This window comes from Marmota flaviventris, chromosome 9, assembly GCF_047511675.1.
Source record: "Marmota flaviventris isolate mMarFla1 chromosome 9, mMarFla1.hap1, whole genome shotgun sequence".
NCBI classification, from domain to species: domain Eukaryota; kingdom Metazoa; phylum Chordata; class Mammalia; order Rodentia; family Sciuridae; genus Marmota; species Marmota flaviventris.
The window spans coordinates 107,771,347-107,843,435 of NC_092506.1; the positions used below are offsets into that span (position 1 = coordinate 107,771,347).

Here is a 72,089-nt window from a genome sequence, read left to right on the forward strand (position 1 = left end):
TTCCCTTTGTACCATTGATATCTCAGTGTGGGAACTGTAACAGGAGAAGGACACTTGTCTTGAGTGGTAGGAAAGCCCAAGCTTCTCTTACAGCTCAGCTATATGTATATGCAAAAAAGGGAATTCAAAGATTCTTAAGCACAACATTATAACTGGTTTACTCTTCACATACAAAGCACTAAAACAACCTAAGCTTTAACATAGTCTTTTTTTGGGGTGGGGGAGCTACTGGGCATTGAACTCAGAGGCACTGGGACACATCCCCAGCCCTATTTTGTATTTTATTTAGAGATAGTGACGTACTTAGTTGCTCAGTGCCTTGCTTTTGCTGAGGATATCCTGGCTATTCTTTTTAAAATTTATCTTTTAAAAATCAACAGATAAAACTGAATGCATTTACCATGTATGTACAACATATTGACTTGAAATATATTTACATTGGGAAATGACTTAATCTAGGTAATCAACATATGCATGACCTTATGTTGTTACCACTTTGTGTGTGTGTGTGTGTGTGTGTGTGTGTGTGTGTGTGGTGTGTGAACACTTTAAATCCATTCTCTCAGCATTTTTTTAGGAGTACAATATATTGATAATAATAGTCACCATGTTATGCAATGGATTGCTTGATCTTATTTATCCTGTATTCACTGAAAAATTAGTATTCTTTGACTTACATTTACCTAATGCCCCCTCCCCTCCCACTTCTTCCTCTGTAACAGATGCTCTACCCCCTACTTCTATAAGGTCAATATATTTTTTATGGTTTTTAAAATGTTTTTTTAATGTTAGGTAGCTCACATGATTCCTAATTAAGGAACTTTGGTTTTCAGCTTTCTACATTTACTTTTCATGCTCAAGTTAGAAGTGTAAGATTAAAGGGCACCAACAAAAAGTTAGGGCCAACTTTTCACTGATTCACACTTTCTGGTTATCTTCACATAAAATCATGATCTTCCTTAAAGTTCAAAGTAATAAAGGTAGTGAGGTTTTTTTTTAAATTTGTTCTCATTAGTTATACATGACAGTAGAATGCATTTTGACACTTCATATATAAATGAGTATAACTTTTCATTCTTTTGGTTATACATGATGTGGAACTATACTGGCCATGTAGTCATATATGCACATAGTGTAATAATGTCCAATTCATTCTACTATTCTTCCTACCCCCATACCCCTTCTCTTCCCTTCACTCCCCTCTGCCTAATCCAAATTACCTCTATTCTTCCTTAGACTTCCCCCTTCTCCCTTATTATGAATTAGCATCTGCATATCAGAGAAAACATTCAGCCTTTGTTTTTTGGGTATTGGCTTATTTTGCTTAGCATTATATTCTCCAGCTCCATTTATTTATCAGCAAATGCCATAAATTCACCTTTCTTTAAGGCTGAGTAATATTCCACTATGTATATATACCACATTTTCTTTATCCATTCATCTATTGAAGGACATCTAGATTGGTTCCATAGTTTGGCTATTGTGAATTGAGCTGCTATAAGCAATGATGTGGCAGCATTACTGTAGTATGCTGATTTTAACTCCCTTGGGTTTAAACCCAGGAGTAGGATAGCTGGGTCAAATGGTGGTTCCATTCTGAGTTTTCTGACGAATCTCCATACTGCTTTCCATAATGGTTGCACCAATTTTCAGTCCCACCAACAATGTAAGAGTGTACCTTTCCCCACATCTTTGCCAACATTTATTGTTGGTTGTATTCTTGATAATTGCCATTCTGATTGCAGTGAGATGAAATCTTAAAATAGTTTCTAATTGCTAGAGATGTTGAACATATTTTCATATATTTGCAGGTCAATTGTATTTCTTCTTTTGTGAAGTGTCTGTTCAATTCCTTAGCTCATTTCTTTTTTTAAAAAAATATTTATTTTTTAGAAGTAGTTGGACACAATACCTTTATTTTTTATTTATTTATTTTTATGTAGTGCTGAGGATCGAACCCAGGGCCTCGCACATGCTAGACAAGTGCTCTACCGCTGAGCCACAATCCCAGCCCAGCCTTAGCTCATTTCTTGATTGGAGTATTCATTTTTTTTTTTTGTTTTTGAGTTTTTGCGTTCTTTAGAATAGAATTATCAGTAATATTTTTTGATTCCACATATGAGTGAGATCATGCAGTATCTGTTTTTTTTTGTGCCTGGTTTATTTCACTTTAACATAATGTCCTTCAAGTCTCTGTGTTATTACACATGATGGGATTTCCTTCATTTTTATGGCTGAATAGTATTGCATTGTGTATATCTCCATATTTTCTTTTTTTAAATTTTGTTTTAATAAGTTATACATGAAAACAGAATGCATTTCAATTCATTGTATACAAATGGAGCACAACTTTTCATTTCTCTGGTTGTACACGATGTAGAGGCACATCATATGTGCAGTCACACATGTACCTAGGGTAATGGTGTTCATCTCATTCCTCCATCTTTCCTGTCCTTATTCTCCCTTCCCTTTGCTTCCTCTCCTTTGCCCAACCAAAGTTCTTCCATCCCCCTACCCCCCATTATGGATCAGCATTCACTTATCAGAGAGAACGTTTGGCCTTTGGTTTTTTGGAATTGGCTTACTTTGCTTAGCATGATATTCTCCCACTCAATCCATTTACCTGCAAATGCCATAATTTTATTCTCTTTTAATGCTGAGTAATATTCCATTGTGTGTATGTACCACAGTTTCTTTATCCATTCATCTGTTGAAGGGCATCTAGTTGGTTCCACAGTTTAGCTATTGTGAATTGAGCTGCTATGAACATTGATGTGGCTGTGTCACTATAATATGCTGATTTTAAGTCCTTTGGGTATAGACTAAGGAGTGGGATAGCTGGGACAAATGATGGTTCTATTCCAAGTTTTCTAAGGAATCTCCATACTGCTTTCCATCGTGGCTATTTTGTAGTTATATTTTTAATTTTTGAAGGACTGCAATACTATTTTCCATGATGATTGTGCTAATTTATAAGGTCACCAACAGTGTATGAGAGTTCTCTTTTATCTATGTATTTACCAGCATTTATTATTTTCTTGTCTTTTCAACAATGGCTATTTTAATTGGTATAAGATGCTATCTTATTTTGATTTTTGTTTGCATTTCTCTGATGTTTAGTGATGTTGAACATTTTTCATATTTTTTGGCCATTAGTTTATCTTTTATCTTTTATATGTCAATTAATTTGTCAATTTTCAAATCAGATTATTAATTTTCTTCAGCTGAGTTGTTTGAGTTCCTTGTGTATTCTGCATATTAAGCTCCTGTTAGATGAGTGGTTTATAAATATTTTCTCCAATGCTGTAGTTGAAGTTTCTCTATTTTAATCAAAGAACTGTTGCATGAGCTGGAAGGGATGTGAGAGTTTTTTAGAGCACCAAAGTTATCTCAGATATTCAAACATGCCCGGTGGAGTCAGCTTATACTACATGAAATCTGTCTAATTTATGCACATTAGAGGTCCTAGATAAAGGCTAAAAATATGTGACACACAGAGGGGCCAAGAAATATAGACTTAATTTATTATGACAATTTTGACTGGTGAAGGTAGGCACCTGTGGGAAGTACCAGATGGGAAACATAACATAGTATCTATTTCAGATATTGGTTATCTAACCGAGCCATGTGGATTCACTTCTAAAATTATAAATAGCAAGGGTCTATAAAGAAAGTAAAGCATTCTTAGAGATGATGCATAAGCTACCTTGAATTCTGTGCATAGATAGAGAAGTTGAGATACTAATTTCTGCTCAAGATATACTAGATATCCCTATCCACACTAGGGACGCCAACAAACATAGGAACCTATCTACTATCTCAATGGTGAACTGTATTGATATCATCGAAAGACAGCTTCTTTGCCACTGATATTTGCTTTCTTACAAGGGGAATAGATTGCAGGGACAGTGAGAAAGCTCTGCCCTTAAATGGCTTCATGACAGTGTGAATCAGCAGTGGAAAACCAGAGCCAGATGATATTAAAAGGCAGTTCATAAGTTCATATAGACTATCTCTTGGGGGTGCCAATGAACAATTGGTAGTAATCATGGAGAAGAGTGAGAACTTGCAGTATTCATCTGGGTCAGATGGGTAAGATCCAGTGACATTTGGGATTTTATTTATTCCCCCACAGAGAGGACCAAGAGGAAATTGGGTCCTACCTCTTACAAGTTTTCCTTCATGCAAAGGCAAGTATAGATCTTTTAGAGTCATCTTGTTATTGATCATGCATGTTGCAAAAATATTTCCTACAAAGCTCATTGTCTAATTTTTAAAAAAAATGTTTATTTTTTACTTGTAGTTGGACACAATATCTTTATTTTATTTATTTGTTTTTATGTGGTACTGAGGATTAAACTAGGACCTCGCATGTGCTAGGCGAGTGCTCTACCACTGAGCCACAACCCTACCCCCCATTCTCTAATATTTTAAGGATATAGTATCACAATGACTATCTTTGTTTAAGAATAGTGGTTATTAGAAAAATATTAAAAATAATACAAAGACTTCTAAAAGTCATGAATGGATAGGGTGAACAGAATGGTTATAATTATAATGATTATTTTGGTGACCATCATTTCACAGTAATGATATAATAAAAATGCTTTCAACCACTTTCAATATTAATTATTTAGTCATTAGATCACATTACATTCTGCCTTCTAGGGTACATGAGTATTTGAACAATCTTGGCTTGTTATTGCCATCAGTTTTAGGTTTGTTTCTTTTAATGATTTTGTTTCTGGTTCTGAATCACAATATCCTTCTTTGTATGCCTAGATATTTTTGTTTGGATGCTGGATATTGTGAATTTTAAATTGTTCTTATAAATTTGGTAATATTATTTTAATGCATGTCAGCCTTTTTTCTCCTTGACACTTAAATTATTTGTGAACCAGTTAAGTCCTTTGAAATCTTGTTTTAAAAATTTCTTTGGAAAAATCTAGGTTTTTCTTTGCTCCAAGGATGATTTATTCTCACTACTCTCTAATGGTCTACAATTTACTATTTAGAAGATTTTTCCACTCTGGATGGTAGGAACACAAACTATTTCCATAGCAATGTGAACAGTGGATATTGTTTTGTTTATTGATTTCTTGTGGATATGTTTAATCCTTCTGGTAATTTCTTTTCATGCATGCTTAGTTCTATATTCAGTCATTCTCTGGAGCAACCCTCTATCTCCAGAGTTTCTTTTCTATGCAATTCTCTCATCTCTGATCCTCATCCCTAAAGATTCAAGTCACTATAGCCTATCAAAACTCTGATCTTTGTCTGTATTCTGATACAGAGAAACTACCAGCCTGTTTGTATGCTCTACCCTCTGCTGGAGCCTGGAAACTGCATTCAGGATGCAAGATGGGGCACCTTGTTTATTTCCCTATCTCAAGGATCACAATCTTTCACTGCCTGTTATGCAGTATCTGTAAAGAGTTGTCTTTTTTTTTTTTTGGTGTGTGTGTGTGTGTGTGTGTGTGTTTGTGTATGTGTGTGTGTGTGTGTGATTTTTCTAGTTGGTTAAGTTAAAAATATAAAATATAATCTCTATTATTCTATCATGATGAAAATCAGAAGTACTAATCCCTTTGTTTTTAATTTTTTTAGGGGTTCCTGGGAATTGAACCCAGAGGTGTTTTACCACTGAGCTATATCCCTAGTACTTTTTTATTTTTTACCTTTGAGACAGTCTTGCCAAGTTGCTGAGGCTGGCCTTGAACTCAGAATCCTTCTGCCTGAACCTCCGAAGTCCCGGGATTACAGGTGTGCACACTGAGCTCAGTCCTTTGTTTTTAGAATGTATCATTTATGGCTGTAGCTCAGTTGTAAAGTGCTTGCTTAGCACTTAGTCCTGGGTTCAATCCCCAGTACAGTGAGGGGGAATTTCTAGAATGTATTATTTATAAAATTTCTTGTGAATCATTTTCTTACAAACCAAAATATGAGTTACTTTGGAATGGAGATCATGCCCTATTTATCTTTGTATCATCAGCACCTCTATAGATTCTTATATAGAGTCTTGAAAAGGTTAGAGATCCCTATTTAGTGTTTCTTATCTCATGCACTAATATGACTGCTTTCAAGTTTATTGTACATTAGCCTTACAACATAGAAATTATTATGAAATTTATTTTATAGTTATATAAGGAAGTGAGATACAGAGACATTAAGTACCTTGCCCACGATCATGATTCAGTAAGTATACTCAACACATCTTTTATGAATAAATTCTTGACTGATCAATGACTTCCAAGGACAACAGGTCAGGTATAAAATGGTGATTGAACCATACAACTAGGGCTGGAATGTAGCTGAGAGGTAAAATGCTGGCCTAGCATGCACAAAGCCCTGGGTTCATGCCCCAGAACTGCAACAACAACAACAAAAGTATAATTAAAATGAAGCTCCATCCACCAAAGGGAAAACCAGACATACTTAGATCACAAAAGATTTAAGTGACTGACCTAAAAATCTGGCCTTTTGTACACTGTTAAGAACTCTTTGGTAAATCTTTATTTCATCACCAGATGCGTAAGTCTCATTAAAAACAGAATACTTTGGCTGCAATCTCTAGTACTCCAGCAAAGTACTTTTCCACAGACAGAAACAAACTCAGTTTTGTAAATAAATAAATATATTTATTTTATACCAACAAATTAACATATAAGTAAGTACCTCTGATTTGAAAAATCATAATTATATTATTATTGTATAATAATACTGTGTTATATGATTTTAAAAAATCAGAAATCAAGTATATTTCAAGACAGGTTTCCTGCCATTATTTAATCAAGTGTGTCCCTGAATCTGAGCAATGATGTAGGGTTCTTGGTATCTGGTGCCTTACTTAGACCTTATGCCATGGTTCTCAAACTATCTCCTGCTCTAAGGTCATCGGCAAGGCATATTGAAACATGTACTGCTGCGGCTCCCCTCCAGTGTCTTAATTGGAGGATGTCTGGGGTGACCTTGAGAGTTTTGATTTCTGACATGCTCCTATGTGATCTTCAAGCTGCCAGTCTAGGAATTAGAATCTGAGAACCATTGTTTGTTGTACAAATCAACAAAGTCATCTGGTTTGTGCTCTATTTCCAATGTTTTATGCTTAAGAAAGTATAAGTGAAACTTTTTAACCTCACATTTGTTATGAAAGGAAGTCATCAAAGGAAGAACAAGGACACTGTGGGTGATTTACGTATGGTTTCACTTCAGGATACATAATCAGTCTCTATTGCTTGTGTGTGGTTGTGTTTGATGCTCAGTGCTTAGCCTTATGGGCCTAGTATAGTCATCTGGCTGTTTGGGTTTTCAGTCTGGTCAGGGTGTTGATAATCTTGGTCCCTGTGTGCTGCTTGCACAATCCTTGGAATCAGACAGCAGAGGCCCTGAGGTGACTTCTGCTCTGAGTGACTGCCTGTTTTAACTCAAGAGCTTGTTTGCTTCACTCTGACCACAGCATTGGTTCTGTGTCCTCCTTGCATAGAATCTTTTTGTCCCAGCTATCTACATGGCTCATTTACTCACCTCCTTTAAATCTGTATTCTGAGATTACCTCAGAGAGCGCTTTCTTAACCACCCTATTTAAAATTGAAACTCATCCTCAAAAACTCCATATTCCCCTTTTGTGCTTTACATATAATTCCTCCTTACACTTTACTTGTATCTTTCCCTTTACTATAATTTAAACTTATTGAGGGAAGGGATTTTTTTCTATTCTGTTTAATGGTACATAGTAGGCACTCAGGCAATATTTGGCAAATGAATAAATAATTTCCTTTGTGTGTACTGGTGCATCATGTCACTCAGTGATGGATATATTTATTTGTTTGACCCTGTACACATTATTCTAGTTAGTTTTTGGTAATTTTCTACAGGAAGTCAGATACTAAGTCTCTAAGGTCTTTTTTCTTTTCCTGTGCCAAGGATGGAAGCCAGAGGCACTTAACCACCAAGCCATATTCCCAGTCCTTTTTATTATTTATTTTGAGACAGGGTCTTGCTAAGATGCTGAGGCTGGCTTTGAATTTGTGATCCTCTTGTTTTAGCCTTTTTGAGTTGCTGGGAAGGTATGCACCACCGGGCCTGGGTCTAAAGTCTTTTCGAGATTCACTTTGGACCTTCTTTAGACCATCTATCGATGACAACTATGACAACATGTACCTTGTTACTTGACATGGTTCCACTTCTGGATGCATCCATTCCAATTTACCATTCTATACCATGAACTTCTGCCAACAACACTCCTATCACAAGTACTCTAGGTGTATTCTTCACCTTTGACTACCCCAGGGAGGCCATCATATGGGTCATTCCCTGCTCTTGTAGAGCTTTAGCTGAGCCCCACTACTAGACAACTTTAACCAATTTTTATACAAAGCAAACACATCTCCTACTGAAAAATGATGTTTGGTTTAACCTGTGCTTCCTTAATATTGCAATACTGCATGTATTCTCAGACAGTCTTCTCAAAATAGTCTACACTTATATTCTCCATTTATTTTTATCTGTACACTTACTTCATTTTGGTCCGTTCTCACAAAATTATATTAGATTTTATTTTTGCTGAAGTTGTCCAGATTCTGTTGCCATTAAATGCAACAGATACTTATAGTGGTAACACATGGTCCTTGAACCATTGATTTTCCCCTTGTCTTTCATCCTATTTCATGGCATCATACTGTCTTGGTTTTTCTTCTCTTTGGTCACCCATGCTTAAATTAATTTTAAAATTGTCTTTTTTATTATCTTCCTTGGATATTCTTCACGAACCTCCAGTTTGATATGTTCACCTTTAATCTGCCTCTCTTATGTTCCTGTCCTCATCAAATATCTCTGCCTTTCACCAAATGTAGCCAGAGACTTAGATCATCATGGGTCACTTCTTTTTTTTAACTTCACTTGTCACATATTTACTTGATAATGCAAATAGAGGTTAAAATTAAGTTTCCTAAAATATTTAAGAGTGCCTAATAAGTTAAAATTCTCTAACATTACATGCTTTACTACAGAGAGTGATATAGTAATATTATTTCATTAGGAGATGGAGACATTGAGGCTTGGATAAGTTGCGACATGGTCAAAGTCCCTGAAAATAAAATGGACTTAGCCAGGATTAGAACTGGAGACCTGTGAACCCTCGTTGGGTACCTTCCATGATTTTAAGCTATGAATATACAAGACAATACGTGGATTGATTCCCTTCAACCAAGACATGAGCAGTTTTCTTTTGGTTTGGTATGTTATGGCTTATTCTGTTGGCACAGTCTCAGTTTTCTGGCATATTAATGTACCACTATGTTCATGCAGAATGAATGTGTTGAAGATAAGAAATATCATGTGATGCATTCAACACAATGTCAAGTTTTCCTTAATGTCAAGGACTCAATTCTGTTCATTGTCTCTCTCAACACTTCCTTTACCTTCTCATTCCTTAAGCTGTAAATAAAAGGGTTCAGAAGAGGGGTCACTACTGTGATGAGGACAGCCGCTACCTTGTCAAAATCCAGTGAGTATTTTTGATTTGGTCTCACATACACAAAGATGTTGCTCCCGTAAGCAATGGAGACGACAGTGATGTGAGCGGCACAGGTAGAAAAAGCTTTTTGACGGCCTCGGGCTGAGGGCATTCGCAGGATGGTAGAAATGATGTAGCTGTAGGACCCAGTAGTGAATGCGAGGGAGCTCAGGATGACCAGGGCAGAGAGAAGAAAGTTTATCTTCTCAATTAGGCGAGTATCTATACAGGCCACCTGTAGAAGAGGGGCAATGTCACAGAAAAAGTGATTAATTTCTTTCCTACAGTAAGGTAGCCTTGTCACTACGATGGTTGGTGCCATCACAGACAAGAAGGCTCCCACCCAGCATCCCAGAACCAGTAGGAAGCTGGTCCTGCTGTTCATGATGAGGGTGTAACGCAGGGGGTTACAGATGGCCACATAGCGGTCAAAGGACATGACAGCCAAGAGGATAAACTCCACTGTCCCCAGAAAGAAGTAGAAATATGTTTGGGTGATGCAGCCTGCAAAGGATATGGTCTTCGTTTCTCCTAGGAGGCAGGCTAGCAACTTTGGGGTAACAACAGTGGTGTATAAAATATCCAGAAAGGACAAATTACTGAGGAAAAAGTACATTGGGGTTTGCAGGTGAGAATCAGTCCATATTAGAGAGATGATGGTAAGGTTTCCTGTTGCTGTTAATGTGTAAGTTAGCAAGAGAACCACAAAGAGGAGTATTCGAATCTCCAGGAGAGCTGGGAAGGCCATCAGGGTGAATTCAGTCACTGTGCTCCCGTTTCCCATAGCCATGGTCCTAAGGTGGGTAGGTCGTTCCCTGAAAAGAGAAGAAAAAGGGAATCAGCTTAGGTAATTTGATAAACATCTGTGCACAACATATTATTGAGCACATTTCATTTTAGGAGCTGAGTCATGGCACATAGTCCTTTACTGAAAATCATTTTTGTGTGGCCTTAGGAATGTCAAAATACTATTTAAATATATTTTTCCCCACATAATTAAGGGATAAGATGGTAAAAAAAAATCTCTCAACTTTCTTGTAGTTATAAAATTGTCTCCTACTAAATGGAATTTCTATTTTTTTCTTCTGTTCCAGTTTTGTATTCCTAGCTAAAAATGTATCAAAATTCTGATTCAAATTTTCGCTGGAACTCTTTTCTGTTATTCTAGAATTTACAGTTACTGAGAGGGGACTCCTTTTTGATATTTTCAAGTCTTATCCATTTTTTTCCCCAATTTTTGTGACCTGTCTTGAGAGGTGAAGACTCATTTTGTGTTTGCTCTATTTGATGGTCTCCAGAGTCAGGTTTTATGTCCTTTCTCTAGTGCATATAGAACTATGAAAATAGTACAGAGATGTTTATAGTGAACAATGGCTTATGGTTCCTATTGATCACTGGAGATGTCACCTCGGAAGGGAATAATGAATATCTTGTCTCTAGATAAGCTCTGTGAAACATGTTATATGCATCTGCTTGATTACTTGAGAAGATATTATATAGTATGATAAAATCAGAGAGATATAAATTATACCCAAGAAGGTAAAGTAGAGCTAATTAAACTTACTTGATTTGCTTGATCAGCTGCAATCTTAGAACTGTGCCTTAAGACCATCCAGTTGTTCTTTATAATCTAAGAAATTATTTTTTAGCAGATTTCCTCATTTCAGGTTAAAAGTATATGCACAGTAACTCTGTCCTCGGTGCTTTCTTTGTCTACATTTCACTTAGCTCCTCCTTAATAGATGACTCAGCAGCAGCTGCTCCCCACTTTGCTACCAATTGAGGGATTGTCATTTTCCTTTTCCCACTTCTCCTCCAGGATAAAAATTTGGCTTCCTGGTTTATTTTTTTTTATTTTAAAAGGTATTGTCCTTTTCTGACCTTCAGTTCAGAAAATTATAGCATGAAATCAAACTTCTGGAGATAACAGTGAGAAATTTTTTTGTTTGTTTGTTTTTGGTACCAGGGATTGAGCCCAGAGACACTTAACCACTGAGTCACATCCCCAGCCCTTTTTTATTTTTTGTTTTGAGGCAGGGTCTTACTAAACTGCTTACAGTCTTGCTAAATTTGAACTTGCAATCCTCCTGCCTCCTGAGCTGCTGGGATTATAGGTGTGCAGCCATCACTTGGCTCCAGTGACAACATTTTGGTGCATATTATCTCCAGATTATTTTGAAGGTCAAATTACATAACAATGTATCCCAAATTAGTCATACTGGCGTACCATTTTATAACTAACTCCTCCCTTCTTCCTCTTTTCTGTGTTTTACTTTTTAAAAATTTTATAATATATCATCTTTCTATGTCAAGTACTAGAAGCCAGAACAATCATTTTTAAGGGCTCATATAGTGTGATATATTTAGCTTGTTGCTTAGTGTTTGGAATTTAGATGGTCTATATTTCTTGCTTGTATAGTGATCAAATAAATATTCTTTGACACAAATCTTTGTGCAGTTGTTTCATTAATAATACAGGTTCCACAAAAAATTATAGATAATCATTTTTGAGAATAGAATGTTTGACCTCACTATCTCTGTCTCAACTTAAAACCCCAAGAAAGACTTGGCTTTAGAATTTAGCTTGCCAGAGTGGTTGGTTATGCTAAAGTCTCTATGGGTCTGCTACAGGTTCTTTGTCTGAGGTGATAGTTCTAGATCACAGTTAGGCCCTGATAGCTGATGCTGCAATAGAATTAAAGTACTTTGTTCTTTTAAAAAAATTGTCTTTAAGTTTGGAACTTCAGTTTTCTCATCTGAAAAATTAAAAAGCTGGACTCTACGTTTATAAGGTCCAATCATTGACTTAGGGCCCTGTTATCAGTTGCTTTTCAACTCCTGATCACCTCAAAGATTCTGTTTTTATTCTCTAGTAAACAAACTTTTAAATGATTTTCTAAATCATTGCACAGATGCTGTTAATCATGGATGCACATGTCAATGTAACAGCACAGGAAATCATGTGTGAAATTTCTTTATGAGGCATTCTGTTATTTGTTTTTTGTGGATCCTGTATTATTTTTTTTCCATGAAGTTGTTCCACAAGACAAATTTTATATTTTAAGATTTAAGTGTTGATTAGATTAATGAGAGCTTAAAAATTGTTTTCAATCCCAGTTTTTACCACATCTCTGTTATATTTAATTAAATCTTCACTTTGGAGTTGCAGCTTTTTTATCTGAGAAATGAAGATAATTATGACTTTCAAATGAGCTTCTATAAGGTTTAAATTAAATTGCATGTGTGACAATTCCTAAGAGATTCTTGTTAAAAATACAATCCCATTCAGAAAAGATTGAAATGCACTTAAAGGAAATGAACAATTAAAGTTCACTGTTTCTTATCTGAATAAGTAACAATAAATGATGAAAAGTTTAATTTGTAGCTGAGGAATATTTTAATGTATAAGTGGCCTGAATCCCTCTAGATTAGTATCTGATACATTAAGCATGTTGACAGATTGAAGAGACAAAATATAGAAAAGTAAATTTAAACAAAAGTAATATGATATTAGTAAATAAACTATGTATGAAAAAGAATACTTACAGTTCACCGATTACATAAGATAATGTAAAATTCTCTTAACATGCTTTATATATGCAGACACAGTGAGAGGTTTGAACTTTATTACATGTGCAAAATTGATTCCAAACATTGTACTTTGAATTTTTTTTGCTAATTCTATTTCTATTTCTAACCCATAGAAATATCTGTCAAAGATGAAATGAACCATACTAGATCACTCATCTAGCTAACTCCAATATTGATCCTTCTGGTCAGCAGCCTCACACACAACCATCCAGCTGCTGCTTGGATGACATCAGTGACTCATAATTTACTATCTTGCCTCAGCACTGGCTGAGTTTAAAGTTCCTATCTGAAATGGGAAGATGTCTTTTTTGGGGAGGGGTTACTGGGGACTGAGGTCAGGGACATTCAACCACTGAGCCACGTCCCCAGCCCTATTTTGTATTTCATTTAGAGACAGAATCTCACTGAGTTGCTTAGTGCCTTGCTCTTGCTAAGGCTGGCTTTGAACCCATGACCCTCCTTGTCTCAGCCTCCAGAGACACTGGGATTACAGGCGTGTGCCACTGTACCTGGTGGGAATATGTCTTTCATATTTCCAAAAATATGTTTATGTACATACAGGACTTGCAGACAAAATGTTAACCTATTCTGCCATGACAATCCTTCAAACATCACTACTATTTAGATATTCTTAGTCCATAACATCCCAGTGAGTTAGCACAACATAAATTCTACATTCTATTTTTGTACAGAATGTTATAGTTACAGAAAGTGAACTGAAAAGTTATAGAAATAAATTAGTCATAATAGAATTCAAGTAGATTTTCCATGATTTTCATTTAAAAATTTTAGAAAATTAATTATTCTCAACCTTCAAGCGTTTTTCTCCATTTAGGCAGGCTACATATTTCCCTTTTGTTAATTTTCAATCATTTTAGTTATTTAAAAATAAATTAACTAGGTTTTTTGGACATAGAATTTCATATGAGTAACTCAACCAGATATGGCTAATGTGGAATTCTTAGGTGTACTCACCAAGTGATGGCTCAGAGAAGGGAATTCAGAAATTATTTTGGAATCTCATCCTGCTTTCATGGTTATTACAGTATCTTTTTATGGAAGTTTTTACTAAATGCTCTTGAGTACTCTAAATGTCTCACCAGATTAACATGACTTGGATATTTTAAAGAGTTTACCTCTTTCCTTTTCTCTGGTATGCTTCCTTTCTTATATTATTTTTTCCCCCTATTGGATGAACCATGTTTTTTCTGGGCTTATTTGCCCTAGAGATTTAGATGAAAACAGCTCTTGGGACTCTGGATCAAAAGAAGTTAATTAATAATATTGTTATAAAAGAATGTTGGTTCTGAGTCACCTAATCCCAATTACAAAGTTTTGGAAGGTGCCAAACAGATCTGACCAGGGCCTCCTTGGGGATTTACTCATATTTTGCTTTATTTATTTAGAGGAAAAAGAGTACTTAAAAGTTTCTACAAGGAAGCTAAAACTATGGAATCCTTTTTCTCCTTCTTAAGTTATTGACAAAATAGAGAATGTTCTCTAACAATGAATATTCTGGTTTCAGATACCATTTATTACCATAGAGGTTTTTTAAAAAAGTTTCAGATAAAATATGGCCATAGTAAATTCCATTGTTGTTGTTGCTACTATTATTATTGTCCTTGTTCTGTCCATGACCAAAGAGCTCTGTCCTGAACTCAGCTGGGAGTGACTGTTTTTCCATATTCTAGACTCATCTCCCACAGATGTGAGCTTGCCATAAACTTCTACTATATTCTCCAGCATATATTTTTTTTCAAATGAACATTCCTTTAGACATTCTCTTTTTAAACTAAAACTCTTTACCATTTTATCTTAATAGAAATCTGACTTTCACTTAAGGATAGTGGTTTCACTGAAGCTCTTTCAAGTGAAAATGTGCACTTTATTTTTATGTACTAGAGAGAGAGGGGGATGTGACTGGAGGGACATTATAATAACAATATAATTTTAGATTAATATCATTTATTATTTATTATGTAATATTGTATATTATGTAAACATATAATGTATTATAATTTCACAATAAGATGCTAATAATCATAATTTTGTTGTGATTTTATTCCCAATCAGAAAATAATTTCCAGTTTTTTTATTAAACTCTTGCAAGGTTCATAGAATATACTTTCATAGTTTTTCTTTGGTACTCTCAGTCATTGACTGTGTTTCAGGAAAGAAGTTAACCAAGTTCCAAGTAAGACAACTATGGTAGAGTTTTTAAAATTGAATTTTAAAACACTGGTAACACATAAATATAGATATTTTTCAGTGATTTGTGTGAATTGCCGCAGAAGACCCTGAAGTTTGAATATCTTAATTCACTTCTAAAGACTGCCTTCTGCATTCCTCTTGAAGTCTTCAATGCCTTCATTATAAGTTGATCTTGCCTGTATTAGGATTACTCATTCTCTAAAATCCTCAATCCTCGGATATCAATCTTGGATTGCTATCTTAAAATTTCTTTATTTTGATCATGGTGCACAATTTTTTTGATATGCTTTTGTATTCGATTCGCCAGGATTTTATTGAGAATTTTTGCATCTATGTTCATTAGAGATATTGGTCTGTAGTTTTCTTTCTTTGAAGTGTCTTTGTCTGGTTTCGGGATCAGGGTGATGTTGGCCTCATAGAATGAATTTGGAAGAGCTCCTTCTTTTTCTATTTCTTGAAATAGCTTGAAAAGTATTGGTATTAATTCTTCTTTGAAGGTTTTGTAAAACTCCGCTGTATACCCATCTGGTCCAGGGCTTGTTTTGGTTGGTAGTCTTTTGATGGCTTCTTCTATTTCTTCCTTTGTTATTGGTCTGTTTAAATTGTGTGTGTCTTCCTGACTCAATCTGGGCAGCTCATATGACTTAAGAAATTTATTGATGTCTTCACTGTCTTCTATTTTATTAGAATATAGGGTTTCAAAATACTTTCTAATTATCTTCTGTATTTCTGTAGTGTCTGTTGTGATATTGCCTTTTTCATCCCGTATGTTAGTGATTTGAGTTTTCTCTCTTCTTCTCTTCGTTAGCATGGCTAAGGGTCTGTCGATCTTATTTATTTTTTCAAAGAACCAACTTTTAGTTTTATCAATTTTTTCAATGGTTTTTTTTGTTTCAATTTCGTTGATTTCCGCTCTGATTTTAATTATTTCTTGTCTTCTGCTATATTTGCTGTTGTTTTGCTCTTCCTTTTCTAGGGTTTTGAGATGTAGTGTGAGTTCGTTTATTTGTTGGTTTTTTCTTTTTTTGAGGAATGAACTCCAGGAAATGAATTTCCCTCTTAAAACTGCTTTCATTGTGTCCCATAGATTCCGGTATGTTGTGTCTGAATTGTCGTTTATCTCTAAGAATTTTTTGATTTCCTCCTTTATGTCTTCTGTAACCCATTGATCATTCAGTAACATATTGTTTATTTTCCATGTGATGCAGGATTTTTCCTTCCTTCTTTTTTCATTGATTTCCAGTTTCATTCCATTATGATCAGATATGGTGCATGGTATTATCTCCACTCCTTTATATTTACTAAGAGTTGCCCTATGGCATAATATATGATCTATCTTTGAGTACGATCCATGTGCTGCTGAGAAGAACGTGTATCCACTTGATGATGGTTGATATATTCTATATATGTCGGTTAAGTCTAGGTTATTGATTGTGTCATTGAGTTCTGGGATGCAAGGTTGGTTCAATATACGGAAATCAATAAATATTATTCACCACATCAATAGACTTAAAGATAAGAACCATATGATCGTCTCGATAGATGCAGAAAAAGCATTCGACAAAGTACAGCATCCTTTTATGTTCAAAACACTAGAAAAACTGGGGATAACAGGAACTTACCTCAACATTGTAAAAGCTATATATGCTAAGCCTCAGGCTAGCATCATTCTAAATGGAGAAAAACTGAAGGCATTCCCGCTAAAATCTGGAACAAGACAGGGATGCCCTCTCTCACCACTTCTATTTAATTTAGTCCTTGAAATACTAGCCAGAGCAATTAGACAAACAAGAGAAATTAAAGGCATAAAAATAGGAAAAGAAGAACTTAAAATATCACTATTTGCGGACGATATGATCCTATACTTAGAAGACCCAAAAGGGTCTACAAAGAAACTACTAGAACTGATAAATGAATTCAGCCAAGTGGCAGGATATAAAATCAACACGCATAAATCAAAGGCATTCCTGTATATCAGTAACAAAACTTCTGAAATGGAAATGAGGAAAACCACCCCATTCACAATATCCTCAAAAAAATAAAATACTTGGGAATCAACCTAACAAAAGAGGTGAAAGATTTATACAATGAAAACTACAGAACCCTAAAGAGAGAGATAGAAGAAGATCTTAGAAGATGGAAAAATGTACCCTGTTCATGGATAGGCAGAACCAACATCATCAAAATGGCGATATTACCCAAAGTTCTCTACAGGTTCAATGCAATGCCAATCAAAATCCCAACGGCATTTCTGGTAGAAATAGATAAAGCTATCATGAAATTCATATGGAAAAACAAAAGACCCAGAATAGCAAAAGCAATTCTAAGCAGGAAGTGTGAATCGGGAGGTATAGCGATACCAGATTTCAAACTGTACTACAGAGCAATAGTAACAAAAACAGCATGGTACTGGTACCAAAACAGGAAGGTGGATCAATGGTACAGAATAGAGGACACAGAGACCAATCCACAAAATTACAACTTTCTTATATTTGATAAAGGCGCTAAAAGCATGCAATGGAGAAAGGATAGCATCTTCAACAAATGGTGCTGGGAAAACTGGAAATCCATATGCAACAAAATGAAGCTGAACCCCTTTCTCTCGCCATGCACAAAAGTAAATTCAAAATGGATCAAGGACCTAGATATCAAATCAGAGACTCTGCACCTGATAGAAGAAAAAGTGGGCTTCAATCTACACATTGTGGGGTCGGGCTCCAAATTCCTTAATAGGACGCCCATAGCACAAAAGTTAATAACTAGAATCAACAAATGGGACTTACTCAAACTAAAAAGTTTTTTCTCAGCAAGAGAAACAATAAGAGAGGTAAATAGGGAACCTACATCCTGGGAACAAATCTTTACTCCTCACACTTCAGATAGAGCCCTAATATCCAGAATATACAAAGAACTCAAAAAATTAAACAACAAGATAACAAACAACCCTATCAACAAATGGGCGAAGGACCTGAACAGACACTTCTCAGAGGAGGACATACAATCTATCAATAAGTACATGAAAAAATGCTCACCATCTCTAGCAGTCAGAGAAATGCAAATCAAAACCACCCTAAGATACCATCTCACTCCAGTAAGATTGGCAGCCATTATGAAGTCAAGCAACAATAAGTGCTGGCGAGGATGTGGGGAAAAGGGTACACTTGTACATTGCTGGTGGAACTGCAAACTGGTGCGGCCAATATGGAAAGCAGTATGGAGATTCCTAGGAAAGCTGGGAATGGAACCACCATTTGACCCAGCTATCGCCCTTCTCGGTCTATTCCCTGAGGACCTTAAAAGAGCATACTATAGGGATACTGCCACATCAATGATCATGGCAGCACAATTCACAATAACTAGACTTTGGAATCAACCCAGATGCCCTTCAATAGATGAATGGATTAAAAAACTGTGGCATTTATACACAATGGAGTATTACGCAGCACTAAAAAATGACAAAATCATGGATTTTGCAGGGAAATGGATGGCATTAGAGCAGATTATGCTAAGTGAAGCTAGCCAATCCTTAAAAAACAAATGCCAAATGTCTTCCTTGATATAAAGAGAGCAACTAAGATCAGAACAGGGAAGAAGAGCATGAGGAAAAGATTAACATTAAACAGAGACGAGTGGGGGGAGAGAAAGGGAGAGAGAAGGGAAACTATGGAAATGGAAGGAGACCCTCATTGTTACACAAAATTACATATAAGAGTTTGTGAGGGGAAAGGAGAAAAAAAAAACAAGGGAGAGAATTAAACAACAGCAGATGGGGTAGAGAGGGAAGATGAGAGGGAAGGGGAGGGGGGATAGTAGGGGATAGGAAAGGTAGCAGAATACAACAGTCACTAATATGGTATTATGTAAAAATGTGGATGTGTAACCGATGTGATTCTGCAACTTGTATTTGGGGTAAAAAATGGGAGTTCATAACCCACTTGAATCAAATGTATGGAAGATGATATGTCATGAGCTGTGTAATGTTTTGAACAACCAATAAAAAAAAAATTAAAAAAAAAAATTTCTTTATTTTTATACACTTATTCTGAGGCACCATTCAGATCTCCAGTTTGTGGATGAACTCCTTTTCTTTTCATTAAAAAAATTGAATCATAATTATACATAGTAATTGGAGTAATTTTGACAAAATCATACATACAAGGAATTTTATTTTAAGCACCATTGCCTATCCCTTTTCCTCCCCTTCTCCCTCTCTATTCTCCTTCCTCTATTAAAAACTTCCTTTCTTCTACACACACATAAAAATGAAATTTTTATGTATGAATATCTATAAATATTTATATATGAGTGTAATATGATTTTATTAAATTTATTCCATTTATCTTCCTCTTTCCCTTCCTTCTTCCCTCTCATTCTCCTACATCTACTCCACTGATCTTTCCTTTATCTTTATAATATCCAATCCTGGTCCCCATTGCTTCTTTCCTTTGTTTTGGTCTAGCTTCCAAATATGAGACAAAACATTCAACCTTTAATTTTCCGAGTCTGGCTTATTTAACTTAGCATGATTTTCTCCATTTGTATCCATTTATTGACAAATGACATTATTTCATTCTTTATGGCTGAGTAAAACTCCATTGTGTATATATAACACATTTTCTTTATCAGTTCATCTGTTGATGGACAACTGGGTTGATTTCACAATTTGGCTATTGTGAATTGCGCTGCTATAAACATTGTAGTATCTGTATCTTTACAGTATGCTTATTTTAGATCTTTCCAATAAACACTGAGGTGTGGGATAGCTGGATCATATGATGGTTCTAATCTTAGATTTTTGAGAAATTTCCACACTGCTTCCCAGAATGGTTATACTAATTAACAGTCCCACCAAAAATGTCAAAGTGTATGTTTCCCCCCACATCCTCTCCAGCATTTATTACCATCATGTTCTTGATAATTGTCATTCTAATGGAATCTTAGTTTTGATTTGCATTTCTCTAAGTATTAGAGATGCAGGACATTTTTTCATATATTTCTTGAAGAAGATTTGTATTTCTTCTTTTGAGAAGCTTCTGTTTAGATCTTTTGCCTATTTGTTTAAAGTTCTAGATAAAAATGTGGCCATAGTAAATTCTGTTGTTGTTGCTATTATTATTATTGTTATTTCTGTTCTGTCCACGTCCAAAGAGAAGAGCTATTGTCCTGAACTCAGCTGGGAATGACTGTTCTTGAGCTATTTTTTTTTTGGCATTGAGTTTTTGAGTTCTTTATCCTGGATATTAGTTCCCTATTACAGTAGTAGCTGGCAAATTATCTCCTATCCCATAATAGGCTCTCTCTTCACTCTCTTAATCATTTCCTTTGCTGTGCAGAAACTTCTCAATCTGATGGCATCTCATTTATTGATTATTGGTTTTATTTCTTGAGCTTTAGGGGTCTTGTTTGGGAAGTCAATGCCTGCACTTTTATGATGGAGGGTTGACCTATGTTTCTTTCTTGCAATTTCAAGATTTCTGGTCTAAGTCTTTGATCCATTTTGATTTGAGCTTTGTGCAGGGTGAAAAATAGGGATTTAAATTCATTATTCTACATATGGATAGCCAGTTCTTCTAGCACCAGTTATGAAAGAGGCTGTCTTTTCTCCAACATATATTTTTGATACTTTTGTCAAGTATCAGATGGCTGTAAAAATTTGAGTTTGTCTCTGTCTTCTATTGTATTCTATTCCATTAGTCTTAATATCTATTTTGATGCTAATACCATACTGTTTTTGCTACTATATCTATGTAGTACAATTTGAGGCCAGGTATTGTGATGCTTTCTGCATCGCTTTTCTTGTTCAGAATTGCTTTGGGATTCTGGGTTTATTATTCTTCCAAATGAATTTTAGAAATTATTATTAATATTATTTTAGTGCTGTGAAGAATATCATTGGTATTTTATGGGGATTGCATTGAATGTGAGTATTACTTTTGGTAGTATGGCCATTTGGACTATATTAATTCTGCCTATCCTAGAACATAGGAGGTATTTCAATCTTCTGAGTTCTTCTTCAATTTCTTTATTAAGTCTTCTTTAGTGTTCTATAGGTTTCATTGATCTTTCACCTTCTTGGTTAGATTAATTCCCAGTATTTTTTTAGGGCATTATGAATGGGTTGATTTTCCTGATTTCTTTCTCAGCTGAATCACAGTGGGAATATAGGAAAAACTATTGATTTATGAGTGTTGATCTTGTATCTTGCTACTTTGCTAAATTTACTTATCAGTTCTAGAAATATTTCTGGTAGAATTTTTGGGGTCTTTTAGATATAGGGTCATGACATCAACATAGTTTGATTTCTTCTTTTTCAATTTATATTTCTTTAATTTAATTTCCTTCTCTTGCCTGATTGTCCATGATAGATTTTTGAGAATTATATTGAATATATGTGGTGAGAGTGGACATTCTTGTCTTGTTCCTGATTGTAGAGGACAATTTTCAGCTTTTTCTATTCGGTATGATGTTGACTATGGGTTTGCTGTATCTAGCCTTTGTAAGTTCCTTTTATCCCTAGTTTCTTCAGTGTTTTTAACATGAATGGGTGCTATTTTTTTGATCAAAGGCCTTTTATGCATCTATTGAGATGATTATATGATTCTCAATTCTATTTAGATGCTGAATTACATTTATGGATTTGTGTATGTTGAAACAGCCTTGCATTCCTAGGATGTAGCCCACTTGATCCTGGTATATTATCTTCTTAATATGTTTTTGAATGTGGTTTGGTAATATTTTATTAAGGATAAAGGGATATTGGTCTGTAGTTTGCTGTCCTAGATGAGTCTTTGTCTAGTTTTGGCATCTGGATTATACTGGTTTCATAGAATTCTTTTGGGAGTGTTCTTTACCTTTCAATTTCATGGAACAATTTGAGGAAGACTGAATTATTTCCTCTTTAGTCTGGTAGAACTACACTGTAAAGCCTTCTGGTCCTGGGCTTTTCTTTGTTGGTAGGCTTTAAACTGTGTTTTAATTTCATTACTTGATATTAGTTTGTTTAGATTTTACATCTTCCCAATTCAGTTTGGGCAAGTCATATGTGTTTAGAAATTTGTCAGTGGCTTCTAGATTTTGCAGTTTATTGGAGTATAAAGTTTCAAAATAGTTTCTAATGATTCTTTGAATTCAGAAGTGTCATGGTAACTACTTTTTTTGTCTTGTATCTTGTTGATTTTTATTTTTATTTTCTTTTTCTAAAGCTTTGAGGTAGAGCATAAACTTTTTTAAAAAATTTTTTTTGTTACTGGGTATTGAACTCAGGGGCACTCAACAGTTGCTTAGCTCCTCACTGTTGCTGAGGCTGGCTCTGTATTTGTGATCCTCCTGCTGCAGCCTTCCCAGGCTTCGGGATTACAGGGGTGTGCCACGTTGCCTGGTGATTTCTTGTTTTTTTTTTGATGTATGTGTAGATATCAACATGGGGGGACCTGAAGTTTCCCTCTGTTTGTTCCTCCTTGGAACCTGTTATTTTGGGGGGAATTTGTCTCCCTACTTCTATGTGTTGAAGTTACACTTAGGCTCAGGTGGGGTTAGATCTTGTGTGGGGTGAGATTCATTATTCTTTGGCTAGGGTGTAAGAATTTTTTGGCAGCATGGTGTCTACTCTTATAGGCTTGAAGTATCTCAGTCACTTTCTAGTCCTTCTTGGAGGAGGAAGCTAGGAGTAGAACCAATGACAAAAATTGACATATAAAGATAAATATCTAGCATCTACTTTGACATCTGTAACATTAATGGCCATCTATATAGGAATGGTGGCGGTCAACAATTAACATTGGTACCAGCAAAACAAATTTGTGACTAGATTCAGCCTTCAATATCAAGTGTCTATTATGTCATCCACTGTATTAATAATCACCTCAACATGAGCAGGGTATGAATTGCATATGCTGATATAATTCTATTGTTCAGTGCAACAACAGTTTTTGAAGTAAAGAGAAAATAGGGTGGGAAGGAGGGAGAAATTTTGAAATTTCTTAAAAACAGTGATCAGAGGAAAGGCAGGAGGTAGGGAGCAGATATTGACTGTAAAGAAGAAGTAATAAAAGATTAAATAAAAATGATAAGATAAAGAAAGAGAGGAAATAGGAACAAAAAAATTGACTGGTAGTAGGAAAAGAGTGAAAAGAGGGAAGAAAAAGAGGCCAGACCCAAAGTATGATCAAATCAACAACTGTAAGATCTAATTAATTTAAACCTGCATATACTTAAACCCTATCCAAGATAAATCAAGGCTGAATAATAAACAAGTGTAGAAGGAAGCAATTAATGTAAAGATAAAATTATAAAAATATACACATATATTTTAACTTATTCACACAGTGAGTACACACATACACTCCCACACACATACCCATGTACATGTACACAAAATCATGTATAATAGAAAAAACCAAAAGGTAATGCAATATGATGTTTGAAAAAATTTTTTAAAATTGTTAAAGTTAAAAAAAAATAAGAATACAAAAAATAGAATAAAAGTGGGATTATGGGTATAAGGAAAAAGAACTAAGAAAAAAAGTAAGAAAGAAAATGCAAATTAAAAAAAGAGGAAAAATCTTGCTCAGAAATAAGGAGCTTATTTGTGCTAAGGTGGTGAAAGCATTTGGTGGGAATGGAATTTCCGTTTTCATAAGTTTTGGTTTTGTAGCCTTTGGTTACTGCTTGCCTTTGTGGGTAGAAGGCACTTCAGTGATTCATTACCCACCTCACTGAATTTTCCTCTTGCTTTGTGGGTCCTGATGCTGTGGGGATCCTCCTCTGATGAACAAATTTTCTACTGGCATTTCTGCCTGGAGATATAAAATACTTACATCTGAAAAGTTCTTTATTTTATCTTTTTTTTTTTTTTGGTGGTGGTGGTGCTGGGGATGGAACTTAGGGCCTTGTGAATGTGAGGCAAGCACTCGACTGACTGAGCTATATCCCCAGACCTTGCCTCTGTTTTCAAGAGATATTTCGTCTGAGTTCTAGATTGACATTTTCTTTTTCAGTATTTAATGATGTTATTTAAGTACCTTCTAGCTTACATTGATTCTGTAAGGAAATCTGCTTACAGAATCGGGAAATCTGCTGTTAATTTGCCTTTGTTTCTCAGTATATATGATTTATCATTTTTTCTGGATTGCTTTTAGACTATTTATAGCAATATGATTTTAAGCACTTTGATTATAATATGGCTCAATGTACTTTTATTTATATCTCTTCTATTTGTTGAGCTTCTTAGACTTTTGTGATAATCATTTGCATCAAAATTGGAAAATTTTTGTCTTTATTTTTCAGATATTTCCCACTCTCACTCTATTTTAGTCTAAGTAAATGTATATTTACTTGAAGTTGTACCACCCTTTGTGAATTCTCTTTAAATTTTTCTTTCAATTTTCCCCCTTTTCATGTAGTTTTTTTCATTGCTATGTGCTCAAGATTATTAGTTTTTCCTTTTGCAATGACCAATCAGTTGTTACTTCCACACTATGGATTTTTTTTTTTTTAAATTTCACACATTATACTTTCTTCTCTACTTAACAAATAGTATGCAGATATAATAGCAGTCTTAATGTCTAATTCTTTCATCTTTGTCATTTTTGTATAAATTTCAGTTGCTTTTTTTTCCTTGTGGATTATATTTTCCTATTTCTTTGTATGCCTAGTAACTTTAAAATATATTTTCTGATGTTTGGATTGAAACATAATATTTTCCCATATTTAGGAAGTTCAGTGTGATATGCTGGTATTGTTTTTTGAGACAGGGTCTTGCTAAGTTGCTGAGGTTGAACTTGAACTTTTGATCCTCCTACCTCAGGTTCATGAGTATATTGCACTACAGGTAGGCTCTGCTGGATCTGGTTCAATGTGATATTTTGATCAACTCAGAATAATTAGCATGTTCACTACATTAAACTTTTAATTTCTTTGTGGTAAGTACATTTGAATTCCTCTTTTCTAACTATTTTGAATTCTATTACATTTACCCTATTATGTCACAGAATTCCTTCTATCAAGCAATAAAATTATACCTGTTGTCTGATTTTTCTCCCTTTTTCTTTCCCATATTTTCCCTAGTTTCTGATAATAACTATTCTACTTTCAACTTCTGTGAAATCAACTTTTTTAGATTCCACTTACGAATATGATTATGCAGAGTTTGTCTTCCTGTGCCTGATTTATTTCACATACATAATGTATTTCAGGATTATCTATGTTGCAAATGACAAGATTAAATGTGTTTTTTTTTTTTTTTGTACCAGGGATTGAAGCCAGGGGTGCTTAACTACTGAGCCACATACCCAGCCCTTTTTGTGTTGTATTTAGAGACAGGGTCTCACTGAATTGCTTAGTGCCTTGCTTTTTGCTGAGGTTAACTTTGAACTTGCCATCCTCCTGTTTCAGCCTCCTGAGCCACTGGGATTACAGGCATGAGCCATTGGGATTACAGGTGTGAGCCACTAGGATTACAGGTGTGCACCACTGCGCACAGCAATTAAATGCTTTTTAAATGGATAAATAGTATTCCTTTGTGTATATATGTCACATTTTCTTCCTTCATCTATTGATGGACATTTAGGTTGATTCCATATTCTGGCTATTTTGAATAATGCTATAATAAACATAGGAGTGAAAGTGTCCTTTTGACATGTTGATTTCACGTTCTTTGTTATATGCTTAGCGGGATTGCTGGGTCACTTGTTAGTTATATTTTTAGTTTTTTAGGAATCGACATACTGCTCTCCATAATGGCTGTCCTAATTTACATTCTCAGCAAAAATGTATAAGTTCCTCTTTCTCCATATTCTTGCTATTATTTGTCATTTTTTGTCTTTTGACAATAGTCATTTCTCACTGGGGTGAGGTGGTATCTCATAATGGTTTTGATTTACATTTTCCTTTCAATTCATGATAATGAACATTTATTCATATATCTGTTGGCCATTTATGTGTCTTCATTTTAGAAATGCTTAGTCAGAGCTTTTGCACATCTTTGAATTTGGGTTATTATTATTATTTGCCTTTGGGTTGAGTTCCTAATATATTTTTCTATTGAAAAATCTCAGCCAAACATCCGAGAAACAATTTGAGTTCCTTCTAATATTCTGGATATTAACTTCTTGTCAGATGTATAGTTTACAAATATGTTCACCCATTCTGTCAGCTAGTTGTCTCTTTGTTGACTGTTTTGTTTGCTAGACAGAAACTTTTTAATCTAATGTAATACCCTTTGCCAATTTTTGTGTTCTGTTGCCTATGCATTTGGAAGGCTGGTAATTTTTAAAAAACAGTACTGGGATCAAACTCAGGTCCTGCACATTTTAGAAAAGCTTTTTACCACTGAGCTACATCCCTAGGCCAGGATCTTACTAAGTTGCCCAGGCTGGCCTTGAACTTTCAATCTTCCTGCCTCAGCCTCCTACGGGTATGTGCCAGCACACCAGGTGGATGCCTGGTAATTTTTGACTGAATATCAGACATTATAAAGGATATTTTTGTACTGCTAAAAGCGTTCTTCAACTTTGTTTTGGGGTTCAGTTAAATTGATTAGAAATAGTCTGTTTTTTTTAGGATTTTTGATTTCAATCTTAAAATAAATGAAATCAGTTTTAGAAGATAATTATATCATAAAATATAACTACACGAAAAGAAAAGGTTGGGTGGGGCAATAGAGAAATCCTTGTAGTGTAGCTTCCAAAATGGAAGCTGACGTATAAGCCAGGACGCAAGGGCAATATTTTATAATACCCATAAATAGTACTGGAGAGGTGTATTGTAAGGCCTAGAATCTATGTGCTGCCTTGATGTCTTTAAGTCTCACAGGGTCAAACCTTGAGTTTCCTAACTTTCAACGGATGTGTACCACCATCCAATAGTGAGGCTTCCTACCTCACTATCAGCCAGACTAGCCATATCCCAGCCAGGACTCAACTTGCCAGGCTTCAGTTTGCTGCCAGCCGAGGAGTCGTTCATTCTGCTTCTGAGTGCAGCATGGCATCTGTGTTCTTCTCTCTTGGATGTGAGTATATGTGACTGCTGTCAATATTATCTACCCAGTGCTGAATGTTGTGTGTTTGCCATCTTTGGAGTTTTAGGGCAGAATTCCTTCCCCCATCAATGGGCTGAAAAGAAGGCAAAAAATGCTCAGAGGTGTGACTTTGGCTATGTGTGTATGTATGTGAGTACATGAGGGTATACCAAGAAGGGCTCCAAGATAGGGAGAGTTTAGAGGAAATTCTGATGAGAAAATACAGAAGAAATATTTAATAAGAAATATTGAATGAGAATAGTGGTAAATTAGATAGGATGGTATCACATGACTGCCTTAAATATGAAGTCACATTTAAATGTGGAGGGGTGTTTTGGGGTTCAGAGGAAACCCTTTTCATCTAATGACAAGCCAATAGTGTTATTTTATGACTACATTTGTCCTTAACAGAAACTTCATTAGTATTTTCCTGATTCTTTTCTCAACTCTGCAAATAGTCTTGTTTTCCAATTGATGTAAGGTCTATTATAATCTGTGATTGTGTTAGTCATATTTTTGTTGCTGTGACCAAAATGCCTCACAATAACAATTTAGAAGAGGAAAAGTTTATTTTGGACCCAAAGTTTCAGGGTTTAGTCCATGGTAAACCAGCTCTGTTACTCTGGGCCAGAGGTGAGGCAGGGCATCATGGCCATGCTTGGTTTATGGCTGCTAGGAAGCAGAGGGATCAAGGGGAAGGGGACATTAGGAAGATGAATCCTTCTAGGGCATTTCTTCAGTGACCTACCTTATCTAGCCACACCTAATCTACCTACAGTTATCACCCAGCTAGTCCATTCAAACTAGGAAGGATGGATTAGGTTACAGTTTTCATCTAATCATTTCACCTCTGAATATTCCTGCATTAACACAGGGGTTTGGGGAGACACCTCATTTTCAAATCATAACATTTCATCCATGGACTCCAAAATCTCAGTTTGTCTCATAATGATAAATTCATTATTCCATTTCCAAGAGTCCCCTTAATGTTTTAACAGTTTCAGAATTTTCTCTTCTGAGACTTAAGGCAAACTCTTGAATGTGAATTCCTGTAAAAATCAAAAGCAATTTTTTTATACTTTATATCTATACCTATATATACAATATTAAGATAGTCAACATATTGTCATGAACAGTGGGAACATGAGGTTCAGGGGATAATTCTAGAAACTGGATTCACTGTGCTAATGTACATGTTTTCATTTAAAAAGCAATGTGCTTATAACCTTGACTGGATTAAGTCAGTAGGATATGTTACATTTCTCAGCAAACAAGCCATTATCTGGAGAAAGGCAGGCTTGAAATACTCCTCCCTGTAATAACAAGAACACAAATTACCTTGAAGGGGTGCTTTTTGACCTTCACACAGACCAGATTCCACACTGAGGGAGATAGGCAAAATCCCTTAACCATAAAATCTGTAAGAAAAAGTTTGGCCAAAATGACCCAGAGTTGTCTTGGATCTTTAGCATGTCATTAGCAAAATATCTCTTCCTTGGGATCCTATCTCCCCAAAAACAGGAAGGGAGGAGGGGCAGAAAATCCCTCTCTTCTCTAAGAGACCAATTCTTTGTGAGTATCTCCTTTCCCCCTTTTCCTATTTCTTCTAATAAACTTATGCCTGCTATTCTGAGTGACATATATGGAATCTTTAGGTGTGGTCATAAGAACTGTTCACTAAGGACCTCCATAGCTGCCTTGACCATGGAGATAGTGGGCTCTTGATCTGTAATAGTACAATGGCACAGAGTAAAAATTTTCATTCAAAAATGGAGGAATAGAAATATAGAAGGAATGGAACCAGAACAAGACTGAAATGCACTGGGGAAATTTTTCCTGTTGCTCCACATCCAATATCTGAGATGTGATCTGGGAATCCCTGCTCCTTTGGTTTTGAAGGTTGCAGCTCATGTGGCCTCACTAAGACCTGCTCTCTCCACAGCTGGCTGCTTTCTTTGGCAGATAATCCATGTTACTGGCATCTCTTAACTTCTGGAGTTGCCATTCGAGCTTTGGCTTCACCCTTCCAGCCTCACACATTGCTCTCGCGGGGCCAGTCTACAGGAATTCTTACCCTGCTACTTGTTGTCTGGCCTTCTAGGCCTTCCTTTGAAATTGCAGGGGAAGCCTCAGTGACCCCTGGCTCTAGCATTCTTCATTTCTGCATAACTAGTACCTCACGGATGACGCCAAGCTCTGCTGTCAGCTCAAGCCGTAGTCAGAACACCCTGGACAAAACCTTCAATGGCCTCTGAGTGTTTGATAGAGTATGCTGAAAGAAACCCTGGGAAATATGCTCTGGGAATGCTGTTTTAGTCAGCTTTTCACTGTTGAGGCCAAAATATCTGACAAGAACATCTTAGAGGAGGAAAATTTTATTTTGGATCATGGTTTCAGAGGATAATTACACGGTCAACCAACTCCATAGCCCTGGATCCACTTCTCCATAGGTGAGACAAAACATTATGGCAGAGGACATGATGGAGGAAAGCAGCTCAGGATGTGACAATCAGGAAGCAGAGAGAGAGAGAGAGAGAGAGAGAGAGAGAGAGAGAACGCTGCTTATCAGGGGCAAAATAGAAACCCCAAAGTTATGCTGCTAGTGACCTGCTTCCTCTAAGTTTTACCATACATTAGTTTAAAACTCTCATAATCTAATTTAATCTCTGAACATTCTTGCATTGTCTCACACATGAGATTTTTGGACATACCTCATATCTAAACCATAACATTCCACACGTGGTCTAAAAATCTCATGCCCATACCACAATGCAAAAAAAAACTTAGTCCATTTTAAAGAGTTCCTGTAGTCCCAACAATTCCAGAATTACCCAAAAGTTCAAGTTCAAAATCTCATCTGAGACTCAGGGCAAACTCATGGGTATTTTCCCCTATAAAGTTCAAAAGCAACTTATATATCCATTTTATAAAGGCACAAAGTAAGCATTTTCATTCCAAAAGGAATAAAAAGTTGTATATAAAGAAGAGCTGGAACTAAAGCAAAATTGTGATTCAGCTGGATGAGTCGCTCCATATCTAGCATCTGGGTCACATGGCATGGGAATGTTCTCTCCAAAGGACTTGTGTAGCTGTCCCTATCTCCTTGATGGTTGCAGCCCACATGACCTCTTTCCTGGCATGTCTCTGCTTGATTCATGCAGTTTACCTTAGTAGACTGTCAAGAGCAATGACTGAGTTATGGTCCTTGAAATGTCCTGCAAAAGTGATGCCTCTACTGGGAACTCTCAGTGAAAAGCTGCCAATGGAGACCCAGTTGCTTTGGTTATGCCCTGTTCAAAAGAAGGTTCTGTGTTAGCCATGGGTCTATCAGTTTTTGACCTAGAAGTTCAGACAACAGCTGCCTGGGGGTAGAAAATTATAGATGCAAGTTGACAATTATAATTGGGCTGTTCATACCTATGACCTTGGCTCTGCTTGTTTTGAAGAAACTTTCTCACAATAACCCTTTTGAAGTTAAAACTGATATAATAGCTGGGCATAGTGATGCACACCTCTAACCCCAGTAGCTTGGGGACTGACAGGAGGAACTTGGATTCAAAGCCAGCCTCAGCAATGGAGAGGCACTAAGCAACTCAGTGAGACCCTGTTTCTAAATAAAATACAAAATAGGGCTGGGGATGTGGCTCAGTGGTTGAGTGCCTCAGAGTTCAATCCCTGGTACCCGATCCCCTAAGAAAAATCTTATATAATAAACATGCTGAGCTGATTCTGGGTCACTATCTCCCTACCAGAGTTTAGTGATCCACCAAGCCCTAGATTTCTCTATTTGTGTGTCTGTTTGTCTTTTCTTCATTCCCTCATCACCCCCTCTGGTTGTCCTGAATTAACAGCTGTGCAGGTTGCAGCAGCAGACATTCCTAGCATCTCTTAATATTGGAGTTCTCCACTGCAGCTTTGACTTTCTTCTCATATCTTCACACATTAACCTTTTAGCGGATACCTGCAGGGATTCTCACCCTGTTTCGCTTCACCTGGCCTCCAAGGCCTTCCTTTAAATTCTGGTGAAAGTCTCCCTGACCCCCTAAATTCAGCATCTTGCATTCATGCAGAAGTAGCCAATCCTCCTGGTATCATAGCTGCAGCATTCTCTGGGTGTCTGCTTGGCTCCACAGTGAAACAAATTTCTAGGATCCCTTTCTCAAGAAGGGTGTCCCCATGGTCTTTTAAATGAATTTTTACTTTTATACCTTTGAGCCTGAGATGAATGTGGTCTTGCCAATTCCTGTAGTAAGTATAATCTCTTTAACAACCACATCTTCTTTAGCTCCATTTTTGCTTCTACTTTTCTGGCCAAATTGCCTGTTTTTTTTTTTTTTTTTTAATCTTTCTGCTCTGCTTTCTGATCCTCATTATCACAGTAAACTTGGATAAAAGATGCCAGGAATATTTATGGCATCCCCTGAAATTTCCTTTGTCAGATTAATTAGAACATCACATTTAAATTCAGCCTCACAAGAAGCTTCAATACATGGGGAAAATGTAGCTACTTCTTTGCCAGAATTTAAAATGAGTAGTCTCTAGTACAATTTCCACGAGAGTCCTCCTTTTCTAAAATATCATGAGCCCAGTGTTTACTCTCCACAGTCTTATTGGCTTTCTGATCTGCTGAGCTCCTACTAGAATTGCCCATTAAGTTCTGCTTACAATATTTTAAAGTTTTTCCACCTTGCACCTTTAATCTCTTTCTCTGTCTCCTTCTCTCTCTCTGGTACAAGAGATTTAACCCAGGGATGCTTCACCACTGAGCTATGCCACTAGATCCTTTTATTTTTTTTATTTTAAGACAGGTCTCACTAAGTTGCTAAGGGCCTAAGTTACTGAGGCTTGCCTCAAACTTGTGATATTTCTTTCTTTTTTAAAAAATTATTTTTACTTTTTAAATACATGACAGTGGAATGCATCACAATTCTTATTACACATATAGAACACAATTTTTCATATCTCTGTCAAACTTCTGATATTTCTGTTTCAGCTTCCTGAGTTGCTGGGATTACAAGCAGATGCCCCCACACTCAGTCAGATTGTATCTTTTAACTCTTCAAAATTCTTCACCTGCAAACAAGCTCCAAAGGCTTCTGAACCATATGGTCAGGGTAGTCAAAGCAATGACCCCATTTTTCAGTACCAATTTTTTACAAATAAACTTTTGGGGGATTCTTTAAAATCTGATTTTAGAATTCTGATTCTAAAATCAGAATTACCCCTGTGTGAGCAAGGCACACCCATGATTTCTTGAAGGAATTTTCACTTCTAGGCTCTTAAGCCTCCAGCGACTAAGGTCTTGCAAATTCCTGAGATGCCCCAAAACATTTTTTAATTATCTGAGAAAAATACTTAGTATCTCCTAAGTGGCTGTAATATCTTTAACATATATGACTTTCAAGGCCACAATTAACTGCAATTTTATGGCCAAACTATAAATTTTAAAATTCTCTACTCTCTGCTTCCAATTCTCATAATAAGCCTGATTAAAACCTGCCACCAAAATTTATGCCACTGCCTGAATGCTGGGCTGCCTTGAGATTAATTAATCCGTTACCTTTATTTTTTATTTTTTTTTGACTTGTTGATGATGCTTGATTTATTCATTAAGAAAAGTTCTTATGTACAAAATGAGCTGATGTTTGTTTACAGGAGTTAAAAGCACTCTTTAAAAAAATAAATAAAAGTCAGGACATGGATTACATGGAGCTGTTTTTCTCATAAACACTTAAGTGAATGAACACGCCACAAGGAAGCTATCACACACACATCGGGATGCTCAGTACTGCAGCTTCGCCCAGCAGATGCTTACCCTGGGCGGTGTCTGCACCTGGGCACAGAAGTGGGTTCCTATTTACACCCAGGGGTACAGGAGGTGTAGAAGACTCACATCCACGTTAGAATACCAACATCACTGGCTAACTGCCTCACAGCTGAACCAGAGTCGCAGAACTTGGGGTGACTGGAGGGCATCAGTGGCCAGGATGGCTTGTCCTCGCAGTGGCCTTGGGTACCTTGGTGCCACAGGGCAGGAGGTGAGGAAACCAAGGCAGCAGCATCACTTGGCCTTGACCCAGGGACCAGAGGCCACGGCCTACAACCAGCGCCCTTCTGCCTCAGGAGGTGGGCTGCAGGAGATCATTGGCAGCACTGGCTCGGCCACTGGTCAGACCCCTGACTGGGCTGCAGCTCCTGGACAGCAGGTATGGAGGTATGCAAGGCATGTCCCCAGCACTGAGCTCTGGCCAAGGTGTCTGGGGACCAAACCACCTAATTGTTGTGCTTATTTATTCGTGTGCACAAATCAAGAAAAGGACGGTTAAACGCACATGCGGTGTGATCTTTTAGACCCATGATCAAAAGAGGACAGCAACTCTCCCAAGACAAGAGGTTTACTTAGATGTTAGAATCACCTAGTGACTACAGGAGACTGGACATCAGAGGACGGGGCTGCAGAGTGTGCCACTGTCTCAGTGGGGGTCTCACGGGGCCAGAACTGGCCGGTCAGTTCACTTGCTGGCCACTGTGCTTTGAAACATTTTACTAATCCAAGGCTGTGATTGCAGTGTTCAGAAGAACTGCTCTGGCTGCTAAGGACCAGTGAGTTCTTTATTAAAAGCAATATTCTGGGAGCTTCCGACAGACATAGGCATTTTAGGGTTTCCTAGAGGGTGGCTACAGCCTCCCCAGGCTTGAACATCTGAACCAGCAACTGGCTAGAGTCCTGGCCAAGGTGACCCTTGCTGTGATGGTAAGAATCAAAATGTGTGCTCATCTGCGGCTCCCATGTGGACCACAGAACGCTGCAGTTAGGAACAGCCTTCAAAATCAAGATGACATTTTCCAAAAATATTTTTTACAGCACTTTAAATATTTACAAAAAGCTACAAAAATCATATTTACCAGGACACATCTGTTAAACAAACCTCATGTTATTGTACACATGTACAGGGATATGTACAGGTCTCTGGCTGCCACTCTCCTGCGCACACGGCTCTCCACAAGGGGACAGGGCCAGGTTGTGCGTCATAGCTTGAGGACTCTGCCATTCACCACTGAGCCACTGTCCTCCAGGGAGCTGTCGCTGCATTCACTGGTATCACTGCCCAGCATCTCCTCGTCCTGGTCATCCCTGTTCACCACCCTGTGACCATACCTCAGGTCCAGGATGCCTTCCTCTGAGCCCAAGTTCCTCTTGTCCTGCAAACGGAGCCCTGCCCGGGCTTTCCTCCTTGGCCAGTGCCCACTGTCCTTCTTCACGAGCAGTGTGGGCTTCCAAACATGGGGGCTATGACTGGCCTGGGTCTCCCTGAAGGCTGAGAAGGACGGGCCCTGCAGAGGCAGGCCTAGGTGGGGACTGAAGAGGCCGGCCTGCTGGCCTCCCCAGGGGACGCTCTTCCCAAAGTGGAACAGCTGGGTGGACAGCAGGGGAGAGAAGCCTGGAAAGGACAGGTTCTTCCTGGGGTCCAACGTGAGGCTGTGTGGGACCCTGGCCTGCCCCTGGGTCTCCTCTTTCTCACCCCTGAGGCCCCCGATCCATGCTGAACTCCAACCTTCTAAATTCAATGACCATGGGCTGGGCAGCTGGCTGTGGTGGACAAGGTCACTCCAGGGGATGGCCAGCTCAGCCTGGGGTCCCGGGTGGGGGACAGCAAGCTCCGGCTCCCGTAGTTGACGTGAAAGTTTCCCCTGGAGCTTCTGGTTTCAGATCCTGCTGTGGCACAGCTGGGCAGCTGACCAAAAGCACTTTCTGTGGCTGCGGGCTCAGCACGGGGCGGGCACTGGTCTTTGTGAACATAGACATTTCTCCTACTCACTGGACACCCTTTGGCAGAGGGGTTCCCACTGGCACTCCTGGGTAGTGTGGGCTCACACCTACCTGCAGCTGCGGGGTGGTGGGAAGTGTGCTCTGTGTGGGCTGTGCCCTTCCCGTCCGAGATGAAGAGGCTGGGGGCGCATGGTCCCCCAGCTTTCTCTGTGCCTTAGTCCTTCAGCCAGTGGAGGGCTATCCCTGGCCCTCTGGCTCCATGTGCACACACTGGGCTGCAGAGCGGGGACCAGCTCCTTCCTGCAGGGCTCCTCTGGCAGGGCTGGGCCTCCTCCTTGAACTGCTGAACTGCTCACGGACTCCTTAGCCGTAAATTTTTGCCCCAAACTTTCTAATCTCCAGTTCGATGCTGTCGTCACTGTCCACTGAACTGTCCTCAGACAGGGAGCTGGGAGCAGAGCACGCATGGTCACGGGCTCCTGTTTCCTTGAAGAATGGAGTCCCTTCGGGCATCTCCTCCTGGACTGGAGAGCTGGGGCTACGTCCTTGCCCCCCAGCTTCCTCCCCTCTGCTGTACCACTGAAGGCACCCGGCAGTCATCTCCCCAGGCATGCCCTGCTGTCCCTTCTGGATGTGGACAGGCAGATCCTCAGCACCCAAAGGCCTCTGTCCTCCCAGTGTGTGCACAAACTGTGTCTTGGGGGTGCTGAACCTGATCTTCTTCCTGCAGGCTGCCGGGGGATCCCTGCACCTCTTCTTGAGCTTCTGCTTGGATCTCAGCAGGTTCTTGATGGCCGTGTTGAGGTCCTCCTCACTGTCCAGTGAGCTGCTCTTGTCCTCAGAGCTGGAGCTCTCTCTCTCACCAACGCTCCTCCCTTCTTCTGCCTTCCCCTGTACCCCAAGGCCTTGCGACATGCAAATGTCACTGAGCATGAAAGGCCTGGAGGGGACAGGCTGGCTTCTGGCCTGGCACTCCCTGCCTGGGGCATCACCCGCATTTCCCTGGCTGGATGGATCCTGCCTGCTGTGGCCAGTCTGAGCTTGCCCCTGGCTGCAGTCGCCATCCTGGGCACTTTCTTTCATCTCCCTTGGTTTCTTGGGGGTGGACAACATCACAGCACTGGCTCCACCTCTGCATTTCCTTCAGCAGCTTAGTGGCAGGCCTGGGGTTTTAGAGAAAGGGGCCTTGGGGACACTGGTCTGACTGCTGGGGCTCGGTGGGGAGAGTGGGCCTGGGGTGGGTTGTGGGCAGCTTTCGGCTCTGGCCAGCAGACTTCCTAACTGTGCCTTCAGAGCCAAAAATGTCCGGATCTCCTGCTCTGTGCTGTCGTCATTGTCCACGGAGCTGCTGTCCCCATCAGAGCCAGAAGGCATGTTGGGGGAGCAGAAAAGTGGGCCCACAGATGCAGCCCACTGCCGCATCCTCCACAGGCGCCCGGCAGGATGGTCTTGGAGATATCCAGGATCGCTTCAGCGCGCGGCCAGAGGCCCGTTCCCAAAGCCCACTGCTGGTGGTGGTGGCTGCTGGAGGTACGGCAGCCCTGGCATCCCTTGGTGGCTTGGAGTCCATTACCTTTAAATTCAGTCTTACATAAAATCTCAGTATATAAGCAAAAGGTAGACAAGTTTTTTTTTTTTTTTTTTTAAGCCAGAATATAGCATGAGCAACCTCTAGTCGAATTCTTAATATAATCCTCACTCTGGTTTGAAACCTCATGAGCTCAGACTTTATTGTATGCATTCTGATCTGAGCTCCCACCAGAATCAAACATTAAACTCTGCTTACAAATTCTAAGCATTCTCTAGTCTAAATAGCCAAACCTTTTTAATATCCTTCTGCCAATAATCTCCAAAGGCTCATAAAACACATGGTCAGGAGTTAGGGCAATGACTCCACCTCTGAGTACCAATTAGATCTGTTGTTAGTCATCTTTTAGTCACTGTGACCAAAATACCTGACAAAAGCAACTTTGAGGAGGAAATATTTATTTTGAACTCAGGGTTTTGGAGTTTCCTTCCATGGTCAGGTGGCTCCATTGCTCTAGGCCAGAGGTGATGTAGAACATCATAGCAGAAGGGCATGGAAGAGGATAACTGCTCAGTTCATGACTGCTGGGAAGTAGAGATAGAAAGGGAAACAATGCAGGAAAGATAAACCCTTCCAGGGCTTGCCCCTAGTGACCCACATTCTCCAACCATGCCCCACATGCCCATAGTTACCACTCAGTCAGTTCATTCAAACCACACGTACTGATTAGGTTACAGTTCTCATAATCTAATAATTTCATATTTGGATATTCCTGCATTAACACAGGAGCTTTTGGGGGACACATCATCCAAACAATAACAATTTTCTTCTATTTTATGTTTATAGATAATTTTTCCCCACCATCTAATAAATGCTTAATAAATGATTGCTGGCTTGAAGGCTAGAAGCCATAGGAGAAATAATACTAACTCTAGAAAGAATGACAGGTTCTGTTTTGGATAACTAATTGCCTATATTTGGAAAACTACCTCATTGGGCCTCCGTTTTATCATTTTTAAATCAAAATGTTTGAAAAGAATGCTCTCTAAGGTGCTTCCTTAACAAACCACTGATTTTATATCTGCGTCTCTGAAAGATGTTCCCCACAAATACCTTTACTTGAATTTTTTAAAAAAGTACTTTAGTATTTAAGAGCATGTGGTTTAAAGTCAGATTATGGTTTCATTCCACTTATCCTTGACTAGTGAGTTAATCCTCAGTTATCTCATGAAATGAAATTGAGTAATATTAACACCATAGTTTTATCCTAACTGTGAAATAAAATGTATTAAGCCTTGAGCATAGAGCTTGTGTGTGACTAGGATCAAGCTCATTAATTCTTTGAGAATTAGAATTTGAAGCATAGAAGTATAAAAACAGTGTGTTTTCATAACTATGAACACTTTTTTTCTGGAAACATTTGTCTGGGATGTACTGCTGATGGATTTGTAATTGTAGTTGTAATAGGCCATTATTTATCTATCTATCTATCAATTTCCATTTAGAATTAAAGTTCTTCACCCAGGTTCATAGACCTTTCCTCTATAATAAAGGGGTCTGTGAACTTGTACTTCCATGAAAAAATTAAAATTTATGAATATTGCTGGGTGCAGTGGTGATGCTTGTAATCTCAGCAGCTCAGGAGTCTGAGGTAGAAGGACGGTGAGTTCAAAGCCAGCCTCAGCAACTTAGCAAATTTCAAGCAGCTTAGTGAGACTCTGTCTCAAAATAAAGTTTAAAAAGGGATGGGGATGTGGCTCAGTGGTTAAGTGCCCTGAGATTCAATTCCTGGTTCAAAAAAGAAAAATTATAAACATTAGTATTTTTGTTGAGAATAAGATCCCTCCAGCAGGCCTTATTTGGCTCTATTTCTGATTTGCTGTTGTTTCAATTTTTATGATCAAAATTTATATTCTAACTTTGAAGTTGTTAGAATTTATTTTAAATGCTTTAACTCCCTAGATTCATTTTATCTCATTTGTTACTTCCAGGATATTTCTTATAGACTCAGGCCAGAGAAAGGTAAAAGTAGGAAAGAAGTTAAAAAGAGCACAAATAAAATAGAATCCAAAGGTTTAGAGTAAGAAGAGATAATTATACATAATTCTGTCTTGAAAAATTAGAAATAGTAAACTGATAGATTTTACAACTTAAGATCATGTTTTATCTATGAATATACCACCAGGCATACTTTAATTACTTTAAAAATTCCAGGTAATCCTGAAGTTTTGTGTGCTATGTTGATGTAGTTGATTTTATTTATTTATTCATTCATTCATGGAAGGTTCATTTATTCATTCATTCATTGTATATCAGATTACTTTTTTTATGCCAGACTTTTTAGAAACGATTTCTATGGTATCATTTTGCTACAGACTTAACTTCTATGACTCTTTAGTTTAAACACACCACTGTTTTTGAGTAGAATTTTCTTTGTGGCTTTATGAAGATAGATAGATAGACATATAGGCCAACAGATACATAGATATAGATTGAACTTCTCTTTGGAAGGTTCATAGACTTCCAAATTAAACAACTTTTTATGACATTGTAAGAGGAGTTTTAGAACAATTTCTTGAATTATGAACCAGAAAAACTTCTGATTTATGATACATCTACTGTAGGCTAGATTGGCAAGTATTTACTCAAAACAACATTTACTCTATTGAAAAATTTAAACATTTTCCAAAACACATACTTGTAGATATTGCTGTGACCTGCATGGTAAGTGAACAGTTCTCCAAATGCAGGTGGTGGGTGGATTAAGAAAATAAGAAATTATAAGAAATAAAGACAAAAACTCAATTATAGGTGAAAAGTGGGACTCAGTGAGTGAATTAGCCCTGGTGGAGTGTGCTTCAACAATGAGCAAGGCTGTACTTATTATATTGGTTTTAAACATGAAAAAGGATTCACTGTGAAAAGGCTTCTTGAGGTAAACAGGAGGAAGTTGTGAGTAAAACAGCTTAGTTGGGGCTTTTCAGTTTAGGCCCATCTGTTCTACCTCTGGGCAGCTGGGATTCCAAAAAAAAAAAAGACTTTTGAACTAGCAAATTCCATGACAAGCATGGAATTCTCCCTATCAACAGGAGTCACCTGCTGATGGATGTTTCTCTCAGTACCTTTACACTGGGAAGATTCCCAGGAAAGACATATCACTGGGAATACATAGTTCAAAACAATTACTCATTCACAGCTCCGGACACAGATACATAAAGATAAATCTGAAAATACAGGTGAAAAAAGGCCAGAAATTCTCATCTTTTTATCGAGAGTGTCAATGTTAAAATATTGGTTAATGTCTCTTTTCTTTCTTTCCTGTGTGCATCACCCTCTGAAAGAACTGGCAGTCAGCTCTAAGTTTCTTCAGGTGGGTCACTATCTGAAGACAGACATTTCTTTTGTTTGCATGCACAGAAGTGAGTATTGAAAAAGCCAGGTCCCATGTGGGAGCGATCTACTGAGCAAGTATGTAACTTTTGTCTTGGTGGTGGGTATTCTTTGTTTTCCTGAGGGACATTAAGTTCTTTCTTTATCTGAAAATTCTATTATTTGGATGTCTCTCCAGTATTAGGATTAATTTGTTTCCATATTTTTCATTTATTATCTCTCTTTCCTCCTCTTTCATATCCTAGTTCACTGGGAAATTTCCATAAATTCATAATTCAACATTCTTGTTTTATTTATATTTTTTTGATTATTATATTTTCAGTTTCAAAGAGTGTGTTCCCAATCTCTGATGATTCCCTTTTTTACATCAAGTTATTTCTTTTTTTACTTTCTTTTCTTTTTCTTTCTTTCTTCTTCTTCTTCTTCTTCTTTTTTTTTTGCATAACAGGAATTGAACCCTGGCCTCTCTTATTTCTGAGGAGAAATCTGTCATAATATTTTTTGTTTCTCTATTTTTAATATTGTCTTGGTTTCTTGGGCTTTCAACAATCTGATCATGATAAACTAGTTATGAGTTTTTGTTGTTTTTTTGTGATGCTGGTGTCGGAAATCAGGGATTGGCAAATGTTAGGCAAGTGCTCTACCACTAAATTACATTATGATTTATTATTTATTTATTTTATTTATTCTAATTGAGCTTCCTGAATTTCTTGGAACTTTGAGTTGACATTTTATTATAATTGAAAAACTGTTGCCCAGTATCTCTTCTAATAGTCCTTTGTCCTGCTCTGTCTCCATTATGTTTGGAAATTCCAGCAGATACATTAGAGCATTTTATATTTTGCACACATTTATAAATTTTATTTTTACTTTCCTTTGTGTTTCAGTTAGAATAGTGTCTACTTTCTCTTAGGGTTTATTAATCCTTTCTTTTTCAGTTAAGTCTATCAAATGTTTTTTAGTTTTTTTAATGTTTTTATTAGTGCATTATAGTTATAGATAATAATGAGGTTCATTTTGACATATTCACAAATGCATTAATATCAAATGGCTTTTAAATTTTTAATACTTTTTAGTATTTCATTGGATTCATTTTCATGAATATTTTCATTAGAATAGTCACAATTTGAACTTATCTACAGATTTTTGCATCTGGATTATTTGAGTATGTTCCTATTGACTGATGACTTTTCTCTTGATTTGGGAGGACATCTACCAAATAGTACTCTCTATTGCATATCAAGATTTGAACATTTAGTTGAAATTTAGTGTTTTTTTTAAACCCTCATCTCTTCTTACTTTCTTTTATAACTTTTTAAAAAAGTATTTAAGACATATGAGAAGGTATACAGAATAAAACAATGGACCCCCATAGCCCTCCACAGCCACAGGGCTGAGGTTGCTAAAGATGATGTATAGAATCTCATTTTGGTAGTGGCTGAATTTACAATCTAAGTTGACCTCTCAGCCTCATAGTGTGTTTAAGTGAGGATTAGGAAAAGGAAAGGATGGTGTCCTGTAAGTTGGGGAAAGATTGTGTTGGAAAACTCTGATTAATCTGGGGACATGAAGTTTATATTCTGATGAATCTTCTTTGCTAGTGGAAGAGATCTTCACACACTCAACATAAGAGGTCTTTCAACACCCAGTGAAAGTGGCCGCTCATTCCCAATGTATTGCCTTTCCCACCCCCATTTATGGGCATTAATCCTGTATTGTCTGAGGAAACTATAATGGCATCCTTTGAGGCAGTTTCTATGCAAGATAAAGCTAACCCTCTCCCCTCTACTCTCTTTTCCTTCTAGACCTATAACTTGATTCAAGTCCCAGCAGCAGTTTTCTAAAAAGTGAAATATAAGTTTTAGCCTATGAGGAGGCATACTGTACTCCAAAAGAACAACTTGAATTTTCTAATTTATATAGACAGAAATCCAGTTATAGAAATGTATGCTGTAAGTCTGGTGTCAGATGGAAGCAACATAAAGTTGGATCAGACTGAATTCATTGCCGAGATTCAGCATTGAATGTTGTAGCTGGAGTAGTTAGAAAGGACGATAATGTTTGATTGGTTGGCTGAAATATTGATGGACAGGTTATTCACAGAGAGTGAAATGGAAATGACAGACCAGTCTCAGTTCAAGGTTTAATGTAGAGTGAGGGAGTCAAAGGCCTGGAGAGATGGAATGTTAGAGCGAATTTGTCATTTAAGACCTAGTCACTCACACTGAGAGGGCACAGGAAACACATTTCACCAAGACTGTGAAAAGTAAATTTGTGAGAGGAACACTGGTTTAAGAGTGTTACTAAAAGATAACAAAGTTACAAGTGACCAATAAAAATACAACACAGGTTCTCTGATCTCTGACTCTAAAACCTTTTAAACTTTTCTTATTATACAACATTTTCCTTATGAATTTTGAGCTTTGAAATGAGAAATTTAATGTAGTATTCTAAGAATTTGCAAGAAAGTGGTGATGAGGAAAAAATGTTACCCCCCCAAAAAAAAGGAAGAAAGAAAGGAAAGAAAAAGAAAGGAAAACAGAGAAAGTCTTAAGGACAATTTTTTTTTATACACAGGTTGTTATAGTCCAGAATCTGTCATTTAGATCATCGAGAAAAGGCCAGCTTTTTTTTCCTCCTCAGGGTCATGAGGTTAAGAGACTTCAGAAGGGAGAGCAGTGCTACATCTTCTCAGAGAAGTATACATAACCCAAAGAACATCAAAATAAAAAGCCCTCAATGCCACATTCCTATTTTAAAATGCCTATAGGAACCATGGCAAATAGCAACTTCATTTGTTTTTAGCCATCCCAAATTTTCATTAAAAATGACATAATGCTTTTGAAGCTCCCAAGTTGTCCAACTTTTACTATTCCAAAGGGCAATCAAGCTTCTGTCAGGGTCATAAAGGACTATATAGGAAGGAAGGAAAATCTAGGACATTAAGGATGTTTTAAACAATTAACTGTGCAATTACAAGTGTCATTATAAGAGGCAAGCAGATACTTTACTTCTGTTATGGATCTGATGTGAGGTGTCCCCCCAGAAACTCCTGGGCTAATTCAGGAGTATAAGAGGTGAGATGATTGGATTGAGAGCTGTAATCTAATCAGCCCACCCTAGTTTGCATGGATAAACTGAGTAGTAAATGTTGGAGCATGGATGGAGGAGGTGGGTCATTAGAGGTGTGCCCTAGAAGCATTCATCTTCCCTGTGGCTCCATCTCCTCCATCTCTGTGTTTCCTGGCTGCCAAGAACAGAACAGCTTCCCTTTGCCACAGCCTTCTGCCATGATGTTCTGACTCACCTTGGGCCAAGAGCAATGGAGTCATCCAACTATGGACAAAAATCTCTGAAACTATGAGCTCAAAATAAACTTTTCCTCCACTAAGTTGTTCTTGTCAGGTGTTTTGGTCACAGTGATGAAAAACTGACTAACGTAAGTACATAAAATAAGACAATGCAATGGTGGAAGTTGAGATTTGGAGATGCTACTATGCCAGCTTTGAATACAGAGTAAAAGACTATGAGCCCAGAAAAGTGCCCCTGAAAGCTGGAAAAGTCCAGGAAGCATTCTCCCCTATGCACTCTAGCATGGCCTTGCTGACACCCAGGTTTCAGCTGATTTTGAAGCTGACATTGGACTTCTAATTAGAATTATTGTTAGTGTTGTTCTAAGCCACCAAGTTTGTGGAATTTGTTACAACAGCCATAGAAAGCCCATACATACTTGATTTTACTTTTCTCTACCTTTCTGTGCACATGTAAGATAATAGCTGTTGCAATCATTCACAAATATGCATATATATTCAATTATGTATATATTCCACATATAGAGATATATGTTGAATATATTGGAATATATTAAATTTGTGTGAAAACATGTTCAAAATTATCTGATTCAAAATCAAATTCCTGCAAGGAAGGTATGATTGGTCTAATTGTAGTGTTCACTCCTGATTTACTTATTTATGAAAAGAATGAGTTAGCAAGAAGTCATATCTGCCTGTGTCCACAAAGCTTCTGAGAAGGTACTGTGAGGGTAAGGGCTTTACGAAGTATGTGGAAACACGAGAGAGACAAAAGACATCTCTAGGAGCAAAAATAGTCCTGAGTAGCATGGTCACTGACTATCTGGTTATATGGACAAAGATGGGAGCCTTCAGAGTTGGCATGAAATCTACTATAGAAGAGCAAGTAGAAAGGGTGCTACCTGAAAAATGGATTCAGGATATTATAAGAAATCACAGTGCATCATAAGATAATATAGTGAACAAATGTTTAAAGATCAAAAATTAAAAAAACAATGACTCTAAGAATTAAGTAGTCACATCATATTCTGGAGATTGGGGAGAGGACAATGAATAAGGGGAGGTACATTTGATCAGTGCATGCTATATGCATGTATGAAAATATCACGTTGAATCTCATTAATATGTATAATTGATACATGTTAATATATATTTTTTAAAAAACTAAATTTAGTAAACTGAGAAATGTGTTTACAATAACCTTCAATAATAGTGAACAATGAAACATCAATTAGAAATAAAATGTTAAATTGTTTATATTTTGAGTAGCTCTGTCAAGCCAAAAGACACCATAAATAATGTTAAAAGCCAAGGAATAGCTGAGAAAAGATATTTGCAAGTAATATTACGATTAGTATTAGTTTTTAATACATAAGAAGAACAGCAAACCAATAAGAAATATGTAAATGATACCATAGAAAAAAAGCCAAATAGTGATCCACAAAAGAGGAAGTCCAGATGCTCAATAATTGAATGAAAAGGTGAGCAAACTCAATAATTCAAACCATCAAAGATCAAAAGTGTTTGCAATGGCAAAGAAAAACAACTCATTTACTGCTGGCAGGAAGGTAAATTGGTGCAATCATTTTTGAGATGATTTTGACAATATTGTGACAACTTCAGAAGATGTTCTCTGATGGAGCAATTCCAGTCCCAGTTAAATACAGAACAGTAGTACATTGACAAAGGAAGCTATGTATAAGAATATTTAGTGTAACATTGTAACAAAATGAAAGGAAATGAGTAAATGTCCATCAACAATAGTATGAATATTTTACTTTTTACATCTACTTTGGAATGCCTAATAGTTTAAGTGAATTATATAGAACTAAACTCAGTTAAGTCTTATATAGAACTAAACTCAAGAGTTGATGAATGAAGAAAACTGCAAAAAGTGATGTATATGTTATGATATTTAATAATTTTCATAAATTTGGAAAGCTAGTCCCTATAATTTTTATAGATTCATTGAAGTAAAAATGTTAAGATTCTCTTGATCATTTTATATTGTGTATTATTATTATAAAAGTGTGTTATTATGGGAAACAATGGAGGAAATGAGATTAGGAAAATGTTTAGAAGAATATCATTTATACCTATAAATTTAATTGAAAAACTTCTAGTAGAAATAATGGAAACAATATGGGGTGCAATGCTAACTTTTCATTAAGAGGAGTGATGTGTACACAGGTATTTATCATATTGCTTTGTATTTTTTCTTATGTTCAAAATATTATAGGATACAATAAAAAGTAGTATAAGTCATAAATTTTTATGAAATATAGAGTTAACACAAGTATTATTTATATGACATTGATTTTTATTAATAAAAATTGTAGAGAAAGCTATTTGTTTAGGAGGCTAGGGTTAAAAGGCTCATTTGCTGAATCTTTTTACAGAACCCCATCCCACTCACAGTCATTTAAGTTATGCTGAACACAAAATACAGCACACAGAAAGATACAGGTGGGTGTACACTGCAAAATATGGATCATAACATCATAGAGCCCAGGTTACACGCCGAGCTTTGACATGTGATCTGTTCGCAATGTCTTCCTTTGAATTATGGGAGTGCACACGGACGATGCTACGAGGCATCGCAGTGCGTTCTGGAAGCGAAATAACTTTGATGGAACTCCCAGACAGCTGTAGATCTTTGGCAGATTTTTGGATTTTCAGGCAGGTACAGCTATTTACAAACACCTTGTATTCTATGAAAGAGAGGATACCTAGGGAAAGCACAAGCAGGGGAGCAGGATAAAGGAACAATGAAGAGTCACAGAAACATTTCCCTTTATGTTGACAGAAGACCTGGACCCAAAGCTTGGTGGATCCCTGCCAACTACCCAAAGCCATCAGGTAAAAGGGGATGCTTTAGTGGAAGAGATGGAAAACACATGCATTAACAGCTTACATGCTTCTCAGCTCAAGAAAATTGAGAATTCTTTTTGAAAGAAGATGTACTTCTATCTGATTTAGGGAGAGCAATTTTCAAAGAAATTTTATGAGGAGGATCTCCTTTTAGCACCAGACACTGCTTCTCTCTTCCCTCAAACTGCTCAGGCGCTACACTATATTCCCAGGGTCACTGCCCCTCTCCATACAATTGAGCATTCCAGTCTCAGCCACTCTCCTGGGTGGTGAGCATGACAGTTATCTCTTCCCTAAACTGGGGAAGGTATGAAAGATGGAAGAAAAAATGGAGTATAGTGAACACTTCACCCAGGCCTGGTTTCCAGCTCTCTCCTCATAGGAGCTGTCTTTAGAGAATGAGTTCAGAAGATCGTTAGTCTTGTAAAAAGCAAGGTTTGTACCTTTTGCTCCATTCCACTGTCCCATACTTTCACCCTGACCCCTACCAGGAGTAGAATGGTTCCCTTCACTCTTTAAGGACCCCGAGGACACTCACTACAGGCTAGAAGGAGGATGATGGTGAAGTAGGCAGTGGCAGCGACCCAGGTGATCTTGAAGCTAGAGAAGTACACAGTTTTACCTTTCCTTAGCATACCATCATACAGTAGAAGTGCACAGAGCAGCAGGATACCTGGTGTCCAGAAAAAAAGAGAAAATGGTCTCAAAACAGAAACTTTGATTCCTTTAACTCTGCACCTGACATCCCAGCCTCCACCCTCTCCAATTGCATCTTACCCAAAGACTGGTATCAATTTAGTGCGGGATCTAACACTGCACATATCTATAAATCAGAGAAGGCCAGCTGGTCAGAGACTGTACCATGGGACCTACAAACCTACTATAACTCCACACCTGTGTTAGGAGAGCTAGTTACCTGTTAAGAGACTGAAGAGGAAAATGATGAGGTAGACATATTTATTTTGAGGAATAATGTAGGTGAAAAGCAATCCCAAGATGAAGTTAGAGGTGCAGGAAGTGATCAAGACTGTTAGCATCATAATTCTGATAATTTTCAGGCCATCTGTTGGAAAGCAGAAGTTGCACTGAGAAAAGGACACATATTTCTTTTAGACTCATTTCCACCTGGGACCCACATATCTCTAGGTAAAAAATGAGAACAGGGTAAAAGATTTGATTAAGTAACTAAGAGAGAAAGAGGAAGAAGATAAAGAGGCAGGTGTCTTTAGGCTGGAAAAGGGACTTTATAAGCTTCTTTCTCATTCCCCCCGCCCCCCTCCCCCCGAGAACTCATTTCTTATCAAATACCTTAGTTTACCTGTCCTTATAGTGGCAATATAATCTATATTCCTTCTTGTCAGTTACCTTCCTTTTCAAATAACCCTTCTACTCTCATTGTTCTAACCACCATGCTGCCACCAAGTTTTCTCAGATATTTAGCAATTAAGTCTCTAAGCTTCTAATGTTTTCTCCTAAACACCTAAAAGGTGAGATTTTAGAGTCTGCCCTGAGTGTGTTGATTATGGAAGTGGGCACACACTGCAGCCTGAGGAAGTTGCTCCACAGAATACTAGGTAAGTTGATGAGATGATCAGAGTCGAGAACAATGAAATCTTCCTCTTCACCCATCAATTTTCAAAGCATAATTCTGACCTTCTGGCCAAACAGCAGTACAACACGTCATCCATGGATTGTGGATAGTCTCATTGTTTTTTGTCTGGTTGTTTGTTGCCTCGTTGTTTGTTGTCTCGTCTGTTGTCTTGTTGTCTGTTGTCTCATTTATTGTCTTGTTGTTTGTTGTCTCGTTTGTTGTTTTGGGGACTAACTTAATCCATTCCTCCCAAATGATTCCTACTATCAAGAAGAGTACTACCCAGGAGGACACGAGTATATTGGTGGCTTGGATATGCCTCGATGACACAGGCATTATTTTGGGTGGAAATTTCTAGCTGAGACCACAACAAATATTTCATAAGTCTCTTTGATAAGTCACAGGAGGAAAGGGAAAATCTGGACTTTTAGTGAATACTGATATATGGGCAGTGGCAGAAGCTGAAGTAGGCTGTGGAACAGAGAAGATAACTTCCTCTCTTTACCATTCCTATATTGAGGGTGGTCTGTCGTTAGGCAACAAACTGCCACGGAATCACCTATTGGTTTGACCCTTGACCCTGGGGCCTATGAAGTAGAAGGACCAAGATGCTCAGAGGGGCTGAGAGAGCTACCAGACATAGAGGGAGATCTGATATCATACCCCCCCCCCCCCCCACACACACACAGAAAGGGGAGGGAGGAAGGGAAGGAGAGAGAGAGACACTGAAGGAGAGACTGAGGGAGAGAGAGACCTATCAACTGTAGGGATGAACAGAGGCCTTGAAAGAAGCTAGACACTCATGACTACAGCATTTTAGAGTTAGAATTACCAATTCCAGGATTAGTTGACATGCAGCAGGCTTCTGTGAAGAGGATTTCAAGATCATTTGGAAGAGTAGTCAGCTAGCTAGCTAGCACCACCACAAAAGGAATGACCATTCCAAATATAGAACATTTTGAAGAAACTCAGGATCTTTTTGGAATTTCTGAGCATAGTTTATTTAGTGAGGCTGTCAAGAAATAGATCAGTGCCTTGAAATCCAAAGAACTGGCCCCATACACTGGGCCATTGTAAGCATTTTTAGATTCCTTGAGTAGGCAACCATGGTACACACTAAGCAGAAACTGAGGGCTTGTACTGAAATTCCCCAATTTCCTTTTACTGAATAAACAGGAAATCTTCTCCAAAGGACCCTTTCTGCCTATTATTGTTTTGACCTTCTTGCAGGCCACTTTCTCAGGGTCAAAATGGCTTCTTTCATTGTCTTAAACATGCTACGTTGTCTCTCTTTCAGCCCTTTCTATACATCTTTTGTTGTTGTTGTTGTTGAACTGGGTATTGAATCCAGGGGTGCTATACCATGGAGATACATCCTTAGATTTTTTTATTTTTTAATTTGAGACAGGGTCTTGATAAGTTTTTGAGAGTATCACCGAGACACTGAGGCTGATATTGACCTCGTGATCCTTCTGCCTCAGACTCCCAAGTTGCTTGAAATATATGTATGAGCCCCTATGCCCAGCTTTTAAACATTTTTTTCTCTGATTATATATATATAAATTATACATACATATATATAAATTATATATATATATATATATATAATTTGTTCTTATTCATTATATATTGTAGTAGAATGAATTTTGACATATATACATGAAGTACAACTTCTCATTCTTCTGGTTGTACATAATGTAGAATTGCATTGGTTGTGTAATCATATATGCACATAGGATAGTAATTTCTGGTTCATTCTACTATCTTTCCTATTCCCATTCCCCCTCCCTTCCCTTCATTCTCCTTTGTCTAATCCAAAGTACTTCTATTCTTTCCTATCTCCCAATTATTAATTCAGGTTTTTTTTTGGTGTTAAGTTTTTTGCATCATTTATATATCTTGGAGATTAATGCTCTATCTGAGGTACTAAATATCTTTTGATAGTGTATTTTCTTCACCTTTTTAATTTATAAACAACAATGCTCAACAATGTATTTAATGTTACAAAGAAGTCTTTATGGTAAAGGAAATGGACTTAGGATCCTGGGTTTCAATCCTGGGTCCACTTAGCAGACATGTGGTCCTAGAGATAATAATACTACATAACACTTTTGTAAAGATTAAATGAATTTAGAAATGTAACGTACCAAAAGATTTCTTTGCAAATAGTCAATAATGTGTAAACCATTACTGTCATATTAATTTAGGTTTCCTGGGAAAGAGACTGGGAGGGAAATCGGTAGTGGGGCAGTTTATTGGGAAGTACACCTGGGGACCACATCTGTGTTTAAGGGCAGCAGACTTTAGTTGAAGTTGAACTGAGAGGTACTTGCAATAGAAGAAACATTAGCCAATCCCATCAGTAGTGCTGGAACCTGGGTCATCAGTCAGAATCATTCTGAACAGAGGCAAGAGAGCTAAGGTTGTTTTATACTAGGCATCAGATTGTCTTTGAAAGCAGGCTTCCCTGGGTGAGATCTCCCTTCTGTTTCAGGGGCAATTCCTAATCTCTCAGGAACCACAAGCCTTAGAGAGATTTCTCTACTGTAATACGAAGTTGCTGTTTGAGTTGCCAACTGCCATGGAATCAATCGTCTATTGCTTTGATCCTTGATCCGGGGGCCTCCCAGAGTGGAAGGATCTAGAGGGTAGAAAAGGCAACCCTTATCGTTATGTTTTTGCCTATTGATGATTTTCTTTTGAAGCTATAGATTCTTATAAGTACTTTTGAAGATTTATGTCTTTTAAATTACTGTTTCTCTTCTTCCTTGTATACTCTATGTGTGGTATATGAAAATTGCTGCTGTGTTATTTGGGACATAGATATTTGTAAATGTTTTTTTTATTTTCTTTGTGAATTGGAGCCATAATCTTTACTTGTTTTTGTTACTGTCAATTAATTTATAGTCTGATTCTACTTTTTTTGGCATTAAGATTGTGAATATTGATTTCCTTTTATTTGCGTTTCCCATGAATATTTGTTCCTCCTTATTTTTAGCTTTTCTGTGTCAGTATATTTTAGTGTGTACTTTGTATGCAGCATAAAATCGAATTTTTCTTCAGAAACCCATAAGAAAGCACTTTAAAAATTATGCACGTTAAGTGCATTTACATTCAATATTTCACTGTTTGATATATCATTTTATATTCTTTTTCTTCAGCATCTCTGTATTCGATGAATGTGTAGAATAATCACTTATTACATAATTTCTGTGATTATTAAACATAGTTTTAATCTAGACTTTTTTAAAAAACAATTTTGATTTAATGCTCTTAAATGTCTTTACTGCCAGATATTTTTTGGCTTTTAACTCTGAAGTAAAATAAAATGAGCTCATAATGTCTTCCTGCCTTCTCCTATCTCTGCTTTTAGCCACTCAGTTTTAATTGAATGTATTATCTATTGAACGGCTTATCTTTGTACTCCTAAAGATAATTAGTAGACTTTTACTATACTGTTTTAAAATTTTCCTTTAATCTCTAACTCTTATTCATAAGGTATTCAGTGAGCTTCAATTTCTTTACTCTTTTCCACTCCTCTTGACATATTTAAGATTTCATTATATCTAATTTGCAAGGGCATGTACAGTTCTTCCACCTAACCATTCACCTTTTATTTTCATTATAGATCCACGGTAATGTCCAATCCTTACAATCTCTTCTTGCTGATGGTCCCTCACTCCCACCCCCCTGTCCCCACACACCTGGAGCCATCTTTAATGCAAATTGATTCTTTGATAAATATTTAATAAGGGCAGATGGGTACAATATTCTGTGCTTACATGCTTAAAACTGTTTTCCAAGTGTTGGCACTTACAGAATTCTTAGCTAGGTATAATATTCTTCATTCACACTTTCTTTTTATGAGTAACATTTTTAGTGTTTCTTCAGTCTTTTGCTTTAAAATGCTCTTGTCTAGAAATTTGATGTCCACTTATCTTTTTTTTTTTTTTTTTTTTTTTGCCTTTGTAAGAGACTTGGTATCTTTGCCAGGAAATGCAGAGGATTTTTTTCTTAAGCTTAAGTTTTGATGATTTTAAAACATGTTTTGACATTGTATATTCTGGTTCAATTATTTTTCATTAACTAAATTTATTACTTTTAATGGAGCTTAAATTGTCCATTCTTTTTTTGCATTACAATTCTTAATACATATATATACCACAATTTTTCATATCTCTGTTTGTATATAAGGTATGTTGACACCAACTTCAAATCTTATTCTGGTTCAATTTTTACAGGTTTATAATATGCCTTTTCAGCATGTAGATGCAGATGTTTTATTTCAGGAAAAGTTTTGTGATTGAATATTTATTTGTTTAATTTATTTTTTCTTCTTTATGAAATCCAATTGTTATATCTTTTTTTTTTTTGGTCTTTTCCCAATAGCTGTCATTTTCTCTTGAGTTATTTTTTCTTGATATTTATTTATTTTTATTTTTTATTTACATATAACAGCACAATGCATTAAATTCATATTACACATATAGAGCACACTTGTTCATATCTCTGGTTGTATACAAAGTATATTCATAACAATTCATGTCTTCATACATGTACTTCGGATAATGATGTCCATCTCATTCTACCATCATTTCTAATCCCATGATCCTTCCCCTCCCACCCCTCTGCCCTATCTAGAGTTTGTCTATTCCTTCCTCATTCCCCCTCTCTACCCCACTATGAATCAGCCTCCTTATATCAGAGAGAACATATGGCATTTGGTTTTTCAGGATTGGCTAATTTCACTTAGCATTATTTTCTCCAACTTCGTCTATTTAGGTGCAAATGCCATGATTTTATTCTCTTTTATTGCTGAGTAATATTCCATTGTGTATATATGCCATTTTTTTTTTATCTATTCATCTACTGAAGGGCATCTAGGTTGGTTCCACAGTTTAGCTAGTGTGAATTGTGCGGCTATAAACATTGATGTGGCTGTGTCCCTGTAGTATGCTGTTTTTAAGTCCTTTGGGTAAAGACCAAAGAGAGGGATAGCTGGGTCAAATGGTGGCTCCATTCTCAGGTTTCCAAGGAATCTCCATACTGTTTTTCATATTTGCTGCACCAATTTGCAGTCCCACCAGCAACGTATGAGTGTACCTTTATCCCCACGTCCTTGCCAACACTTATTTGTCTTCATAATAACTGCTATTCTGACTGGAGTGAGATGATATCTTAGAGTGGTTTTGATTTTTCATTTCTCTAATTGCTAGAAATGTTGAACATTTTTTCATGTATTTTTTGATTGATTGTATATCATCTTCTGAGAAGTGTTTCTTTAGGTCCTTGGCCCATTTATTGATGGTTATTTGTTTTTTTTGAGTTTTTTTTAAATTTAATTAATTAATTGATTAATTAATTTATTTTTTAAAATACACAACAGTGGAATGCATTATTGTGGTGAGCCGTTCCTATAGACCGTGGCCGCCATTAGAAGATGGCGCCGGCTTCCACTGTGGCCTGTGATAAACAACTCCTTTTTTGGAGAGTTGGCACGTAATCCCTTATCACCCTATGAGAAAGCTCCACGTGGCAGCTTTGCATTGGGGCTTGAGATGCTTTATTAAGGCTGGGAGGGGCATCCGAGAGAGAGAGAGAGAAGAAGAAATATCAAGGACCTGAATAAACTGCTGAAAGAAGATTCCTGAGTTGCGTCTTCCTTGCGGGCAAGGGGTCGCGACAAGTGGTGCCGAAACCCGGGAATCAGAACTTTCAACAGTCAGGGGTGGTGCACCGGTTAGTCCCAGGTAAGTGGGATCCGCGATCAAAGCGGGGATAGTCCCTAGTAAGTGGGATCCGCGATTAAAGCGGGGATAGTCCCTAGTAAGTGGGATCCGCGACCAAAGCGGGGCAGCTCTTCTGAAAATACAGAGAGAGCCTTACATTTTATTGCAGCTGCACTGTGTACTTTCGCTTCTACTTTCGCTTTTGTTTTTTGTGCTTCTTTTGTTGTTGTGTCATGGGTGCCGCATCTTCAAGTCCGCTTCTCCTGGCCCTAGATGGCCTGTTGCATTCCAAGGGCCTGGAAGTGAAACATAGTACTTTACAGAGATTTTTACAGAAGATAGATATCGCTGCACCGTGGTTTGCATTTTCGGGCAGCCTTACTGTACCTAGTTGGGATAAATTAGGCAAAGATCTTGACTTTGCTTCTGAGCAGGGCATATTAGAGGGTGGGGTGATACCCCTTTGGAAAATGGTCCGTAGTTGCCTTACAGATGGTAAATGCCAAGAAGCTGTGAGTGAGGGTCAGGCCGTTCTTGAACAACTACATGAGGAAAAATCTGAAGGATCACGTAGTGAAGTGGCAGAGAGTATCAAAAGTAACAGTAGTGAGAAGGCAAAAGAGCCTGAAGATAAAAATAGAAGGCTCTACCCAGACTTGACCGAATTCAGAACGCCTGAGAACACAAGCAACTCAGAGAGTTCTGAGGACCTTGATATATTGTTACAACAACTACATAAGATAAAAATGAAAAAGAAGAAAAAGGAGACACAAGGCGCGCATGCCTACTGTAAGAAGGGGGAGGGATCTAATATTGGTCAACAGAATTCTGAGGAGGAGGAGGTTGAAAATTTAGAAGGAGATATGATGCCTGTTGCCCCACCCCCGTATGTGGGGGGGAGCCAAGGTTCCGGGAGGTCTTTTCATGCGCAAGTTTGGAGGACAGTTAATACAGATATGGGACTTGCATACCCTGTATTTCAGGACAATAACAGGGGAAGATATCATGAGCCTTTAGACTTTAAGATAGTTAAAACCTTGGCAGAATCCGTCCGCACTTATGGCATAGATGCCGCTTTCACTCTCACTCAAGTGGAGGGACTTACTAGATTTTGCATGACTCCTTCAGATTGGGCTAGTCTAGTCCGCGCTTGTGTTTCCCCAGGGAAATATTAGGAGTCCAAAGTTGGCTGTTTAATGTTTCTGGTAGTACCCAAGACTCGGAGCGAGATAGGAGGCTTAAAATTTTTGCAAATAATTCACAATTATCTAATGCTACATTACCCTCCGCAGCAATCTGTCTCCAATCTCCGTTTCTGTTTCTTTTGGCTAATGATACATCACAGGGGATACTTAATTGTTCTAATATTACCTGCTACTTGTCTGAGTGTTGGAATGGCTCCTGGACTACGGCAGTGGTTATGAAAGTTCCGACCTTTGTCCCAATTCCGGTTACTGCAGATCCAGAGTCTTTTCCTATTGTTGAACTGATTAGAGCCCGTAGAGATTTTGGAATTACGGCAGCTATAGTGACAGCTGTGGCGGTATCTGCTGTTGCAGCAGTTACAGCTGGAGTAGCCATGGCCAGCCAAGTACAAACTGCTGCCACTATTAATCAGGTTATTCAACAAACATCCACTGTACTTGAATCCCAAAGTAAAATTAATCAACACATTTTATCTGGGATTCTGGCTGCTAATCAAAGAATAGATCTGCTTCAAGCTCAAGTTGAGGAATTGTCTGACCTAGTACATTTGGGTTGTATTGATCAACGTGCACATTTATGTATAACCTCTGTCAGATTTAATGATTCCAGAAATGCCTCCCGCATCATTGGGGAATATCTATCCGGAACCTGGTCCTTGGAAGCAGAAAACTTGATCCAGTCTCAACTAACTCAGATTGCTGTTTTGAATAGTACCCGTGTCGAACCAGTGACGTTGGGTCAATTCACCAGTTGGCTATCCTCTGCCTTTTCCTTTTTTAAGGAATGGGTGGGAGTGGGCATTTTTGGGGCAATGTGTTGCTTCGGTGTTGTACTTTGTTTGTGGCTTCTCTGTCGCCTTAAAGCTCGCCATGCGCCAAGAGAAAGCTATGATTGTACAGGCTCTTGCGGCCTTAGAAAATGGCATTTCTCCACAAATCTGGCTTGCACATCTTAAACAGTGATTTCTGGGCATGGCCATTGCACCCCAAGTTAGTTTCACATTGCACTGGGATTGGCATGTCCTCTTCTTTATGCTCTCCCGGTACTGAATAGCCCTTGCACTCTGCAGGTCTTGTTACCATTGCACGCAGATGGGTTTCAGGACTGGTCTTTCTTCTCGGCTACAGACTTTTTACCTTCCTCTGGGGCTTAGGGATTGTGTTGCCAACTTAAATTTTGTCATTATTACCAGGCTACCTGTATTATCCTACTTCTCACCGTCGTCACGATGCAGGATGCGAGGCAAAGCACTGCACTTGAGTGATCCCTCAACGGACCTCAAGGAAAGCATGTCCTATTGCATGCGGGTTTGACGTCCACGCCCCGCCCTACGAAAAAAGGCGTCGGCTGATATGGGACCAGGTCTAGGGAAGGGCCCTCCTTAGGACTGAACCATACATTGCAGCCACTTCTGCACAGTGGGATAGGACCTCTACTTTCGCCTGCATTGTTTTATAAAACAGAAGGGGGAACTGTGGTGAGCCGTTCCTATAGACCGTGGCCGCCATTAGAAGATGGCGCCGGCTTCCACTGTGGCCTGTGATAAACAACTCCTTTTTTGGAGAGTTGGCACGTAATCCCTTATCACCCTATGAGAAAGCTCCACGTGGCAGCTTTGCATTGGGGCTTGAGATGCTTTATTAAGGCTGGGAGGGGCATCCGAGAGAGAGAGAAGAAGAAATATCAAGGACCTGAATAAACTGCTGAAAGAAGATTCCTGAGTTGCTTCTTCCTTGCGGGCAAGGGGTCGCGACACATTATAATTCTTATTACACTTATAGAGCACAGTTTTTCCATATCTTTGTATATAAAGTATGTTTATGCCAATTCATGTCTTTATACATGTACTTTTTTTTTTTTTGCGTTACAATTCTTATTACACATATATACCACGATTGAGATTAGTGCTCTATCTGATGTGTGAGGGGTAAGAATTTGTTCCCAAGAAGTAGGCTCTCTATTCATCTCACAGATTGTTTCTTTTGCTGAGAAGAAATTTTTTAGTTTGAGTCCATCCCATTTATTGATTCTTAATTTTAATTCTCGCACTATAGGAGTCTTATTAAGGAAGTTGGGGCCTATTCCCACATGATGGAGGTTAGGGCCTACTTTTTCTTATATTAGATGCAGGGTCTCTGATTTAATTTCTAGGTCTTTGATCCACTTTGAGTGGTGAGAGATAGGAGTTTAATTTTCATTTTGTTGCATATGGATTTTCATTTTTCCCAGTATCATTTGTTGAAGAGGCTATCTTTTCTGCAATGTATGCTTTTGGAAACTTTGTCTAATATAAGATAATTGTAATTTTGTGGCTTAGTCTCTTTGTCTTGTATTTAATCACACTGGTCTACCAGTCTGTTTTGGTGCCAATACCATGCTGATTTTGTTACTGTTGCTTTGTAGTATAGTTTAAGGTCTGGTATAGTGATGCCACCTGCTTCACTCTTCCTGCTAAGGGTTGCTTTAGCTATTCTGGGTCTCTTATTTTTCCAAATGAATAAAAATATGAAACACTTCACGAATTTGTGTGTCATCCTTGTGCAGGGGACATGCTAATCTTCTCTGCACTGTTCCAATTTTAGTATATGTGCTGCCAAACAAGCACTTTTTCTTGACATTTCTTATTGGTATCCTATTTGCCCTTTATTGAAATTTTGGACTTATGTATTCTGTTTGGAAGTTTTGTAGTTTGTTTTTATACTGAGATAATTTTGCATTTTACTTCCTTTTTTTTGTACCAGAATTCTTCAGTTCCTGTTTTATGTCAACCTAATGCTTATTCAGTTTTATTCTAAGTATTTTTTTTTAAAGAAACTGTTTGACAAAACTTCATATTTAAAAATTCATGTTCACTGAGGTAAATTTACATAAAATAAATCCAACCTTTAAAGTGTGCAGTTTGATAAGTTTTTATAAATTTATGCAGCAATGTAATGATTATCATTATTTAGTATGTAGAATATTTTATCACTCTGAAAAGTTTCCATGTGCTTTTGTGGTCAGCTCATCCCTTCTGATGAACAGTGATGTGTTTTCTATTTTTATAGGTTAGCTCTTCTACAATATAATATATATTGGGTTCATGAAGAATGTAGCCTTTTTGCATTTGTCTGTTTTCACTTAGCAGTATGTTTTCCAGATACACTCGTGTTGTTTGAGTTATAAGTATTTAGTTTTTCTTCATTGCTGAAGATAATGTCATTGAATGATTTTATCAAAATGTATTTATGGAAAGCAGGAAAGATGGTGGAATGAGATGGACATCATTACCCTAGGTACATGTATGCCTGCACATATCATGTGATGCTGTATCATGTACAACCAGAGAAATGAAAAGTTGTGCTACAATTGTGTACAATGAATCAAAATGCATTCTGCTGTCATATATACCTAATTAAAATAAATAAATAAATAAAAATGTATTTGTGCATTCATGTTAGAAGACATTTTAACTTTTTTTAGTTTGATTCTATCTTGAATAAAGCTACTATAAACTGTAGCCTTGGGGTCTTTGTGTATGTGTATGCTGGCATTCTACCTGAGGAAATAACTGAAATATGAGACTGCATTGTATGTGTATTTTTAACTTTATAAGAAATTGCTAACCTCTTTTTCAAAGTGGTTGAACCGTTGACGTCCTCTAGGGCAATGTTATGATCCATATCCAAATTTGGACATGGTACTGATAGTCTTTTTAATTTAAGCTATCTAATAGATGTCTTGTAGTATCTCATTTTGGATTTAATTTTCATTTTACTGATAATTAATAACAAAAACTTTTCATATAAAGATTGACTATCTGTATAGTTTTTTTTTTTATAAAAAATGTGTTAAAATATTTTGTTCAATTTTTGAGTATTTGTCATTTTCAATATTGTGACCTGAGCTTTCTGTTCTTATTTTATCTCAAAATAAGTAATCTGTAATCATTTTTCTAATTTTAAAAATTCATATTGCCTTTGTACTATAGTTTGTCTCTACTTCATTTGCTGTGTGTATGTATGTGTGTATGTTTTATCATGTATTCAGAATGAATGAATTAAAATGCAATCCTGCTGTCATAAATACCTAATTAAAATAAATATGCTCAAAAAATTTTTTCATCTTTTAAAAATTATAGTATACTTGTGGGGATGCTTTATTTTGACAAATGGATATTGAATTTTTCTAACACCAATGGAGGAGGTGGAAGAGGAGTTTATGTGCTTCTAAAATTCTTAGGTTGAGGAAACGTTTTTATTGGGTAAATTTTTCTGGGTGAAGTTTGGTTTATTCTGATTCAGTGATACTGTGTGACTCAACCAATTTCCTAAATGCCTGCTATTTTTTTTTCCCCAGTAAAGGTGCCTACTTGGACTCTGCTCCCTTGAACTTTGTAAGGTACCTCTTTCTATTTTCCCAGCAGCTGATACTCTGACCTCTCAGATCTTAGGTTTCTTCTTAGTATCACCACTCAAATAGTTTCTTACCCCCTGATGGGATCCCCTGTTGCTGACATCCAAGTTCCACCAAGAGTTTTGATTGCAGAAGAAGAAACTCCAGTAGCAAGTGGCAATGTGCTATACCACTGGTGTCATAATAAAGTCAAAATAGGTTTCTAAAGAAAAATATTGCCATACATTAGACACTCATATAAGTGTTTCCATGAAATGACCCTATGCCCACTATGCTCTAGGCAATTCTCTCTAGACCTGACATCAGGCATCTCAGGATTGATGAAAAGAAAGCTGAAGGCGAACATTTAAAGGAAGAGTTTGTAATCAACCTCGTGAAGTAATCAGAGACTTATTTTTCTTCATTTTATATAATTTCTCCCACTATATCTATCCCATTCAATTTATGTTAGGGAGATCTAACAATTCATAGTTAACAATTCTCTTCTCTTCTCTGTCTAGCAGTAGATGAAACTTTGTTTCAGACCACGATTTAGTGTGTTTCATTTTCCTCCTGAGAAGATCAAAGCAGAGTTCAGCTATATACATCAGAGGACTATATAGTAAAATGTCTATTCATGACCTCCAGAAGAATTCATGCTTTTGTACCATGATAGAGCTATTAGTTATATTTCTGCTACAGAGATAGCCTGTGACTAGGGAGTAGATACTTGAAATATACATATATGACAAGGGACTAGTATCTAGAATACATAAAGAGCTTCTATAGAAATTCATGAGAAATATTCCCCAATAAAAAATGTGCAAAACACATTAGCCAAGTAAATTACAAAAATAGCAGTCAAATGGTCAGTAAGCATGTAAAAAGGTGCTCATCCTTATTTGTCATAAAAATTGAAGATAATGCAGTAATCCTGAACAATTTAGTGATAAATGTAGTCAAGATGAAAAATTATGGAAAAAAGACTCAAATTAGAACAACCTGCATTAGCTAAAAAACTACTATGTACTTAGAGCAGATTTAGGGGCATTGAAAGTAGTTTGCTTTAAGATACATCTATAAAAATTAATGAAGAATATTAAACATTTCCATGTATATTATTTGCTTGTTCTCTTTGGATTAAGATGGGTTCTGCCTTTTAGTAAATCTACCAGCTTTCTCAATGTATCAATGTAGAATTAACTCGTTTCAATAGGTAAGTTCTGTAGAAGATCTGAAGAGGAACTTATTTAAAAGCACATATGAGTCAATGCAGAGTGCCATAGAGTGGCAAAAGAGACCTGGATTCTAGTTCCCATTCTGCCACTAACTAGCCATTTTTATTAGTAGATAAGTTATTCTTTTTGAACCTCAACTTTAAATGAGATGGCTTTATATGATTTCTATGAATTTCTCCAGCAAAAACTTTTAGGATATTATTATTTGAAGTCATATAGGACATTGCATCTCTGTAGAGAAATTAAGATGCCTTGCATATTAATTCAAGACTTATTATGTACATGACCAGAGTATATTAGGACTGTCTTCCCTGACAAGACAGAAAAAAATGTCTGTTTTTTTTTTTTTGGTATTGGAAAAAGCAACCTAATCATTAATTAATTTAATAATTCACATTCAGGACATATTTTTAAACAGACCATCTTAGTAATCCTATTACTTACAATTAGTATGTCCTTTCTGTTTGTCTTCTTCACCATGTGCATGCTTTCTGAAATTATTTGTTACACAATGATACAATATTGGTTGTATAGGGTATTATTTCTACACCATAAACTCCTTGAAGACATTTCCCCTCTACTGGTTGTATTCTCAGTATCTGATATAGAATAGCTCATATATCAGAGATTTCTTGAGCAGATGAATTCCATAGCTCTAACCTTAACTTCAAAACACTACTATTCATCTTTGGTCACCTACAAAATTCAGTAGATGGATACATTTGTGACTTAATTCAAGCAGTACCTCAAATATCTAACCTGTGGGTTAGAAAAGTGGGAAGGAAGAATTAGCTAGCTGTATATATTTTTCAACTCTACAGAGAGATGGTCTGGTATTTTGATAGTTACCAGATAATTTGTGTTCTTCCTTTGGATGTCTCTTCTTCTCAGCTATTAATACAGATGCTTTCTTTATTTCAGCTCCTTTACCTTCTCTCTCTGTTCTCTGCCCTTTCAATGTTGTTCCTACCCTCTTATTTGGCTCTTTTGGGGGCTTTCTTTCCTAGATGCTTGCTCAAGAAGAAATGTGAGAATCTAGTGGTGATAAAATAATTTCTGATCACAGCCTTGCATTGCAATGAAGTTTGATCTGCTTTAATTTTCCAAGGGAGCTGAAAACAGAGATCTTAGAGAATAAATCCATTGAAAAGACAAAGAGAGATCTAAATTGTGAGAAGCCTAAAATTATCACTAAAAAGAAAAAAAAAAACAACCACCAAAAAAGAACAGAGAACAAAAAATTAAAAAAAAAAACTTTTTAAAGCTTCACAAATTATTCTATCCTGCAGTAGCAACTTATCTCCTTTTGCATGTTACCTTTTGTTCATATCCATATAAGTTCCAGATGGCTGCAATCTAAATATTTGTAGTATTTGTAGCTAATGTCACAAGCAGTTAGAAACAGTTTTCATCATCCATAGTCCATTGTGTCAAAGTACAAAAAAATGTGATGACATTCTCTTCTAATATTTAGGTTTTTTTTCTTTTTAAAGATTTTACTGAAATTCATCTTGAAAAATGGGGTGGAATCTGAGAGGTTAAGTGGTTCAATTCCCTCACTGTTTCCTCCCCCACAATAAACACCAATATCTGATGTGTGAGAGGTAAAACTTTGCTCCCAAGATGTAGGCTCACAGATTGCTTCTTTTGCTGAGAAGAAAATTTTAGTTTGAGTCCATTGCATTATTGATTCTTGGTTTTAATTCTTGTGCTATAGGAATCTTATTAAGGAAGTTGGGGTCTAATCCCACACGATGAAGATTAGGGCCTACTTTTTCTTCTATTAGACACAGAGTCTCTGATTTAATTCCTAGGTCTTTGATCCACTTTGAGTTGAGTTTTGTGCATGGTGAGAGACAGGGTTTTAATTTCATTTTGTTGCATATGGATTTCCAGTTTTCCCAGCACCATTTGTTGAAGAAGCTATCCTTTCTCCATTGCATGTTTTTGGTGCCTTTGTCTAATATAAGATAATTGTAATTTTGTGGGTTAGTCTCTGTGTCCTCCATTCTGTACTGTTGGTCTACTAGTCTGTTTTGGTGCCAATACCATGTTATTTTTGTTGCTATTGCTCTGTAGTATAGTTTAAGTTCTGGTATAGAGATGCCACCTGCTTCACTCTTTCTGCTTTAGCTATTATGGGTCTCTTATTATTCCAGATGAATTTCATGATTGCAGAGCACTAATCTCTAGGGTATAAAGAACTCAAAAAAGCTAAACACACACACACAAAATAACCTGATTAATAAATGCCAAGGACCTGAAGAGACATTTCTCAGAAGAGGATATTCAATCAATCAACAAATATATGGAATAAATGTTCATAATCTTTAGCAATTAGAGAAATTCAAATCAAAACTACTCTAAGATATCATCTTACTCCAGTCAGAACGGCAGCTATTATGAAGACAAACAACAATAAGTGTTGGTGAGGATGTGGGGTAAAAGGCACACTCATTGGGTGGGGGATGTGGCTCAAGCGGTAGCACGCTCGCCTGGCATGCGTGCTGCCCGGGTTCGATCCTCAGCACTGCATACAAACAAAGATGTTGTGTCCACCGAAAACTAAAAAATAAATATTAAAATTCTCTCTCTCTAGAAAAAAAAGGCACACTCATATATTTTGCCAGTTGGACTGCAAATTGGTGCAGCCAATATGGAAAGCAGTTTGGAGATTTCTTGGAAAACCGGGATGAAACCACCATTTGACTCACCTATCCCTCTCCTTGGTCTATACCCAAAGGTCTTAAAAATGGCATACTACAAGGACACAGCCACATCAATGTTTATAGCAGCATAATTCACAATAGCTAAATTGTGAAACCAACTTAGATGCCCTTCAGTAGATGAATGGATTAAAAAAGTGGTATATATACACAATAAAATATTACTCAGCAATAAAAGAGAATAAAATCATGTCATTTGCAGGTAAATGGGTTGGAGAAGATAATGCTAAGTGAATTTAGCCAATACTAAAAAAACAAATGCTGAATGTTTTCTCTGATATAAGGTGACTGACTCATAGTGGGGTTAGGGAGAGGGAGCATGGGAGGAATAGACGAACTCTAGATAGGCAGAGAGGTGGGAGGGAAAGGGAGGGGGCAGAGGGTTAGCAATGATGGTGGAATGTGATGGACATCATTATCCAAAGTACATGTATGAAGACATGAATTGGTGTGAACATATTTTATATACAGAGATATGAAAAATTGTGTTCTACATGTGTAATAAGAATTGTGATGCATTCCACTGTCATGTTTTAAAAATAAAAGCAATTAAAAATAAAAACCAATAAACACTGATAATAGCAGCAAACCTATATGAAGCCTTTATATTTTATAAAATACTCTGTGCATTTTCTTACAGAACTTTCAAAAAACACTTAACATTTAAATAGAACAACCATCCTTCATATGCCCATGTTATCAGTGAAGAAACTGGCTTAGAGAGGCAAGGTAACTTGCACAACAACCACTACACTAAGTAGTAAAAATGGATCTTTAGAGGTCTTGGAAATGAAAAGCCCATGCATGCATCTTCTTTCTGTCTCTTTGAATATCTGCCCCATCTAGATATTTAGCCATCTCATTAGTGGGGTTGACAAGAAAAATGTACAACAAGAATCATGAACCATGTCATCCTTGTAACAGATGACCATGTAGGGTTGGGGGATAATTTTAGAAACTGGAGTTTGTTTGAGACTATATATACATATAAAAATGTTTCACTCTCATTTTTGTCCTGGAAAGTAGAAACTATAATATTTAATGATTGCAGGATTCATTTTCAAATAATTGTACACAGTCCCACCTGGGGCAATTAAAACTTTCCCCAAAATACCACACGCTCTGGAGACTCAAGGAAAATGGAATGATTGTTAATCTAAATCAGTGTCTATGTCACATAAGTACATAGGTACCTCTGTGATCCAAACAATAATTGCAAGAACAGGAAAGCTAATAAGTTATAAGGAACTCCTGTGCCTCTCTAACCCACAGGTGTGATTTTGTAGGCAAAGTTTAATTATATATTTTTGGGGACTTTCACTCTGATATTTGTTTTGTTTACTTTAAAGTGACAGGATAGTGTCCACCTCCATTAATCCATCATGGTGTTGAGGCCTTGTACCCGCCGTCTCATCATCTAAGGTCCAGTAGTCCAATTCCTGCTTGAGGTTGTGAATCCAAGACAATCCTGTGTCACATTGCCTGTGGCTGAAACAACCATTCCTTATCTTTCTGAAAGGAAAGGTACAGTGTCGATGTGAAACCTGAGGGAACTGGTATTGAAGTGGACAATTTCTCCTCTGCATGTTGGACCTTCGTTAAGGTGTTCATGGTATTTGTGAATGAACAGTATCCATACAACATGTGTTTAGGGCATGTCTGTGCTTCTACTCAGATGCATTTCCATACCACTTGGTTTCTGTATTCTTTTTTTTTTCCTGTCCAAGAATTTTTCTAAGTAGGGCCATCAGTCTTTAGGGCAGGATTCCCTGATGTGCAGAACTGGATGATGGCATTTTGCCACCCTGAGGAATTTCTTGACTATGTAACTATCTGAAGCTTATTGAAATTAAAGATTCTTATTCAATCCCATATTTAGAGAATCAGAATTTTGGCGGAGTATGGAACCCATTTTTACCAGGTGCCCTGATGATTTTTTTAGCACATTAACATTGATTTTTAATTTCAATTTTATTTTCATTGTGTGCTCATTTATTTTTATTAATTATTTTCACTGATACATAAAAATAAAAATTGAACATATTAATCAGTAATGTAGTTCTGATAGACGAATTTATTGGATAGTGTTTAAATCAGACAAAACCTAGCTTTTCAAACATTTATCATTTGGAGAATCCTTGGAAAACTTGGAATGGAACCACCATTTTACCTAGCTATCCCACTTCTCAGTTTATGCCCAAAGGACTTGAAAACAGCATACTACAGGGACACAGCCACATCAGTGTTTATAGCAGCACAATTCACAATAGCTAAACTGTGGAACCAACCTAGATGTTCTTTAGTAGATGAATGGATAAAGAAACTAAGGTACATATACCCAATGGAATATTACTTAGCATTAAAAGAGAATAAAATCATGGCATTTGCAGGTAAATGGATGGAGTTGGAGACTGTCCTGCTAAGGGAAGTAAGCCAATTCCAAAAAAACAAAGGCCAAATGTTTTCTCTGATATGTGGATGCTGCTTGGGGTTGGGGTGGGGAGCATGGGAGGAATGAAGGAACTTTAGATAGGGCAAGGGGGAGGGAGGGGAAGAGAGGGGACATGGGCATAGGAAAGATGGTGGAATGAGATGGGAATCATTACTTTAAGTACATGTATGAAGAAGGCACGAATGGTGTAACTCTACTTTTTGTACAACCAGTGACATGAAAAATTGTGCTCTATATATGTACTATAAATTGAAATGCATTCTGCTGTCATGTATAACAAATTAGAATAAATAAATAAACTTAAAAAACTTTCACAATCCTTTCTTGTAATGTTTTGAAAAATGCAGGACATTATTAGTGTCTATAATCACTCTATTGTGCAATAGCACACAAAAACATCTTGCTCTTCTCTAACTACAATTTACTCCCTATTGATAAGACTTTCTGCATCTTGCCCTCCTCCCTCCTCTCCCCAGTCTCTGGTAATCATTGTTCTACTTTCGACTTTTTTGAGATCTGCTTTTTAAAGTACATATGTTCTACATATGAGTGACATATATGTGGGGTAGCAAGGCATGGTACAGGCATGAGGGACTCTTAAATTTCTTCTTTACTCTGCCTCTTACCAGCTGTGTGGCTTGAGCAAGTGTCATGATTACTTCAAACTCCTGCAACATAAACAGCAAAATGGGGCTAAATATTCACCTTATGAGGAGTTACCCAACGGGATAATATATTCAAAGTGACTGGACTAGTGCCCCCCAAATAAACTCTTTTTGCTCCTTCTTTTCCTACAGGGTGTGTGTGTGTGTGTGTGTGTGTGTGTGTGTGTACATGAGAGCTGGCATGGATGTTTCTGTGAGCAGAACAGACATAACTGGACATGAAGAGAAAGCAGGAATTGATGTGTTTGATTCAGTAAAAAGCAGTATCCACTTGCAGAGAGCTCTGACATCTGAGAACAGGATATGTGCCCTGGGTGTGATTTGCTTTTGGGTCATCTCCCATTGCATTTTCATGTACTCAAGGAAGCTAAAAACAAAAATTTGATTTTAGAATAAATCTTGGTAAGACACTGCAGCACTTTCTGGACAAAATACTTGATAAAGTAAGACATGGGAGATCCAAGTTAAAAAAGGTATCTTTAAGTATTATGCTCAGTTCCACTGGGGCTGATATGGCAGCTTCTGGTGGAGTAGCAATCAAGACTGGGCCCACCCAGTGAGGGCAGCTTTATACTGATGGATAGGAGTGGACAAGCGGCTCTCCTCAGTGGGTAGCAGGTGCTTTTCAGGACTAATGATGTGGTGGTGAGAGTGGCAGGAGGAGACAAATAGATTGGTGGTTCTTCCCAAATCTAAGCACGTAAAGGCCTGAGGAAGCACTAACTGAAGGGTTAAAAAGTTAAATTTCAAAACAAAAGAAAACAACACTGAACTATGTGTGGGGGAGAGGGGGTGGGGGGACATCCAGATAGCAACAGTAGCAAAACTGCCTCTTTTTTTTTCTTCTGGCTTAATAGTTTCCTTTTTCCTGATCAAAGAATTCTCTCCATACATTGAGAGGAGTGCCTGGCCTGATTATGCTTTAGCTAAGTCAACTTTGATATACTCACACTAAGGGAGGTATAACAGATACTCTGAATATTTCTCTTTGCCTTTGGATAACACTTGTTCATTTGATCTTTTCTAATCAGCTACCTGCCACAAAATATATTTATAGTAAATCACAAAAAAAAAATTTAGTTCTAAATTCCACTACTTGTATGGTGAGGGAGCAACATACACACACACACACACACACACACCACAATCTTAACAGGCTGATCTGGGATTTACTTTACTAAACCTTATTTATAATATGTATAATTCACAGACTAGTTGTGAATTCCTTGATTATAGTTTAATTTCTGTGTTTCAAGTACTATATCTCTGTAGATATCTATGCAATAAATTGCTAGGACAAAGGGGAGAAGAATGGATGATTACCCATAGTATTTGATTTTAAGGATAAGCAAAAATTTTGTGCCATAATTATCTACTTTTCTTATACCATAAGCTTCACTTTTAATGACTGATATCGTTTGACTAAGAATTGTTCTCTTTTGATAACTTGTCTAGTAAATGAAGATTGTTCCCTATAACCTATTGTCATCATTTTTTTCAGATCATTATTTTATAGACTGGGAAGAATAAAACATTCTGTTTGACATGATGCCTAATGGAGGTGAATGTGATGATGAAAGAATAAACTCAACAATATGCCAGGAATGGGGCTTGGCCTTTGGGACACAATGATGAATGCAAAATTGTCCCTTATTTTAATGTTCCTAATCTATGGCAGATGCTGCACTGGCAGGCCCTCTGGGGACAGTTCTTATAAATACACAGGATATCAGAGCTCAGGAGATGAGAAGCTCTGGAGACTACTGGTCTTTATAGTTCTAGACACAGAATATTAGAACTAGAAATAAAAGTCCTAGCTTCTTGTTAGCTATGGTTATTTAGACACTTGAGGAATAAAGTATAATTAATCCATCTTCTAATTTGAGGAGGTTAGAAGAGAGAAGCGATATAATCTTCAGAAGGAAGAAGGTGAGGCTTCAAGATTCCAATGTTATTGTAAGGTTATTAAAACATATTCTAAAAATCCTCTCCTGATTGTCTACATGAACTCTAGACTTTCTGCATGTTTGCAGCTCAGTGAGTCCCAAGAGTAGAGGGAAGAGGCCGTGGGCATCCACCTCACACTCAGTTATGCAATAGCCACTCACTGTTCCTAGGGACTTTTGTTTCTTATCTGAATTGATCTGTGAAATCACCAGCTTTAAAAATATATTTCCAATATATTTATGAAACCTTAAGTCTGTTCACACTTGTTGGCTCATTTAATTTGTACAACAATCTATTGAAGTATTTATTAATTTTTCCAGATTACATCATGAAGCTTGGCAGAGCCTATGATGACTCAAATATTGCACTGTGAGTTTTAGAATTGAGGTTGAAACTAAATATTATGACTCATGGTTCATTGCTTTCTTTGCCACTTTGTAACCATGGTACAACTGGGATACCAGATTTAGGAAAATATATATTCTAGGCTTATGCTTTCTAATAGGAAAGCTACTAGTTATCAGTGGCTATTGAGCATTAAAATGTGGCTTGTTCAAATTGAGCTCTAAGTGCAAAATACTCTGTAGATTTGAGAATTTTTTCCCATACCCACCCTCAAAAAATGATAAAAATCCCATAAAAATTTTTCATATAGATTATGCACTGGAGTGATAGTAGTTTGTATATACTAAGTTAAGCAAAAATTCTGTTAAAATTGACTTCATCTGTTTGTTTTTACTTTTAAAACAATGGGCTCCTAGGACATTTTAAATATCCCATGACTGCATTAAGTTTCTGTTGGGCAATATTAATTTAGACTCCACATTCATAAAACAATATCAATAGTCACAGTTTTAATAATACTATGGAATGCACTCAAATGTTTAAAATACCTTAATATGCTTTTAAATTCCTAAAAATATTTAAGATGTGGTCTGGGTCAATGTAGTAGACTATTTTTGGAGGGTGGGCAGATATACAGTCTAATCAAACTTTATCACTAGGCTGGCCAAGTGGTTAAAATAAGTGGATACTAGTTATCATTGCTCATTTTTATGTGAATTAAGACATGATTTGTATAACATTTCCTCCTATACACAAAAAACATAATATAATTTGTTGTAGTAAGCTATTTGACCTGAGCATTAGTTACACAGCCATGGAATCTCTGAGTTCACATAGAAGTAACAACATGCTGAAATGTAAAACTTCATATTCTTCAGCCAAGAAGGCTTTTCAAGGATGGGCTTGGCATGATCAGGTAATGCTTTCTGTCACCGAGAGGAAGCAAGAAGATTTCAACTTTAAGAGAAAATAATCTAAAATAGCATCTCTCGAACTGTTATATGCACACAGATCATGGAAGGATCTTGTTAAAATGTGGGTTCTAATGTGGTAGCTGTGAGGTAGGACCTTAGATGCTGTAATCCTAACAAGTTCTTAAGTGCTGATGTTGTTGATCCATGATCCACACTGAGTAGCCTTAAGGACCGGAAGCACAGAAATGCTTTGGGAAGTTGGAAACATAGGGAAGAGGAATCCCAACTAGCTTGAATAGGAGCAGAAGTGTGCATGGCACTGGAATTAAATAAGAACATGGGCAGGAGGAAAGACATTGTGCTTTAATAGAAATCCCAGAAGGATTAGGGAAATGTGGGACAAATAGAAATAATATTGAGATTGGTCACTGCGTTTGTGACATTCAGCACAGATTAAGGACTCATGAGATTAAAGACAAAGAACTGAGCATAGGATCTTCTTGAACTTTGGATATTTCTCTCTATGTTGTCTCTGTGATTACATATGCACATACAGACCGGCAAGGGATGATGGGAAAGGAAGACCCCAGGGTATTTCAGTAACAGGCAAAGGCAAAAGGATACACTCTTTTCCTCAGGATTCCCCATCTTCATCCCTTAGGACAAGAGAAGATCAGACACACAGGACATGTGTTTTGTAGAATTTGGAAATCTGCTCAGAGAACAGCTGTTCGGTGTCAAGAAGTTTCTTTGTTTTAAACTGAGAGAGGGATCTAGGAAATAAGAAAGAATTTCCTGCATCCTTGGAATTCAAGGGGTCAAAGGAAGTGTTCCTTGTCCTAATAAGGCAGGCAGGCAGTAATTCATTAGAAGCAAGAAGATAAGAACAGTTTCTTTTTTTTTAAAAAAAAAATTTTTTTGGGGGGTGCTGAGGATTGAACTCTGAAGGACTTGACCACTGAGCCACACCCTCAGCCCTTTTATTTTTTATTTTGAGATAGGGTCTTGCTAAGTTGCTAAGGGCTACACTAAATTGTTGAGGCTGGCCTCAAACTTGTGATCCTCCTGCTTTAGCTTCCTGAGTCACTAGGATTATAGGCATGCCCCTCATGTCCCAGTAACAACATCTTCTTGAAGAGCCAGGGAAAATGGAAAATCCTAGACTGGGCAAGTTAAAAAACTTCTGGCTCAGATATATGAGAAAGGCTCATAACCTTTGGGCAAACATAAGACTGCTCTGTGAGTAGCCCATAACTTAAAAAAAAAAAAAAGCGGTCAGATTTTTCAGAGACAAGGCCATACTTGAACTCAGAGCAGGCAACTCCAAGATGGTGCCATCTGTGCCCTTCCTGAAAACAGGACAAGGTAGAGACAGGAAGTGCTATGTGGAAGCCTCCAGGTGGGCTCTGAGCATTATGTTGTCTTGGGTGGCCTTGGTGAGAAAGGGAGGCTTAGCCCAGATGGCGACTGGAGGTTCAAAAGGCAGAAACAGTTTTGGTAGGTCAGTCTTCTACCATCATCCATCTTTACTGAAATCTAAGAGGAGTAAACTTCCTGCCTGGATATCCATTTACAATTAGATTACAAATAGAACACACAAATGAAAACATGGCTTCCTACAACATGCCAAGTCACAGTAGTGTTGTGATATGTTTTAAAAAGAAGGGTATAGATGCTCTGTCATTAAATAAGTTTGGGAGATATATGTCATATAGTAATCCTTCAGGAGGCCTGAGCCATCCTTCACTTACAAAATCCTGTTCAACTCTGTATAATTCAGAATATTTGAATTTATGATTCATTTCATATAGTGCTCATTAACATCTTCCTCGAATTAATATTCTGCTAACACTGGAGGCCTTGGTATAGAAAATCATAATTGATCTTAGCAATAGATAAGTTCCATATAGAAATCTTGGAAGTAGGTTCTGTTCTTGTCAAATGTGTCATTGACAAAAATATGTTCGTCCCGTCCTTTATGTACCTCTTTTGCTGATTTGCTTTAGAAAATGTACCCCACAATCTTTAGTGTCATTCTTGTCTCTAACCCTGTGGTGAAAATTTTTGCCCTTTGCTACAAGTACTCGAGACTCGGGAATGTGTATTGATGGTTCATAAAATCTGTGGTAGGTGAATGCTTTCTGATTTCATTTTAACTAACACAAAGTCAGTGTTTTCACAGCTAGAAATACCTTAGCTGCAGGGAACTGGGAAAAAGCTGGGATTCTGCCTGTATAATTTGATTTTTGCCCTCTCTTCTCCACAGATTCCTCCAAGGAGAATGGGTATAAGAAATCATTCCGTGGTGACTGAGTTTCTTCTTTTAGGATTGACTGAACAACCAGAGCTTCAGCTGCCCCTTTTCTGCCTCTTTTTAGGGATTTACATAGTAATCACGGTAGGAAATCTTGGCATGATCATGATAATTAGGTTGAATTCTCAACTTCACACTCCCATGTACTATTTTCTCAGTCGTTTGTCTTTTTTAGATTTCTGCTATTCTTCTGTCATTATCCCCAAAATGCTGGCAGGATTTTTACACAGGGATAAAGCCATCTCCTATTCTAGGTGCATGACTCAACTGTTTTTTTTCTGCATTTTTGTCATTTCTGAGTGCTACATGTTGGCAGCCATGGCCTATGATCGCTATGTGGCCATCTGCGACCCGCTACTCTATAATGTCATCATGTCTCCTCGGG

The 72,089-nt window shown here is 37.3% G+C and overlaps 3 protein-coding genes, 1 non-coding gene and 1 pseudogene across 5 annotated transcripts in view; 1 reads left to right on the plus strand and 4 right to left on the minus strand.

Moving 5' to 3' along the window:
• Positions 1-9,356: 9,356 nt before the first annotated feature.
• Positions 9,357-10,298, minus strand: Or6m1 (olfactory receptor family 6 subfamily M member 1). The gene has a single exon (XM_027930480.2). The coding sequence runs from the start codon at positions 10,296-10,298 to the stop codon at positions 9,357-9,359; it is 942 nt and encodes a 313-aa protein (XP_027786281.2).
• A 24,063-nt stretch (positions 10,299-34,361) lies between these two features.
• Positions 34,362-36,477, minus strand: LOC114088997 (protein phosphatase 1 regulatory subunit 26-like; annotated as a pseudogene).
• A 9,354-nt stretch (positions 36,478-45,831) lies between these two features.
• Positions 45,832-48,130, minus strand: Tmem225 (transmembrane protein 225). Its single transcript, XM_027930759.2, has 5 exons — positions 48,026-48,130; positions 47,857-47,920; positions 47,120-47,266; positions 46,742-46,876; positions 45,832-46,061 (listed from the first exon to the last, which is right to left on the minus strand). The coding sequence occupies exons 1-5, from the start codon at positions 48,128-48,130 to the stop codon at positions 45,832-45,834; spliced, it is 681 nt and encodes a 226-aa protein (XP_027786560.2).
• A 9,098-nt stretch (positions 48,131-57,228) lies between these two features.
• On the minus strand, positions 57,229-57,334 carry LOC114089053 (U6 spliceosomal RNA). The gene has a single exon (XR_003582110.2). It is a non-coding gene; the product is annotated as a U6 spliceosomal RNA (small nuclear RNA).
• Positions 57,335-71,662: 14,328 nt separating this feature from the next.
• Positions 71,663-72,089, plus strand: part of Or8d4 (olfactory receptor family 8 subfamily D member 4) — a 1,352-nt gene continuing 925 nt past the window's right edge. The window contains exon 1 of one of the 2 annotated variants that reach the window (XM_027930614.2): positions 71,663-72,089. This exon is cut by the window's right edge and continues 518 nt beyond it. In XM_027930614.2, the coding sequence (XP_027786415.2) occupies positions 71,672-72,089 (418 nt within the window). In that variant the 5' untranslated portion in view covers positions 71,663-71,671. The other variant, XM_071617182.1, reaches the window with a different exon arrangement.

Coding starts and splice junctions, on each gene's coding strand:
- Tmem225 (XM_027930759.2), bottom strand. CDS start 48,130: ATGCCTGTGTCATCGAGGCATATCCAAGCCACCAATATACTCGTGTCC. Junction 46,877..47,119: donor CCTCTTCAGTCTCTTAACAG/GTAACTAGCTCT, acceptor TCTGGACACCAG/GTATCCTGCTGCTCTGTGCA. Junction 46,062..46,741: donor CATCCTCCTTCTAGCCTGTA/GTGAGTGTCCTC, acceptor TGCTTTCCCTAG/GTATCCTCTCTTTCATAGAA.
- Or6m1 (XM_027930480.2), bottom strand. CDS start 10,298: ATGGGAAACGGGAGCACAGTGACTGAATTCACCCTGATGGCCTTCCCA.